The sequence below is a fragment of the Haemaphysalis longicornis genome, unplaced genomic scaffold (assembly GCF_048455015.1).
Source record: "Haemaphysalis longicornis isolate Haplotype H1 unplaced genomic scaffold, Haemaphysalis longicornis Haplotype H1 scaffold_11, whole genome shotgun sequence".
Classification (NCBI taxonomy): domain Eukaryota; kingdom Metazoa; phylum Arthropoda; class Arachnida; order Ixodida; family Ixodidae; genus Haemaphysalis; species Haemaphysalis longicornis.
In genome coordinates, this window is record NW_027526214.1 from 112131486 (window position 1) to 112203574 (window position 72089).

A 72089-nucleotide genomic window follows, 5' to 3' on the forward strand; every position below is an offset into this window, starting at 1 on the left:
TTCAGCTCCCTTTGGCACCAAGACTGCCTGAACAGAGGCCCTCGCTAAGCATGTATCGAATCAGAAAATGGTAAATGAGGAGCTCCGTGAAATAAGACAGAAAATAAGGGTTGGCAATTAAGAAAACCTCGGAAAACAAAGGGATATATATATATATATTCATTTAAATATATATATATATGTCAACACTTGGGTGCACACACTTGGAAAACACTGAACAAGGGTTTTATTGTTCCCACCAGTTGCGAAAGGAGAACCTTTCTTCTTCAGGGGTTATTTTAGAATAGACGGAAAAACGCTTATACACTTTGCCTTTGGGGGCTTCCCTTTCTGCTCACCCTCGTCAATGAGAGCTCTCGGGGATAGTAAAAGAGAAGGAGAGTAAGAATAAGATGTCTTAACTATACTAAAGAAGGTGAGAAAAAGCAAGAAAACAGGAAGGGAAGGAGGAAAGTTGTAAAAGGGAAGGAGGCACCGTTGCGGCATTGACAGATAGAGAACAAACGCATAAAGTTAAACGAATGTGTGTCTACCGAGAAAACGGCATGCTGCGTCTTCGTGCGGAAAGAGAGAGAGAGATACATAAAATTTGGAGAGTCGAAGTTCGAAAGCCTGAACGAAAAGTCTGTGGATGGCAGAGAAGCATGCCAACCTCTGCCTACTGGTGATGAACGGTAAAAAAGAACGAAAAAGAGGCATTTGTTAATGGCGGTTTGAGACCGTCGTTAGACAGAGACAAGAACCACATGGGCGCGGGTGCCCGAAGGAAGCTGATCGGGAAACGAAACATTCGTAGACATGCTTGAAAAGGATCAGTGAGTCCCCAATGCGCGGAGGCTCGTACGGGTCCGTCTGAGTGAAATGGTCCGGAAAGTTTGCGTCGAAAACGATTTACGCCTTGGAAAGAACCACAGGCGGAGAAGGATTTATCACCTCAGCCCCGCCGGAGTGGCAGTCGCCACGCCAACTGTCCCGCACCGCCACCCACTCACGCGCTTCCCCCCTCCCCACCGACACCCTCGTCACACAGATGCCGGCACAACGCGGTTGCGGTTACCCTCAGGGGCAAAGGATGTGTTGTACGAACTAAAAAAGAAAAAAAAACTATGGGATGATTATTCGTTTCGCCCTGCCTCAAAACATCTCAGGGTGGTTACGTCAGTTTCAAGTGCAACTCAATCTCCCTTAGGTCTCATTTATTCCTTCGGCAAACGTCCGAAATTTATGTATAAAGAAGGATTCTCTTTGTTCCCGCTCGTATGTGCTGCGGAAGCCGGACTGAATTAAGATGGCCTGTATTTTTGCAAACGAGTGACCCGGTAGTCGGAGATGCCTGGACAATGAAAGGTTGGGAGGCCCTTCACGTGTGACTTGTGATTATTAAATCTTTTGCTGAAATATGTTTTTGTTTGGCCGATATATTCCTCCTCACAGACAAGGCAGCGGAGTTTGTAGATTTCATTAGGGGTGTCACAGTTGAGGTTGTCTTTGATTTCATATTTAAAGGTTGACCTGGTGGCCTGGGCAACGTTAGTGGTCTCCATGTGGGGACAAAGTTTACAGCGCGGTTTGCCGCATGGCTGGCAGCCTAGAGTTCGATCAGGTACTTCTGTTTTTGCCCTGACCAAAAGGTCCTTCAAGTTTCTGACCCATCTGTACACAGCACGGCGGGCCGCTGAAAAATAGCCGACAAGCGCTCACTCTGCCTTATGATATTAAAATGTCGTCTCAGGAAGTTGTTTACTTGGAAAGTTTTGGACGAGTACGTAAGGACCAAGTTAGTCTCATGGTGGGTTTCTTTTAGGGTTTCAGTCAGAATGTCTTCTCTTTGTAAATTGCGTGCTCTAATCGCATCGTCAATAATTTCTTCTGGATATTTTTGACCAATCAGGGCGGTCTTTAGTTCCTCAGCATGTTTTTTGAAATCGTCCCGTCCAGAGCATATCCTGCGGTACCGGTGTGCTTGTGAGTAGGGTATACTTGTTTTACAATGGCGGGGTGGCTGCTGTAGAAGTGAAGGTATCATTGGCGGTCAGTGGGTTTCCTTTACAATGTTGTTGAGACTCTCCCTTGGTCCAATATGAGCGTGACATCAAAAAATGTATGGTTTCAGTTGATATTTGATAGGTCAGTTTGATTGAAGGATGCAAAGAGTTGATTTCTGAGATAAATTCCCTGAGGCTTGCCTCATCATTATTCCAAATGAAGAAGAAGTCATCGAGGAATCGTTTATAAATGATAGGTTTTGGACAGCAATTTGCAATGAACTCTGTTTCTAATGACGCCATAAAGATATTTGCGTATGTAGGTGCCATTTTGGTACCCATGGCTGTGCCGTTGATTTCGAGGTAGTGGCTATTGTCGAATTCAAAGTGATTGTACTCAAGGGTGAGGTGGAGGAGGGTTTTCAGTGTTCCAGGGGTTACGTCCAAGCAGAAATTAGAGTCACCGTAGCATGAGACAGCGGCAAGGATGCCATCGGAGTGCGGAATGTACAGGGACGTAACATCCATGGTGACGAGAAAACTGCCCGTTGGGACCTCGAGGCCTGAAACCTCGCGGAGAAAGTGGCCTGTATCCTTTACGTATGAAGGGAAAGTCTGCGGGATGTCTATAATTAGGTGGTCACTGAAACTCGATATTTTATTCTGTTGCCGTTCCATTGCTGGATACAATTGGACGACCAGGATTGTTTTCTTTGTGTATTTTAGGTAGGAGATAGAAACGTCCTGGCTTAGAATTTTGGGGTGGCATCGCTTCATACATCCGATCGGTTATTTTCCCATCACGCAGCAAGGACTTTAGTGCATCCACAATTTCAGCTTCAAATCGTAATGTTTGGTCGTCTGTGAGCTTGCTTTAGAATGTCTCGTCAGCTAGCTGTCGTTGTCCCTCGTTTAAATAGTCAGTCTTGTTCATAATTACCACAGCCCCCCCGCTTTGTCTGCAGGTTTTTTTACAATGGCCGTGTCCTCACTCAGGCACTTCAGGGCTTCACGCTCGTCACTAGCGAGGTTGCTGCGGATGGGCAACCGTTTTTCGAACTCTGATTATATCTTTTTGCACGGCCGAAATGTATAGATTCAAGTGCTTATCCCGTTGCTAATTTGGTGTCCACATTTTGTCTTAAGGGGCAGGAAGTAGTTTTTTGCTTTCATATGGACGCCCATGAAAGTATTCCCGAAGGCGTAGGTTTCTCGCAAAGTTGTCGAGGTCCTGATAAAGTTCGAATTCATTAACGCTTCCCGATGAAGGACAAAAGTCTAGGCCTTTTGACAGTAATTTGATTTCTGCTGGAGAGAGCTCCCTACTTGAGATGTTCACAACGTTAGAATGCGAGTGCTTCCACTCAGCGGGAGAGGGCTGTTTATTTGGGAGGTTCAAAACGTTATAGAATTCAGGGCTGTTTTTTGAGTGGCATAGAGTCTCTTGCCCTCCCCTGGCCTCCACCCCGGCAACCACCATCAGAGCGCCGTCGTCCCCGTGAATTGAAATTTTGTCCCGTTTGCATTTTTTTGCCTGTTTGTTTTCCACAATTTTCTGTTTTTTATCTTCGTATCTTTCCAATTCAGATTGTTCCAGATTAGAGAGAATTGATTCCTGGCGTTTTACAAGTTCAGCTGATCTGAGTTCCTCGGCCTTCCGACTGCTGTGCTTCATAACCAATTTCGTCAGGCTCACGGACGCGTCATTTAAGATCTTTTCCCACTCCTTTCTCTCAGTGTCACCAAACGTGGACATTGAAGGTGACAGCCGGAGCTGGAGACCCTTGGGTGCCGAATTACTCTTGACGTAGGAATTTAGATAGGAGGCATGTAAGGTAAATCGTACTTTTTTTCCACAGTTTTACGTAATGATAGGAATGATTTGGACCATCTCACGCCAGAGCGGACCTCACCTGAGCCGCCGCACTGTCAATTTGTCGCCCCCGATGGCCCGGCGCGAGCCGCCTGGGCGTAGCTGAGTCGGACGGCCGGCGGCGCTGCAGGCCCGTCAGCCGCCGCAGCACCCGGCGTGGGGCGTCGCGGGGATTTTCGGCGAACGCCGCCCACGATTTGGAAGCTCAATTCGTCCTTTTGGGTCTGTGGGGTCCTCTGCGGGAGCACAGAAAAGTCCAAAAGTCCGGTGACGGCCGGGATAGTTGCACAATCTGAGGCGTGGTCCGCCCACTCCCGTGTGAAGCGGGCGGCGTTCCTGAGGAGAAGTTAATTCAGGTGGCTGGTCATTACGGGCACTCCCTCGTGGCTCGGATGGACTCCGTCTGCCGCAAACACACGAACCGATGGCAGCAACTCCATCCCATGGTCGATGAACTGGACGTTCCCGGTGCGGCGGCAGTACTCCCGAAGCAACTCGTTGAGCCGGAGGGCCTCGTTGTTGTAGCGTTGCATGGCTTTTCTGTTGGCCGCTCCACGGCGGCGATTTGGGGTCTGTGGCAGGAGCAGGGTGATGAAGGTCTTCTCAATGTCTGGGCGTTCACGGCAAATAAACTTCAGTACGTCCCGGTACGAGTCAAACGTGCTCGCTGCCGATCGGTGTCGCTTCATAATGTCGTTTGCGCCGACGTGGAGTACCAACGTGTTCGCTGTCCGGGGAACGAAGTCCAGGAGGGGCCCAATGTCGCCGACGGTTGCATCAAGTTGGCAAACAAACGCCGGTGTTCCATGCCGGAGGGGGTGAAAATTTTCCTCTTTCCCTTCCTCTTTTCTTGCTTTTTCCCACCTTCTGTAGTATAGTTAAGACATCTTATTCTTACTCTCTCCCTCTTTTACTCTCCCCGAGAGCTCTCATTGACGAGGGTGAGGAGAAAGGGAAACCCTCGGAGGCAAAGTGTATAAGCGTTTTTCCGTCAATATAAAATAACCTCTGAAGAAGAAAGGTTCTCCTTTCGCAACTGTTGGAAACAATAAAACCCTTGTTCAGTGTGTTCCAAGTGTGTGCACCCAAGTTTTGACATATTACTACGGTAGTCCGGAACTTCTTACCTGCTATATAAATATATATATATATATATATATATATATGTGTGTGTGTGTGTGTGTGTGTGTGTGTGTATGTATATATATATTTTTTTATATGTATTTAGCTAATCGGAAAATGGGAAATGAGGTGCTCCTTGAAATAAGACAGAAAGAAAGGGTTGGCGGACAAGAAAACCTCGGAAAGCAAAGGAGAGGTTGTGGTGGTTCATAGAAAGAGTTGAAGGATTTTTTTATTCGAAAAGAAAGTGGTGAAAAAACGCCCTCCGGGTGGGATCCGAACCCACGACCTCCAGAATACCGGTCTGAAGCGATAACCACTACGCTACCGGCGAGGCTGATTCCCCAGCACTTCAGCACTTTCTCGAGTTTTTATGTTAAGGTATTTTTGTTTCCTGCACTTCCCCAAGTGCAGGAATATAATTAAAAAGCGACAAGTTGGCCGTTCCTAGATCGCCTAACCTGAAGCCTACCTGGCACTTCTCGAGACCACCATTGTACTCCAAGAAGTAGAGTATTCTGTTGATCATCTTCTCGAGAAGCTTGCACAGGCAGCTTGTGAGAGCGATGGATCGATAACTTTCGGGAGTGGAAGGGTCCTTCCCCTTTCTCAAGAACGCTACAACTATGGCCTCCCTCCAAGAATGCTACAACTATGGCCTCCCTCCATGAGTGTAAGAAGAGAGTCTGCGTATAAGTGCTGTATCAGTGTATACAAGAGGTTGTCTAGGCGTGGAACTTAGGGTTTACAGATACTCAGAGGACCCCTCAGCTCATCAAGCGATAACTCGGAGTTATAGAATGTGTTTGATCTGTCGTTGTCATGTAAATGCTTCTTTCGGCTCAGAGTTTGTTTCATAAAATGGTTTGTGTAGTGTGCTGAACAGAGCACACGTTGGAAGTGTTGTGCGAGTTTGTTACCCTGGTCTTGCAGTGTGTCCCTTGTTGTGCTTACCAGGGGAAGGCTGTGTGCCTGATGTACGTTGAGATTGCGTATTGGTGTCCAAAATGTGAGTGTCGGTGTATGAGTAAATGAATGTTATCAAGGAAAACCAACTATCGTTTTACCTCACGGTGCACACATTTTTGAAACGCTTTTGTTCGTTTGAACAACAGAAAGTTGCCCGACGTGGGGTGCCGACGGAGGATACCCCACGCCTTGTTCTGGGCCTCTTGCGGCCGCCTACAGTCCACATTCCACCACGGCCTCCTTTGATTGCGCGGCGCACCGGAGGCGTGGGTAATAGACTTTTGGGCGGCGTCGAGGATGTGAGCCGTTAGCAGTTGAGTGGATTCATCTACGCATAAGTGTCTTATGGTTTTGTAGTGTAGTTTGGATGTCTCTGTAAATGTATTCCAGTCAGCTGTTTCGTCATTCAAATCGTTCGGGTAAGAAAGAGTGCGTGGGCCTTTGTCTATATATGTTAGTGAGTTGTCCAATTGGTCACTGTCATAACGGTCAGTGCGCACACCCCACTCGACATGAGGAAAGAGAACTGCGCTGCCAATACCCAAGTCAAGATATGAGTATGTGTTGTTTCCTATGTTATGGTATGTAGGCTGTTTATTGTTGAAAACGCATGCTCCAGAGGGTGTTAGAAACACTCTATCAGGCGACTCCCGGCATCCGGACCAGAAGAGCCCCAAAGCGAATTGTGAGCATTAAGGTCACCTGTGAGGATGTATGGTTCGGACAGCTGGTCATCCATCGCCTCGAATTAAGAGCTTCGAAGTGCAAGATGAGGGGGAATATTCTTGGAGCTTACCGTTATCAATCTAATAAATATTATTGTTGTTATTGCTACAGCCTCAAGGGCACTCTTTATAGGTGTAGGGTGGTATTCTAAGGATTTGCATGTGATTATGGCGACACTGCCTGGAAAGTGTGTGCAGCCTTCTCTGTCCTTTCTGAAGACCATGTCTCCAGTGAAGAAATTTGGGTGATTATACTTCAAATGTGTTTCCTTTACACACACTACACTTGGATAATTACCATGCAAAATGTTGTGCATATCGTCAAGATTAAGACGCTATCTGCAGTTCTATTGAACAATATTTTCTCTTCAAATTATGATGTGTTCGAGTGACTAGAGTGACTATTTACGTAAAGTCTTTCAGGGCTTGCACTCTTGGGAAAGGTTTTATAACATTCTCCGGGGGTTTACATAAGGACTACCTCGTTTCCGCTCCGACGAAGACAGTAAAGGTCTCACATAGACATCTTCATCAGATTTGGAAGGGATACCCTGAGGACCGGACCCCCCTGAATTGGAACCCTTTCCGATGCGTTCCTTGGAGCCGCGACCGCCGAGGCTGTCAGGAGCACCCGGGTTGGCAGAGGCAGTGCGGAGGAGCTGGGAACTACTTCAGTTTCCTCTATCTGCATCTCGTCCGTGCCCTCGCGTGTGCTTCGGGCCGGTGAAGAGAAAACAGTGCATGCAGCAGCATCTACCGGACGTGGTTGCCACGACAGCCACTGCGGACTGAGCAGGCGGTGTGGTGGCCTGTTGGGCCAACTTAGCTCACCCGATGGGGGGAAGGGGCTGAACCAGGTCTGACTCGCGGTACTAGGTCCCCACCGAAACAAGACGCCGCTTTACCACCGGTGAGCCATGCTAGCGTACCTCTCGAGGAAAAAATAGGCAAACCTCTTTTGCTCCTCCGGGAACGTGGTCTTTTCTGTGACGTTTTCGTTTATTTTTTTCTTCAGAAGTTCAAACTTCTCGCACTTTCTGTAGTACGCCATCAGTGGTTCGTAACAGTTATAGCAGAGGAGTTGTTGTGAGCTACAAATATTTCTGTGATCGTCATGTTGGGCGCACATGGAACACATTAGTTGATCCCGACTCGAGTTATTACCATGCCCAAACCGCTGGCACTTGAAACAACGCCGGGGACTCGGTATGTGCGCTCGGATGGAGCACCGGTTGAAACCAGCATTGATGTGGTCTGGAAAGATGGAATAGTCCAAAATTCAGTATATGTCTAATGGGTACTACTACCTTATCCTCTTTTTTTACGGTTATGCGCCTAACAGCCGTCACGCCTTTATTTTCAGGCCTTCAAGAAGATCGGAGTCTGTCTCGTTTGCAAGACCTGTCTCCGAGATCACGCTCTGGGAGTGGTTGAGCCTGTGTTAGGGCGTGACTTCGATGAGAAGATACCCAATTCGGGTCTGCTTCAGGAGTTTTGTGGCCTGCTTGTGACTGTGTACTTCGGCCAAAATCTCGCCGGTGCTTTGGTTTTAGCTTTAGAGGATTCACCTACAATACTTCAAGCAACTTCGAAATCAATTACACGTGCTGTGAACCAAGAAGCCTGTCTTTTTATGGAGGTTCAATTGTCGAGAAGAGGGGTAGTTATCAGGTTTACGAATTGTCATGGTCAGAAGGTGTGGAAAGGTTAATTCGGGATGGCACCTTTGATGGGGCTCGTCATTGGGTTTGGTAAATTTAGAAAACGTCCTTACAGCTAGTATAAAATCTGGTGACGGGGGTACTTTCTTTGTGAGCCTTACCCTGATAGATGAAGAGGTCTCGGAGCTCTCTGCCTGGCAAAAAGACAAGGAGTCCTTTCGCCAGAGCTTGGCCTGGGCACCGACGGCCACCGTTTCTGGTATCTGCCTTTACCTCCCAACTCCTAGCAAAGGTAGATTACAGCATGCGTATGGGGGCTCGTAGCCTGCTTTGTCGCCAATAACGTCACCAAGATTACTCAAGGTGCCCCGTGCGAGGTGTACAAAGCTTTTGCTTGTTCCAATGAAGGGCACGTTTAAATGTGTTCTTTATCATCATTTTGAATAAATGAAAAAAAAGTAATTTCTCAGGGGTTAGGGTTTTGTAAATGCTGAGCACGCCCTGGTCTCAACAAGATACAGAGCTGCTCCAAAAAGAAGTCTCCGCGTAAACACGTCCTTGTGAAGACGTCCACTGGACATTTCTCTTCAACATGAATAATGTGAACGCGAGTAGTGCTACGGGGATGCAGCTTCTATTGTAGAAGCTTTTCTAGCGGGTCGCTTGCCAGAAATATAATGCTCGTGCAAAAAATTACGTGGCAGGCATTCTTGACTGACTTCCGATACTGAACAATATATATTACGGAAACTAACGCCCAAACTGTAACAAAAATAGTTGGAGCATATTTGCATCGTATAGAGGAACAGTCAGACAATGTCATTTTGTCATATAACATTTTAAAAGAGGGGTGGTGTGCTACAAAAGTAGATGTGAGCATCTGCTATAAAGGGTGCCTCATAATAATTTTTTAGGACATATAGGTGATGATTTTAGATGTTTGTACACAAACATACCAACGGTAAAGTTAGTAAATGATGTTTTTCGCTAAGCACGAACCGTTATTCAAGAAACAACCGAGTTTCTGATCCACTACGAGTGCGCCTTGAAAACCGTTTTGATGATTCAGATAGACATTTTGTAATCGCTGTTTTGGGTAACAATTCTTTGGTTGTAGACATAAGGTACAAGCTTTTAGCTTTCCTGTGCAACTTGCGCCTACATTTTTAGAAGTAACATTATATTAACACTTATTTCTACTTTTCAGCTAACATTACAAATGTGCCCAATATTTATATTGTGCATTTTTGTATTGCTTTCTTTGAATTTAGGGCACGCAGTGTTCGATGGTGTACTTTGTATTCGCACTATTTTTATCTTCTACTTCGGTCGTGCAAACATTTTGTAACACTACCCTCTCTGGCGTAAAAAAAATTGCCTCTAATGTTTCACCACATCTGTTTTTAACCCCAAAATTTCTTATGGCTGCGAAAAACCGCAGGCAAGCCGCCCCACGTTCGGCTGAATTCCGCAGACGCATTCATACTGGTGGTAAAGGTACACTATTGAATTTTGTATAATCTGTAGGAAGAACTCACGAATTGCTTTAACTGAAACAAAATATAAGCACCGTTAAATAAAATAACGGAACCAAAATGGCTGAATCTGTAAGCGTACAAAAAGTGACTTGTAGGTGAATATTCAGAAAATATTGAAAATATTAGCCATTTTGAAGGCAAATAAATACATAAAATCGTGGTTTCTTTTTAGTTTGGCAGTCAATTTGTTCACTCCGCAGTTATCGTCATTCGGTATTTACCGAAAAAATATATCCAGAGTGGTTCTTAGGGAGAAATGTTTTATGCAAAGTTTTTCAAAGGACTTTTCTGCCACAAGAAATAGGAAACAATTTTCACATTTCACTATCCGAACTACCTTTTTTATAAAGGTTGAGGCAAATTTAAAAATATAGGAACAGCATTACCAAAACTCTAGTAAATGTTTCCCTGCAGACATCACAGATTTTCTCACAGCGATATAACAGACGATTCACAGCGCCTTACCTGTTGTTTGGTATAGATGCGCAGGCGAACGAATTGCCTTGTTGAGTAAATAGTGTACCAAGGTATCATTACAATGGTTTAGCTACTTCTGTTCTCGCACTGTCAAGGTCTCCTGAAGCGTCAGATGAGTGCTTATATTCGTACAAGAAGGCATTAAAAATTATTTAGAGCCGTATCCCTTAGCCTTACGAATCCAGCATTTCATATAAAGGACAATGTGGAGTGTAGTACATAGCCTCGGAAGAAATAAAAATAACGTTCTGTTCCGGTGAAAGAGTACCATGGAATGAACAAAAAACTTTTTCAAACTTCTTTTAAAACATGGCTACCGAAAACAGGACTAGAGCTTGGATCAGAGCACTCCGAGAGAGTTATGAACTATGGCATAACAACGTCATTCAGGCCTCTCAGGATAGCAGCATTTAAATTCTTCTGGGAGTCAATCAGAGGATACAAAAGCGTTGTAGGGATAATATAGAAATGATTGCCGCAAACTGTTGGGCCACAAAGCCAAGCCATCAAGACTGTCATAATCTGCACACATTTTAAGGAAAGGACAACTATTTAGATTTTACAACTTATTGACTCTACATTTTTTTATTCCATTTTTTCCTCAGTAAGCCTAAGGGTTCAATTGAATTTTTCCTTGTATCGCCACATTCGACACCATGTCTTAATATAAATAAGATGCTTGTATTGCATAAAATATGAAGTCGTGTATAGACTGCAATTATAAAACTACAAGTTCTTAAGTACTGTTGTTGCCTTCATCCCTTCGGTGAGGTGTATTGTTAATCAGTAACAGCAGTAGACTAAAAGCTAAACCAGGAAAAGTGATGAATATCGCATGAAACATGTATATTTCGTGCGGTTCCCTAATTGCGAATTTTTATAAGCAAAATTTCTGTCCTGTGCTTTCATATACCAAGCACCCTTTAAAATTTATTCCTCGTTCATTATTTAAACTTTCAGTACAATTCTGTCTATCAAACAAAATGATCCGCCGGTACAGGGCATCCCACACACTCAAGAAAATAGCGAAGTCCAACGAAAGAAATTTAATGTAGACTGCATCAAACTCGGACTTGGATTGTCAATAACGATTCTGACCATTGCTTGTCGACACTTTTAACGTCCTTAGAAGTAGAAAGCTGTACCTTCCCGCTAACAGTACAGGTAGGCAGATTTTATATTTAGAGAAAAGTTTTTCAAACGAATGAAAATTTTTTTTTTCAGAAAGCAAATGAATTTAGAATCCTCCGAAGCCTCAAAGTCAGCCAGTGAAAAGGCAAATTTTTTTCGCTATTAAAACTTAGCAAGTGCCAGGTAAAATGGAGATACACCCTTGACCATAACTTTCGCATGTCAAAACTTCTCAGTACCAGCGGCGTAGTTACTCGTTTGAAAATGGGATAAATTACCAATTATGTGTGATTACTCAGCGTGAAATACGTAAATATAGGTTTATAATTTTTAAGGCAACACAATAACAAAATATTGGTGAATTGGCAACTTTACTCTAAAAAAAGACACAAGCTGAAAAAACTCAATTATTTCAATTCCTTCCGCAACTAGCAAATTTAACAATTGGTAAATAATATTACTCTGATGAGCTTTCATTACATATCAGTCACTTTATTTTCCTAAAATTCCCAAAGAAAGCCATAAACAATTGTAATTTTCCACTGCGAACTGCTACTAAACTGTTGGGTGGACATTTAAGAAAGGTTGAATGTGGCCTCAATTTTCTGAGTTAGAACAAAAAACACCAAGGGAATTTTTAGCTTTTTAGAATACTCATTTCTTCAGTGCCAATTTGTGTAAATATCGCCAAAATTATTAAATAGTTTTATAAATGACGTCAAAATGAGGCCCTTTATCCAGAGTTTTATTTTTTGTCGTACTTTACGAAGCCGTGTTTTGAAAATGTTTGTTTCTAAAGCAATGAGCAGGCTATGAAGAGTTCACCAGCCCCTGGTAAATAAAACGAAAAACCCGGACAGCTCATCCATTGGGCCTAGGCGTTATATGTATGTATGTATCTGTTTGTTTTATGGCGCAAGGGCAACGATGGCCAAAGAGCGCCAACGCAATGGTTGATCATTTTGAATTATGTTTTAATAAAATGGTGCTGTAAATGTGACGATTTTAAAAGAGGTTAGTGTGGGGGTGTATTCAGCCCCTCATTTAAAACAACAATAAAATTGGGGAAATGGGAATAGCAAGGTAAGAATGTAAAAAAAAATAATAAAAAAATAAATAGACACTCATAGCGTCCTCCCACTGTGAGGGGCCCCGAGGTTACACGTGGTATGATATGCGGTTTAAAAAGTCAATGTCTCCCAGGTAAGCAAAAAGGCGTTTACTTGGAATTAAGCTTGATCAGCTAAAAACATCGCGGGATGAAGAGGAATCATGTCAGTGTAGAGTTCCCGGAAGTGCTTTTTTCTTGCCTTGTGGAAGTACCCACACTCAACTAAGACATGGCTGACGGACAGGCGATGTCCGCACCTGTCGCATTGTGGCGGTGGTTTACCCTGCAGAAGGTGCGAGTGAGTAGCGTATGTATGGCCTATTCGTAATCTGCACATGTATACTTCCGTTGTTCTGTTGTGTTTTTCTGTGTAGTAGCTGCCTAATTGGGGTTTTATAGTGTGGAGTTTGTTATCTGTCTGAGTGTCCCAGTGTTGCTGCCAGCGTTGTCGGATTTCCTTTCGAATGAATGGTTTCCAGTCAAGATAGGGAAGCTGCTGAACGTCGACGATGCAGTGAAGTGCTGCCGCAGCGGCGCTCTCGTCTGCGAGTTCATTACCAGGAATGCCACTGTGTCCAGGCACCCAACACACGACTATGACCTGTTTTAAAGCGTAGGCTGCCATTATCTTTTTAACTAACCTGTTCAGCACAATGTTCCTACTTGGTTTTCCATAATGCAGTGCTGTCACAACACTCAATCAGTCTGTGTATATAATGGATTCTTGTGTCTTTGTTTGTATTATGTGTTCTAGCGTAAGTAATATAGCATGTGCCTCAGCCGTAAATATACTTGTGTTTCTGTTTAGTGTCCTTGTGCTGGCAAAGTTGGGACCGTGTGCAGCACATACCACAGCAGTGGCAGTTTTGGAGGCATCTGTGTAAAAGGCAGTGTATGGGAATTTGTTTTGCAAGTGCAGGAAGTGTTGTCGGATCAGTTCTGCGGGTGAATGTTTTTTGTAAATTTCCTTCAAGGACATGTCACAGGTGACAGGGCGCAGTTGCCAAGGCGGCATGAACTCAAGGAAGTCAGCTTTGTAAGATTCTGATAAAATAACCCCAAGTTCCTCCACATCCACCTTCACTCGGATAGAGAAAGGCAGAGGAAGCGACGCACGGCTCAAACACAGCCTTTCGGACGCTTTGTTTTCAAGAATAGCATTTAGCGGATGACTATTTAAGGATGTTGCCCTTACGCAGTACAAAAGTGCCATGTATGTGCGCTGGTGCTCTAAGCAGCACTGATCCGTTTCTGCATAGAGGCTTTCAATAGGACTCGTCCGGAAAGCCCCGGACGCCAGGCGGAGCCCCAAGTGCAGCACTGCGTCCAGCATTTTTAGAGCTGTTTTTGAGGCAGACCCATACACTACACTACCGTAGTCTATACGGGACCTGACAAGACTGTTAAGAACACGTAAAAGGCATGTTGTATCTGCACCGTATGACTGGCGGGAAAGGACTTTTAAGATGTTCATAGTCTTCATGCATTTAATTTAAAGTTGTTTAATGTGTGGGATGAATGTAAGTTTATCATCTAAAACTACTCCAAGAAACTTGTGTTCTCTTTTTACGGGTATGTCGACTCCCTTAAGTTGTATGGTTGGTTGCAGATGAATCCCACGCTTCCTGGAAAAGAGAACACAAGTGCTTCTCTGCGGATTTAGGATAGAACCACTTTTGTCTGCCCACTTGGCTAGTCTGTTCACAGCAACTTGGATCTGCCGTTCACCGATAGAGGAGTTGCATGACCTGAAGCTAATGTGAACGTCGTCTACATAGATTGAATAAAAAATGGTGGGTGGCAGTGCTCTCCCTAACGTATTCATTTTTACAATGAAAAGTGTGCAGCTAAGCACTCTAGCCTGGGGAACGCCATTTTCTTGTGTATACGTCCTGGATAACGCTGCACCAACTCGTACCCAGAAAGTTCTATCTTATAAGTAGCTTTCCTGTGGGCTTAACATATTTCCACAAATGCCGAAAGATTTAAGGTGATGCAGGATGACATACCGCCAAGTGGTGTCATAGGCCTTTTCGATGTCAAAAATACAGATATACAGTGTTGTTTATGGGCAAAAGCGTCTTTAACATAAGATCCAACAGCTAAAAGATTGTCAGTTGTTGACTTGCCCAAGCGAAAGCCTGCCTGGCAGCTATCAAGGACACCATGATATTCCAAGAAATAGATAAGCCGTTTATTGATCATCTTTTCAAAGAGCTTGCTCAAGCAGCTTGTCAAAGCAATAGGGCGATAGCTTGTCACAGAAGAGGCATCTTTCCCCTCTTTCAATATAGCCAACACAATTGCCTTTCTCCAAGCATGAGGGAAGTACCCAGCACACCACATCTTGTTGTACAAGGAGAGAAGAGTATTGAGGGTATCTATGTGCAGGTGCTGAATCATTGTGTATCTTATTTTATCAGCTCCTGGCGCCGAAGCACGGCATGTGTTGAGGGCTACCATAAGTTCCTGCAGCGAAAAAGGAGAGTTATACCCATCATTATATTTCCTGCGGTCACGAATAGGCTTTCTTTCAATAGATTCTTTGTATCGCAGGAATGTCTCAGTGTAGTTTTAGGAGCTGAAAATATGCTCAAAGTGCTGTCCTAGGGGGTTTGCTTGGTCTTCAAGTGTATCGCCAGTGGAGCTGACAAGAGGTGCGACATATGTTTTCTGCCCCTGCAGTTTCCGTATCCTGTTCCATACTTTGCGCGCATCTGTATAGGAATTAATTGATGATAGAAAAGACCTCCAACTATCTGTTTTTGCCTGACGTCGGATTCGCCGTCCCATGGCTTTTGCGCGCTAGAAGGAAATTAGGTTTTCTGTAGTAGGATACCTGCGGAGGACCCCCCAGGCCTTATTCTGAGCATTTCTTGCCTTCTTGCATTCGTCATTCCACCAGGGCCTCTGAAGATAACGTGTGGTACCGGATGTCTGGGGAATAGAAACGCCAGCAGCATCAAGTATATGTGCTGTTATGAAGAAGCACGCTTCATCAATACCTAAGTGTGTTATTGATGTGTAAGTAAGTTTCGACATCTCTTTAAACGTTGCCCAGTCGGCACCAGCTTCTTTAAAGGGGTCCTGAAATACCTTCCGCCGATGCATGGATGTACATGTAACCAAATAAGACAATGTATTAGCAATCTCCTCCCGCAAGAATTTTGTTAAAGCGTTGAGTATTAGCTGAGAAATCGTAAATCAAAAACCGTGCATTATCGTCGCGCCCCGTTTCCTCCTCTTTTCAACTGTTGACGGCGCGCGAGCACTCCCTCCCATGATGCTGCGCTAGTCAGCGACGTACTTCCGCATTACGCTCCTCCGACTGCCGTCTGCTACGGGCAAGTTTTGTTGACACCATGAATTCCGCACTCCGCTCAAGGATGGATAAGCGAACGAAAAATCTGGCCGCATGTGTGCGGTGGCCTGGCCTTGCCCTTTCGCGGTGTGCGTTGCTGCAGTGCAGCACGTGACTTTTAATCGGCGGCGAACTCGCAGCCGCTGGGGAGGATCTTGCGCTCGGTCCCTTTCATGCACCGCGCACTGTTTATCCAAAAAGCGCCGTATCAAATGTGGCCCCGCTGGTGCCGGGTCTTATTTTGCGGTAGTGGTAATTCCTGCCGGCGCCATGTGAAAAAGACATTTTAAACCGTTACAGAACCCGTGCACAAAACGCTTCAATCATGTGACCAGTTCAGCTTGGGGCGACGCGTGGTGGAGAGCGGCAACGTTGGCAAAACATGCTCCGGCGCGGCTCTGAGCTTTGTAGTGCTGGAGCGAGCGCCTTTCTTTGACGATCTCAAACATCGGTTGCCTTGGCAACAAGGCACAAACCGCCCCAGAAGTCAGTTACGGTTGCGTGATCCCGGTTCAGCTTGGGGCCCCACCTCGCGACATGTGGGCACTGAAGGCGTACCACTCACTCTCATTAGGAAGTGTGAGATGCGTTTGGCATTACAGGAGGCGATGGTGTGTGTGTTGTGGACGCCTTTGTTTCGCGATGAAATGCGACGTTGTGCTTCTGCGGGTGGATAGTGCTTCCCATGGTCTGGATTATCTTTCTCGAGCGACGTGCGACTCAACCTCGCATGGGGTATGTGCAGTGTGCGTGGCTAAAAGCCATCTCGGCTTGCGCGCGAGAGTTAAGTAACTTGCTGTTCGTCCCCGCAAACCGCGCGCGAGGTGAGTGCCGAATTTACGACGGGCAGGAGGAGGCAACCCATCGTCTGTCGATCGTGGTTCAGACTTGCAACGCATGTTGTGACGTTGTGTTCGTTCGAAATGCATCTCTGGATTGTTTTGAAGTGGAAAAAAATGTATCCGTCAAACCCGGGCATTCGGCTCAGGGCGTTCTCTGCGATTGCACGAAAAAAGTGCCACGGGGCTTCAACGCTTTCTTTATGGAACGTACTCCGGTAAGAGAATATCCATGTCGTGTTATGGCCGTGTTGCATTCAATACGAACGGTTAAGCGCTCGTTTACACTTGTTTCGTTTGTCGTAAAATGTTCAAGCACTCCGACACTCCCCTGGCAGATCAACCGGCGAGTCGACGCTGAGCAGACGACTCATCTCTTTGCCGGAAGTGCGTGAAAAAGCCGCCCAATAGCAAGATGTCTAGCTCATGACGAACATCTGGGAATCGATGATGTAGACATGTGAAGATGGCGGCGTTTAAAAACACGAAGGAAAGGGTGAGAAAAAAGCGACAAACTTTGCAACAAAAGTGTGAGCTTTCCGCTGCGCGTAAAAGAGTAATACTTGGCCCAGATGACTTTGACGACCCAATCTAACGATTGCGCTACTTTATTTAGTGTGCTCAAAATGCCTTTCAGGGCCCCTTTAAACTTTTCATGTGAAGTGTAACTGCAGGGGCATTTTTCTAAATATCTGAGGGTGACTCGTACCCACTTCCCATTCCATGGACGGAAAAAGAACGGGGGCGCCTATAGCAAGATCAATGTGTGAATATGTGTGGTGTGCTATATTGTAGTATGTCGGCTGCTTTTTGTTAAAGAGACAAGCTCCGGATGACAAGAGAAAGTTTTCTATCAACCGGCCCCAGGAATCTGTGCGTTCCGATCCCCATAGTGGGCTTTGCGCATTAAGGTCACCAACTAGTAAAAACGGTTCTGGCAGTTGAACTATAAGGGACTAAAATTCGTAACTGAACAGACGATATTCAGGGGGAATGCACAGTGAGCAAATTGTAGTTAACTTATTGAAGATAATTGCCCGAACAGCAACCGCTTCTAGGCCGGTGCGCAAATGAATAGATTGACAAGGGACAGCTTTTTGTATAACTATTGCCACGCCACCAGAGCAGTGCGAGCAGCTGTCTCTGTCTTTTCTAAATACTGTGTATTGGTTTAGGAAGTTGGTATGCTTAGAGTTCAAGTGAGTCTCTTGTAAACACAGGACAGTTGTTCGAGTTTTGTGTAGGATTTCATATATATCATCTAGGTTATTAATTAATCCTCTACAGTTCCACTGCGTAACTATTTGTGCTACCATAAATGTTTAAAGAAGATTTTGGCTGGCGAAGACTAGGGATGGATGTATCACCTACCACACTCAGGTATCATCTGGGCCAGTGACACGGGGGGCTCCTGGCTTTTTTCCCCGCCCCGCCATGGAGCGCTGTTCTTTCACCGCCTTAGGTGCTGGCCGAGATGGTGTCATGTCTATGTAATCGTCTGAGTGCTGGGAAAACGACGAGATGGAGTCGTTGCGGCCTCCGACACGGAATATGTTCGAAGTGGAGGAAGGATTTCCTCCCACCATCGTTTGTTGCGTGTTGGACGCAGAGGCGGTCGAAGGACCCGCCACATCTACATCCATGGCCACCTGAGGTCCGGTAGCCGGAAGAGGGGGACCAACGGCAGAGCCGTCACTCCTGGCGTGAAGTTACCATGTTTTTCGAGAACGTCTCTTTATATTCTCGGGAAAACCCATGGAGTGCTAGTGTATACCTTTGAACAATTACAAACCATGGCCAATTAGTACGAAAATTACATTGAATAAATAATTCGAACTTAGAATGTCTTGGGTGCTTTGCATCATAGGGATACCGAATATCAGTTACTATTTCACAGCGATATCTCTGCTGTGCCTACTATCATTTGTTCCTCGTCTTGGGACGCAAATAACGACGAGAGATCAAGCCACCGCAGTCCACATGTTAACTTCCCCATAGTGAGATATTTCATTTGCGTGGACCTTTTTTATTCTCGTGCCGTTATGCTGTATGTGAAGCGGTATGCGCCAGGACCATTTTATTGCTCTATTTGGGCGTGTTGTTGAGCTTTGCTGATGTGCTCGGCTCATGCCCAGGCTACAGACGTTTAATGTACTTACTGAAACATGTTTGGTTATTATTCATTTTTACGCTTTTGTACAATTGAAGGATTCCTTTTTGTGGGAAATTTTTTTTCCTGGAAATATCCAGTCTTTTTATACACTAACAATTTCGTTCGTACCTTCCACCATACAGTAAAGACAGGCTGAAACAAATTTTCGAAAAAAACCGTTTTGTTTGTTGTGTTCTACACACGCACACCCCCAAATATTACGCAAGAACGTTACAGAGTTATAGCGCTCTGGCTAGGCATACATTTATTGTTTTCGCTTGCTGTTTATTAGGTGGTATTTGAACTACAGGTAAGTAAAATCAGAAGGCTTCTTTTTTCTCACTCTTTAGTTGACGCCTGTAGCGGCTGGATTAGCCACAAAGTGAAAGGTAGCCGACAGTGTGATATATCTTTAAACGCAGTAGAGATTTATCACCATGCAATGACTTCTGACCAATCCAACCTCCCCCTGAAAAACTCCTGGAATTTTCTTACCATGGTAGTATTTTCCGGGATCATAAATGGGAAATATTTGTCTGGGTTTGCCTGGATTTGTCCGGCCCAGAGTTACGTAATAAAGCTATACGTTTCAAACTACTAAACGTTGCTTGATCCTAGATAATTGTGAACATTACTCCACAAAAAAAAACTGTTATGCACTTTTGAAGCAAAATAATAGTAAAAAAGTGCTGTGGCACTGTTTCTGCGAAAATTCTAGGCGTTGGTGCCGTTTTTTCCATCTCAAACCCCAAAATCTACTAGAAATATAACTTGCACCATAAAAACAAAAAGTGCTCCCACTCGAGCTTAAAACATCTACTGCGATTCCTAGTCCAACTGTAATAAGGGTTTAATTTGATCGGGATCGAGCAGTGGAATGCATGAAAATTAATTCACTTGGGTGCAAACTCCACGAAAAGTTCTCGTTGCAAACTTTTACCCAAATGAGTTGCTTATTTTCTAAAGCCACAATTGCAAAAGTTTAACCGGATACCCACTTAGGAGAACAAATGCAAGGGTTCGATGTAGCCCTGTGGGAGACGACGTTTCCAGCTGGCGAAGAGTCATGGAAACAAGCTCTAAGTATGCAGTGAGCGGTGAAAACTGACCTGCCCCTGGAGCTCGCGCTTCTCAGGTGTCTCGCACAGCGCATACCTGTGCTTGGACTTCCGCTTGCCAGAGGTTTGTCTAGCGCCATGGGCTTCGTTTGTTCACTAGCTATGAGGCATCAATTGCCTAAGTTCTGCAAGGGAAAAAAAATATTAAAAATTCACGCTGTCTACGCTTCTAGAATTAACAGGAGTTGCGAATATGAAATTGTTATATATTTCTTCGTTGAAATCTCTCACAAAGCTCACGCACTTGTAGATAAATCATTCTTTCTGAATCTGTCTCAGAAAAAGTCTCCTTAAAAAATTTCTTACAACTTAGACCTCAACGTGCGCTATTTTGTGGATGTTGCTGGTTCAACAGCATTTCCATTCCTTATACATCTGCAAACGTTTATTGGTTTCACTTCACTTGTTCGACGCACCGGTAGAAACATTTCTGCTATTCTTTCCCCTCTCAGTAAGTGCATGAAAACCTGCCTGGTTCAAGTTAACCACTGTATCCCCAGATATCAGAGGAGTTCCGTGCAGCAAAGACAAAGATTGCAATACTTATTGATCCGTCCAAAGCATTCAATCGTATAACGCATAAACGGCTAATTAGAAAAATAACGGATTCTTGTTAAATAAAAAAAACGGGCTAACGGAATAATAAGTTTTTATGTGGTATAACTCAGTTGATACATATAAATGATAGCGTGTGATAGATATATCAAGGGTTCCCTCCCGTTATCCGAGCTACGCTCGACTACGCCTCAACTATTTGGTAGCCTCACACCACTTCGCTTACAGATTCTATTGATTTCATCCAAAATAAAGCAGCCCGTTTTACTTTGCGCTCCCACTTTTCTTTCAACGTGTTTCGTCATTAAAAGAGTCTGCTAATTTTCCCGATCTTACCAAGCCCCAAAAATGTTTCCGCTTGCCTATCTTTCATTATCTCTACTATTGCGATTCTTTTTTTCAACTAGTCTCATTCTTCTCGTTCATTATGAGTCCACCCGCAATGACCATAAACTAAAAGCGGCTACAATATTTGCGAGGACAAAACATATCAAATTTTCTTTCTGGTATTGTCTATAGAGGAGTGGAATGTGCTTGCGGAAAATAATGGCTCTCACTGACACTTCGGCTTTCCAATGTGCGTTGGGTACGTTTTGAAGGTATACGATTTTTTCAAACGTATAAGACCTACGAACGCCACTTTGTCAGCCCTTTGATTTCTTCGATTTTCTTTCAGTTAGTTTTTTTAAGTGCATTATTTCTTAAACTGGCCCCGCTAGCGCCTTGCTCTGTGGTATCATGCACTGCAGATATCAATTTCCCTCTTCTGCTGTCTCGATCTATTTTTTTACTTGAACCTTCTACACAGATCTTTATATAGCTTCCGTTTGTAGTTTGTACTCATGCGTGTTAAGTTAGGCTTTTGTATTGCATCCTCATATGTAATGTCCTGCGGAGCACTTATGGTATCAAAAAAAATGAATAAATAAATAAATAAAGCCACTGCCCGGATGTCGTACCTGGCGACTAGCGCTGGGGACATTGGTTGGTCCCTGTGAGCAAAGCGCTGACGTGTAATAGGGGTTTTTTGTCTGTGATATACCTATTTCTGTCTGAAGAAACCGCTCTGCTGTTAAAAGAAAGGGAAGGAAGAAAGTTTGCTGTTTTCTTCTTCTGTTATTGCACAGACTGCATAATTGATTAGGTTCGGTGTGTCCTTGCTCACGGAGCAAGAAATGTTTCTTGTTCTGTGCCTTTGGGGTAGAACAGGGGTCTGTAGTAGCGATGGTCCAACGGTGGGCTCAGGTTTATAAAGCACTTTGTCATTATTCTGCGACTATTAAAGCCATGAAGAATGCCATAGGGGCAGGTGGGGCGCAGCAGCGTATTCTTCTGACAGGGTTGAGTCATTCAGGAGACTGTGGAATAAATGTCAGTGTTTGCATTGAAGTCGGTGCTACAACACGTATCTTACGTATAAAGCACATAACACCCAAACAGCGCTTTGAATTTTTCGTAGATGCAGTGATGCACCAAATCTCTGAAACTAAGCCCCCTGTGCAAAATCACTACACCCCGATTTCATGTAATAGAACAAGATGGCGTATTGACATTGCTTTTGAATAGCCTAAATGTTTTTGCGTTTGAGCCACCCCACAAACGTACAAATAGAACAATGTGAAAACCTTCAAACGCGGCCTCGAATTGCTGCTCCTGTATTTAATTTGCTTTGTGGGGTACAGAAAATGCAACTTGTCCTTCCTCATCGCGGGCCTCTTCTACAGAATATACCCTACGTCTTTCTCTAGCACGGTATTAGAGAGTCATAGTCTCTTTCAAATTTGAAACTTCCTCCTGAAACGTTCTGTGAATGCTTAAATATGGAAATAGAGAATTTTTGCCTTTGCATTTACACCAAGGGATTGAGTAAGGGATGTGGGTCGACAAGGTAACATAATAGATAACGGTATCGCGTTCAAACACTTTGACACCTGTTACTTCTCTAAACGATCCCTCAAAACGCCACATCATGATCCGCGTAAATTTCGTATTTACGGACTTGACATAAAACACACAGAAAATCTCGTTTCAACTACGACCGGTATACGACAATTTTGTCAAATATTTCTCTTCTCACCAACCAATTGGTTCGTTTGTTCTTTCAAAAATTATCTGCAATAGTTGCGCCTGCGTGCGTAATACTTTGTACGAATTCTGTTTTCGTATATTTCTGTATATAGGGAATCTTTTAGAGATGCGGTTTTCTGTACTTCATCAGCTTTCGCCAAGCAGAAGCCCACCGGAGACTTCCACGCTATGACAAGTGTGAGTCGCCCCACTATTTTTGTTATATTCCCGGTGTCGGCACTGGATTTCACGGCCCAGCGTCGCCTTCTGTGCACTGCACAGCATAGAGTTTCTAACTATACTAGAGAGAAAACTGCGCCTTGTTAGCCAGGTCGTTGTTGGGGTTCATAGGAAGACCCGCTTTTTGGCTTGGGCTTGGCATGGCAATTGTATTCTTAGGCGGTTCATGGGATCTCCTTTCTTCACTAAGCATTAACACGTCTATGAGCTACAAGGAAGCCAAAATCGTCCCTGTTTTGTGGTAGCCGTGTTCGGTGAAGCAGCATGCAATGCGTGATCGCATCCGGCGTTGCTCATGCCGCAGTCGAAGGACGCATGACTGAGCGGGTAATATGCCACCGCGAAATTTGTAGCCCACGAAAAGAATAAACAAAACGTACTTCGACGAAGACGAGATAACACCACGGCGATACGACAGGTAAGGGCTCTTGTTTATGTCCTACCTTCTCGTCGTGGACGATTGTTTAACGCCATGTTTTCTTTTTAAGTGCGAATGCACTTTATAAGCGACCCCGAACCTTCCGCCGTCCGCATAGCAACAGCTGCTGGTGCGCGCGCTTTTCGTCTTCCTTAGCAACGGGGGGAGATGGGCGCGCGCTGCCTGGCCGCTGACATGGCGCATACCCACGTAGGAGATTGGCCAGGAATAAGTGCGAATGCACTTCTTAAGCGAGCCTGAATCGTCGCGCTCGCATAGAGCCTCCTCTCCCCCCTCGCCTACTCTCCTAAAGCCCGTTTACTACTCTCCAGCTCGCAACACCCTCTGTCGGCGCGCCAGCCAGGCCACTACACTATAGAAAAAAAAACAGCATCCGGCGCCAGGTTTCGATCTGCGGACTTTGCAGCCGCAGCGCGACGCTCTACCGACTAAGCCACGGACGCGACGTACATATCAGTGTTAGTAACGCGCCTTATATCTTTAACGCATTCAAACTACGTCGTCAGCGGCGTGCGTTGGCGACTCAGCGGCGTTATAGCGGCTTGATAACTGCGTGGTGTACACGTGATACTACAAACCCGCTAGTTCTGCATTCTCTCACGTGACTGCGCCTCCTCTCCCTTCACTCAGGTCGGCGCTTCGCAGCTGCGGTGCGCTGCGGTGCGGTGCGCTCCTCCTCTCGAACATACACGTTAATTCACCAAGATTTCCGCAGAAGGACAAACGAGGCGTGTTAAGCCGAACGTGATCACGAGGGGGTGTTAATGTAACTAACGGGCAAAATGCCACCAAACTTCAACAAACTCCCCCTCATAGCATCACCCCATGCTTCGCACTTCCGCATACTCCCCTTCGGGGAAATGAGGGGGATTTTTTGTGGTTAAACTAGTTGGCAGTCGGTACACTGGTTCACAACGAAGGCAACGTTTTAATAGGCAGGCTCAAAACACTTCCCAAACTCTTCAAGCAACCTATTATTTGCATTAGTGGTCAAATTAATAAACTCAGAATCTCTTATTAGTTTCCACTCCAAATATTAACCTTTTTTGTAAGAACAAGGTTGGCCTGCGGAATAGCAGGCACAACCGTTCTGGCAAAAATACGCTTTACTTCCTTTTTCCGTAGTTTTGAAAGAGCCTGTTTTTATTTTCCTCTTACATAATTGCACACTTTTCTTCGCTTTTTTGTGGCACTTTGTTTAAATTTCCGGTGACTGAAACGTTTCAATCCAAGCCAATGTATCAACGAAGGCAAGCGCGTTGTGTAATGGCGGTCCATGATGACACAGACGTCCTTGATGTAAACCGCATAGATGCTAGCGCCAGAATTCTTTCTAGTGTATATTGTAAGAAACTCTATGCTTCACGGGTCCCATGCAGACCGGTTTGAATATTTTCCAAATGTTATCGGAGCATATATAAGACATATTTTATGTGTCTGCGACAAAGATGTCCTTTATTCGCGCTAAATATATCAGTGTTCCATAACATAGGCTTCTTTTTCCTTTTATACTTTGTCAATATACAGTTCAAGTACTCCAGATGCTGTTATGCAAGTATTTATTAGTAGGAACCACGAAGGTAGGAACCATGTAAAACGTACGTAGAGTGTCGTTAGGTTAGGTTTTGTTTGCATAGAACACCGATGTATTTATAGGTATAATAACGACGTTCGGAAAAAACAGGAAGTGACAGGTCACACAACGCTACCTCCGGCAGGCGCACAAATTCACGCCGAATTTTCCGCCACTATACCTCCGTACAAATATGCGCAGCGGCGCTGTTTTAGCGCGTCTTTCTTGGCTGCTGGCCCTCTGGTGGAGGTTCTGGTTACCCAATCTGCATACTCCTTACGCCCTCTAGAAGCCTTTAAGCAAGTCCACCACAACCCAACCACCGACTACAATGCTTAGCGTAGAGTTTGGTGTCCTGACAGAAGGATGGAAGTGGGGGCGTCCCGGAACTAACATCATGGTGATAAGCTAAACTTCATCATTGGCTTCTGCATCTCACCGGGTACACTCTAATATCTGGAGGTATAGTTGGAGAAGCTGGAGTGCGTACTGACTCTCAACATGTGGAGTGGCGAAAAAAATTTGCTCCGGCATGACTTCCTCTATTCAGAAGACGCAGATCAAAACTACTTTGCGTACCATTTGCGTAAACTAACGTTCTTAGGCCTACCAAAAACCATCCATCTAACATACGTTCACTTTTAGGTTGAGCTGGGTATTTTTGTTTATGGTTCCCGAATGTAGCTGTAGCTAGGTTATTTATTGTCGTATATCTCTCTCATTTCCTCGTCCTTTTTTGTCATTCATTCTCTTGATTTTAGGTTCTCTGTTTTGTCATTTATCTTACGTTGAAACAACCAGCCTAAGATTGTATATCTACACTACTGCGTCATTTGCCTATGCGAATGTTTTTTCATACAAGGTATATGTAGAAAGGTGAACCTTATTTATTCTTTGAATTTTATTGTTTTTCAATATTCCTCAAGAACAATGTTTCCCATTATAAGTGAGGTTCTCTTCTGTACAATAATGCAACTGTATCACTGGGTGAAAATATGATGCTCACAATAAAAGTGAGCGTAATATGTTTTATTTACCGGAAAAATGTATATTCCTGCATGTTGTATTTTAAACATGTCGTTTGCCGAGAGTGACCTCGTGAAATGTTTTAACGCGGCACTAACACTCAGCGAAATTCGCAATAGCTCATAACGATTTCATAGCCACCTTACCATATTTGAAAACTGAAAGGGAAAGAACGAGAGCAAAACGTGTTAAGCACACTCATCAATGTAACCTTCATATTTTCAGAGAACTAATGTTCACAAGGCGTGTTTCTGTGTGCTTTGTCACCAGTTACGTTAGAAGGTGACAAATCATTGGCTATGTATTTCGCACACCTCCAGGACTGAAGGCTCACCCAGTTATTGATTATCGCTAGACTGTTCTAGTTTCGGTTCTCATTTTTCTCGCTAGTAATGGGCAGGAGCTGTCGGACAATGTATTTGGTCAAGTGTTTGACCCGTCAGTCTAAGAGCACGCGTGAAATAGATGTTAAAGTTATTAGTAAAAAAATTGAGATTGAAATTGGCTTCAAGCAAATACGGAGGCCCAAAGATACAATGCTCAATTATTCACAAACTATCAGCAACAGTAACATTGACAACCAATTTCAATTTGTTTCGCAGAGTAGCATGTAACTTGTGACCAGATGTAGTTAGCTAACCCAAACAGGAGTGAATTTGAATTTTCCAATACGAATGACAGTGCTGCCATGCATATCCCAACGAGGGCATCCTAGATTCAGGACTCTGTCGTAGCAAAGCACAAGGTATTCTTCGTGGATATCCCGCTTAGGACAACCTCAAAAGTTTTCAGCAGGAAAAACGTCTCGGGAAGCGTGCACCCGCGACAAAAAAAAACACTTGGCGAGCCTTTTAAAATAATTTATTGATACAACAAAAAAACACAAAATTTGCACACACATACGCAAACACAAATAAAATACACACCCTAATCCTACTCAGGACAACAAGAAACAAATTTTACTCTGAGGCTTAGGGATTTGCAGTGCACTTTCTACAAGTGTTCAATTCTGTAAAACAAAAGAAAGTGTTTATAAAAAACTGCCCAACCGCTGGAAAGATATTTCAACGCGGTAAAATGAACCAAACTAGTTTTAAATCCGAGGTTTTGTTTTATGATATGAAGATTGCTCAAGGAGAGTGCAAAGCCTCAACTGTTTCGCCTGAATCAAAACATATATAATGATTCTAACGTTACATGTTGAAGTACTTGATACACTCCTCAGTATCTGCAATACAATATGGCGTAATGGCGGCTTGCTGTTTTGGATGGAGGCCCTAAACGTGGCCTTTGTGAAAGAGGCGATGCGCTCATCTTGAAAATTTCGAATAGTATTGATAAGCTGGCCTTGTAAGTTGCTAAGGGTAGCAAAAAAAGGTAAAATAAAAAGGTATATTGCCTTCTGCAAAACTTGTGGTCATGAAGATCTACAACGGATCACCCTGCGGGCATAGAATTTTTAAAACCATGCCAACATGAAAGAGCGGCGACGGATAACGGTGTTCTTGAACTAAAAAGGGCATACACAACCCCTTTCTGTATTGGAATACTCACAGATTTGAAGTATTTTGAATGTTGTGTAAACTCTAAAATGCACGGTGGTTACATGTCGGAAGGCATATTTCAGTGGGAGTCTTTCGTCTGTGTGGGGGTTTCCTGGGCAGTTGAATGGCAATCATCAAGCAGAGCCTAAGGTACACACAAATCATATTTAGGGTATAGTCCTAATAATGTTTTAACATCTTTTAAATTGTGTAACACTTCTATTCGTGAACTGTACCATCCGCTTCGTGTAGAAATATTACCGAGATGTGTGTGAAAAAACTGTTTAGATTTTTTTAACTGGGATTAATTGAAGAAGACATATTTTCATAAAAGGTATGAGACCCAAATAAAAATCCCAACAGACATTCATTCTGCTGGACCGATAGCCAATCCGGAAATTCTCGATATCGGTCTATAGGTCTGATGAAAGTTTCATTGCTTGATGGCAGCCTGTTTGCTTGATGACAGTCTGTCGGTTTGCTGGCAGTCTGTTAGTATGAATGCAGTCCTTTGGTCTGAATGCAGTCTGTAGGTCTAAGTGCAGTCTTTTGGTGAAGCTATAAGTCCGATGACGACATTGGCTTAGGACACAAGCTGTGAGGTGTGGAACTGGTTTTAAAGTTTGGCAAGCATTTAGGCCTTTTAGTGAAATAAAAATAGAGAAGTTCATTTTGTGCTGCTCCCTCTTTATTTGCACTGCAAGTCGCCGAGCTTTTTCGAAAGATGCTTTCGCACCGCATTTAGCCTGGCTTAAGTGGGCTCCGCAGACGCAGTTCTGGCCACATAGATCTGAAAAAAAGCTGTAGATAGATAGAACAAATACGGGTTCAATGACCTTGTGAACAAAAGACAATGTGGTAAAAGGGTAACAAATATTGCCACATAGGTTGCCAGTAAAAAGCAACACTCTGGGGAATAAACTAATACCCTGCAGCCTTTTTTTCTTGTAAGCTAACACATACTGCGCCCGCAGCAAACCGTTATTCATGAGTGGCATTAAGGCACAATGTGAGGCTATATATTGCGCCAGAAATTTAGATTAGGCGATGCCCCCTTTTGCTAAATTATGAGTCAACTATGAGTTGTGATGTTAGATATCACATGAATACCTTTCAGGGATGCGACCTTCTCTGGTGTCAGGGCTGGTTTTGGCTTCGTTTTTCCTTGCGACTTGCTCTTGCTGGAGAGCGTCCCAGTCACGCTCCTGTCTCCCATCTGCTCCGTAGTCCAAAAACGTATTTGCTGCAAGCTGGCAAAACATCGAATCACTTGAAGCCCGGAACATTGTGCCCCAGGCATCCTTGCACAACCAAGTGTCGCAACCTGCCTGCAGCTGCGAAGCATTCAAAGCAAAAAAAAAAGGGTTAGTTGCTGATTGACTAAACTTTCACAAGCATTATAGACAAATTCTGAAAACCTAACAGCAAATAGCTGCAAGCTCGCTTCGCAGATATGAAAAACGATTGCTGTATTTTCTGTATGAACCACAGAATAAGCAATCATACCATACTTAAAAAAATCCCCAATGCTCACACACATTTACACTAAAAGATCATATCTTTTGTAACTCTTCCTTATGTTTCATGACAAGAAATGCTGGACATAAAATGTGTGCTACAAGAACGGGACGACCGAAGAGGACAAACCACACAGCGCAGACGGCAAACTTAGGTCCAAGCCTGAGGACGTTTGCCACGTTCTTGGGTAAGTGTACATTGCCTAACACGTGCACATAATCCTTTGTAGATAGACGTTTTGCACAAAGTGAGGCTCGGTGGTGTGGAAGGATCAGTTGCCGGTAGAACTCGGCAACGTGGTCAGCAATCTTCGAGTATCGTAACCAGAGGTTCCAGGCAGTCCGGTGCTAAGCTGCACGGTGAAGTCAAAGGCGCAAGCAGTCACAAAAGATGCGCACTTTATGCTGCCACTCCGATACTCGAGGATTGCTGACAGCATTAAAGAGTTCTACTGGCAACTGATCCTTCCGCCCCACCAAGCCTCACTGCCTGCAAACCGTCCATCTACGAAGGATTCTGTCCACATGTTAGATGATGTCCAGTTTCCCGAGAACATCGCATATGTCCTCGGCCTCCGACCTACTTTTCCATCTGCGCTGCGTGGTGTGTCCTCTTCTGTCGTCCCGTCCTTTTACCGCAAATTTTACGTCCATCATGTCAGATCAACCATCCCGCCAGAGTGCTTTAAGAAATGTAAATATGTTAATGAAAATTTTTAAAGCCATCATCTTCTTCTGCATCTTCCTTTACTTTGTTCAAATCTCCATCGCTGTTTTTTTGTGAAGGTGCGGGGAGGTTGTAATCAACTTTATAAAAAAACTGTGCGAATGTTCCTTGCCTTTCACTCTGCAAGTGACTTAGCCCCGGTAAGAATGCAGCACTGAACTGGCTTCACGCTATAAATTCACAAAGCAGTCGATCGGTGCATAACCATTTAGGAAATTAGGTAGCACGTACGGAGAGATGCCGTGCATGCGAGGTGCGGTTTTGTTTATGAGTGCTGTCTTATTTTGCTCATATCTCACGCGGCTTGACTTAAATACTTTTCGCACTATTTTTTATTTCATTACCTCCGTGTGCACATTCGGCTGCAAGCACAAACATAATCGGCTAAAAAAAGTTGCGAGCCTGCATTGTGATATTCAAGGGTAGTAGCCGCTGTATCCTGGATAGTTATGCATGTGAATAGGCCATTTATGTTGAAAAAAGAAAAAAACATCGCTGGGGTTGGCATAGCGGAGTTCATGATTACGCGTTCGCTATTACACGGCGAAGAGCCGCCGGTTGTATCTGTAAGCTTCGTCTTTTTCTTACGGAATTTGTGATGTATTTTTCCCTTGTGGCTAACCATGTAACTCGTGCGTGCATACGTAGGGTTAATCATACAGCATTTCATGGCCTGTCGGCTATGCATGAACTCTCCGTACGTGTCATCCCTACAAAAATGTTTGTTGAGTTTCATAAGAAACTTTGTTTAATTGACTCAACAAACATTGTTGTGTATTGTGAGCAGGTCCATGGCTGAGGGTTAGATAAAGCGTTTAATACTTCTTGAAGCAAGTTACACGTCTTCTCTCATCGGAGCCATTGAGATCCCCCCGGCCACAGGAGCTGCTCAATTTAAAGGGTAGGGGGGAGAAGGGGGAGGCCTTGGCGTACGTGACTGGAGGCTCGTTCGCATGGCGCGAAGCAGTTGTATTACGCAATTGCATTACGCGCACATGGAGTGGCAGGCACGAGTTCTCACATCACTACACGGACATACACTTCACACCTGTCTGGCCTACGTGACTCGATGCACGTAGTGATGACCGCGAGTGTTCTGAGGCACAGAAATATGTGACTGCGTTGTATCACACAAATGGAGTGGCAGTCACGAGTTCGCACATCACTGTACACGGAGATACAGGCGCGACTTCTCACATCCCACCCTAGCCAAAATGACCAAGTCCCTTTGGTGACGTGAAAACTGAACACAGTCTGCTAACATTGAGGTCAAGCTTCAGATGACGCAAGAATAGGGTCGATGTAAGGTGGTCTAAATAGCTTGATCTGGCTCACATGCACCACTCTGGAGTCAGGAGTTCCCGAATTCCGGCCTACTTGAGTCACGAGGTAAGTAACCGGGGTCTTCTTTTCGAGGATCTGATAGACTCCCTTGAACCTCGGAGCCAATTTCTCTGACACATGCGGAAGAGGCTGCTGGCGGCGCACCCAAACAAAGTCTCCAACCTTGTAGGAGTGATCTCTGTGCGCCCGATCATAGTACGCTTTGCGCGCTTGCTGGGCGTTTTCCGTGTTGCTGGCTGCTTCGGCTCGCTGGGATTGCAGGGCCAAAAGGCGCTCTTGCACAGAAGTGGGCTTTGATGCGTGGATGGTCTGGTATGGTAGATTTGGCGTATATCCGTACATTAACTCAAAGGGGGAGAATCCAGTGCTGGAGTTCAGGCTGGTGTTCACGGCAAAAGCGGCTTCGTCGAGCTTTTTTGTCCACTGTGACTGGTCATGGTTGCACATTTTACGCAAAACGGTGACGAGGGTGCCATTGCTTCGCTCGACAAGTCCGTTACTTGCGGCCCTGTATGCCACTGAATAGTGTACCGTGACGCCGTGCATTCTCATGAAGTTCTTGAATTCTTTGGAGTCAAAGGCTTTTCCGTGGTCAGAGAGGCAATCGCTTGGAGTTCCGAATCTATGAAAAACAGAGTGAAGGTGCCTGATTACTTCCTTCGTGGACGTATTCGGTACGGGTTTTGGAACAATGTACCGTGTGGCGAAGTCAATTACGTTCAGAATGTAGCTCTGTTTGTCGCTGGATGGCATTGTTATGTGGTCCATAGCGATCGAACTGAATGGTACGTCAGTAGTAGGCATGAATTCCATCTTGCCGACGTTCCGGCTGGTTGGTCTGTTGTCTTCCTGGCAACGTTGGCATGCCTGCACGTAGCTTGTAACGGTTGATAACATGTTCGGCCACCAAAACCGTCCTTGCAGTTTGTCCATCGTGCGTTTGATATCCATGTGCCCACTTGCGTCGTGCGTGAGCTCCAAAACGCTTTGTTGAATCTTTGCTGGCACAACAGGACAGTGATGCCCCTCTGAAGTTACCCGATAGAGGATGTCATTGATTATGACAAACGGTCCTGCTGAGTTAGGTTCAGCACACACTTTCTGCTTGGTGCTCTTGCAGAAGTTGTCTGCATTTTGCATGGCCGTGAATTCATGCGTCTGAGATAGCGCTGCACATGAATGCCGAGAAAGCATGTCAGCAACGTAATTTTGACGTCCAGGGCGGTGCTCAACAGAGAACTCAAATTCCGCCAAATCCAGCAATATTCCAGTGAATCGGCGAGACGGCTTGAAGTTTCTGGTCAAGCAGGCGACCGACCAATTATCAGTGAGCAGATGAAATTTCCTACCAAGCAGGTAATGACGAAATTTCACTGCAATAGCCCAATGCACAGCCAATGCTTCCCAAACGTTGCTGTGTAGCTTTCGTTCAGATTCCGTCAGTGATCGGCTGGCGTATTCAATCACGACTTCTTTTCCGGCTTGTTTTTGTGTCAACACCGCTCCAAGAGCTGTTGCAGAAGCATCCGTAGCCACTGTTGTGGGCGCATCGCGATCAAAGTGGCCCAGTATGGGTGCTGATGTAAGGGCCGAACGGATGGTCTGAAATGATTCCTCACACTCAGGTGTCCATTTGAAGTCGGCACTCCGCATTGCAGCTTGAAGTGGCGCGCAAATCTTAGAAAAGCCAGGAATGAAACGCCTGTAAAAGTTTGCGGTTTGCACCCAAGATAGTAGCTGCTTCGGCGTTCTCGGAGTAGGGATGCGCAATATGGCTTCAATCTTTGCGGGATCTGGCTGCTTCCCGTTTTGTGAAATCAAAAATCCCAGAAATTTTACTGAATTAACAGCAAACTTGCACTTTTTCAATGAAGCCTTAAGGCCTGCTTGTTGCAGGAGGGTCAGAGTCTCATCGAGAAGGTCGAGAAATTCTTCCAACGAGTTCGCAAAGATGATGACGTCATCGAGGTATGTACGCACACCAGATTTCGAATCTCGGGGTTTGAGTTGGGAAAATATTTTATGCATTGCCTTTTGGAAAGTGGCAGGTGCGTTCTTTAGTCCAAAGGGCATTCGTGTCCACTTGAAAGTGCCTTGATGAGTGATGAAGGTTGTCTTGTCTTGGTCCTCTTCTTTTACTTTAATTTGCCAATACGCACAGCATAAATCCAATACGGCAAACAAAGAGGCTCCACCAATGTCATCAAAAATGTCGTCTGCTCGCGGAAACGGCTGGAGGACACTGACTGTCATCTGGTTGAGGGCCATATAATTCACACATAACCGCTTTTTGTCACCCTGTGTCACGACAAGAGCTGGAAATCCCCACGGTCCAGAGGTCGGGCGGATGATGTCTTTCGACAGTAAAGTTGCTGTCTGGTTTTCTAGAAATGTTCGGTCCGAGGCTGTGTATCGGTAAGGTTGTCGTCCGTATGGCTGGGCATCGGGCTTTAACTTAATTTCATGTTCAATTCCTTCGTAGAGTCCAATGTCATCCGGACTCCGTGTGAAAAGGTCAGCGTGTTTTTCAACAACGCGTTTGACAGCATCATGTTGTTCAGGAACTAGCTGTTCTCCGAGAATGATATCAGTGAAGTCATCGTCACCGGAACTGGAAGGGGAAAGAGGGGCTTCTGGGCTGCAGAGCTTTGTTACAGCGCAGCTTATCGTGGGGGCTGGGTTCACTTCAGACGCAGCTGCTTTGGCTAGTTTGCTCCATAATGGCTCATTTTCGTCGGGCTCATGGGCTAGTTGAAGTGCATCGGCCTTTGCATCTGGAGCATCAAAGTGAGACAAAGCTGATATTGTCAGAATAACAGCGTTGGCCATTCGTGGCATAAGCTGGTCGCGGCACTGAATGATGGTTTTTGTGCTCGGCTGGTGGATTTCAGATGGCTGAGGAGGCTTTACGTGGAGCTCAGCTCGAGCATCGCAGAACCAGTCCTCTCCAAGAATGAGTGGAAGCGCGTTATTTGTCATAACGGCCACTTCTACTACAGCTGATATTGCTCCAACTGTTATCCGGAGACAGACAGTTCCGACAGGCGTCACTGATCCTCCTCCGACAACAAGAACGGGTGGTCCTGTCCACGGCAAAACATTTTGTTTTGTGAGCAGTTTCGACGATATAATCGTCATAGACGAACCACTGTCCGGGAAGGCTGGAATTTCTCCGATTCCTGGTATAACGGCAGGAACCACAGCGCAACAAAATTTTGACCCATCAAGAGAATCAGGTACGTACGTGGCGTACGCTTTTGGCTCTGTGTTCCGGTGATCCTTACTTCTTTCGCTGCACTTTGCTGCTAAATGACCGGTCTTCTTGCATTTAAAGCAAACGGCGTTCTTTATGTCTTGACCGGGTCTATGGGCTGGTGCACCATACTTATCAGAAATTTCTTGATACCGTGCATTTTGCTCGGCGGGCGGAAGCTCAGAAATGCGCTTTGGTGGCGGGCGCAATTGCTTTTGCGATTTTTCTTTTGGAGGGAAGGTCGAGGCTGGTTTGTCTTCGTTTTTGGTCTGCGCAGAAGACTGTCGAACGTTCCGCGTCCCTTTTGTGTGCTCAACGGTACGGTCTACCTCAATTGCGATGCTCAAGAACTCTTCGACAGATTTCGGGCGCTGTACAGCAATTGCTGTTGCCAGTTGGTTATCGCGTATTCCTTGGATTAGATATTCAATCCTTTCATTGTCTGTGAGGCTGACCGGGCATCGAGAAATTACCCGCAGTTTGGCGAATGCATACGAGTGCAGAGTTTCGTCGGCTAGCTGTAATCTTGCGGTCACGGTCTCCTGCCACTGGATAAGTGAAAGCTGTTCTCCAAAACTTTCTTTCAGGCTGGCTTTCCAGATGCGCCAGGTTGTCATATGCCGACCCTGCGTTTCATGCCAATCTGCGGCTGCTCCGCGCAGTTTGCTTTGAGCTATTGCAAGGAGTGTAGAATCTTCCCATGCCGCTAGTTTTTGGGTTCTCTCAAGCTCTTCGAGCCAGCTCTCGGCGGATGGAACACCAGTTCCGTGAAATGTTCGCAGTGAAGCTGATAGATCAGGAAGAGTGTTTACTGTAATCGGTCTCACCTGAGAAGCCATTGCAGACGTCATGATCGCCATGTATTGCTGCATGTAGGTGGTGAACTGTTGAAAATTAGAAGCGCTGTCTTCGCTGAAGCTTGGCATTTGAGGAAATCCAGTCTGGGCAGGAGGAGTGTGGCTGTCTTGGGCTGCATCCGGCGAATCATCTTGGTCTCGGTGACTTTCAATGTCGGCGAGTAGACGGGCGGCAAGTTCTTCTTTGTTGCCTACGGTGTCAAGCTGTCGGCGTTCAAGTTCTTGTTTTATGAGCGGCATTGTGATTTGTGCGATGTCATCGGCGGTTGCGTTGCTCCAATTGATGAACGGCATCTCGGGCAGATTCGTAAAGACAGCAGGCGAAGATGTTTGAGAGTGGCGGAAGCGACGGCTGATTGCTGAGCGAGTTGAGCTGCTCCGGTGCTCTTCGGCTTGGGCTGAGGCTGGGCTTGTCGGGCTGAGGCTGGGCTTACTGCTTGAAGCATGAAGCAGGCTCTTCTCGTCAGTCGTGTCGCTTAAAGCTGCAGCAGGTAACGTTGGGCGACTGCGCCATATGTGAGCAGGTCCATGGCTGAGGGTTAGATAAAGCGTTTAATACTTCTTGAAGCAAGTTACACGTCTTCTCTCATCGGAGCCATTGAGATCCCCCCGGCCACAGGAGCTGCTCAATTTAAAGGGTAGGGGGGAGAAGGGGGAGGCCTTGGCGTACGTGACTGGAGGCTCGTTCGCATGGCGCGAAGCAGTTGTGAACATGAGACCGCAATTGCATTACGCGCACATGGAGTGGCAGGCACGAGTTCTCACATCACTACACGGACATACACTTCACACCTGTCTGGCCTACGTGACTCGATGCACGTAGTGATGACCGCGAGTGTTCTGAGGCACAGAAATATGTGACTGCGTTGTATCACACACATGGAGTGGCAGTCACGAGTTCGCACATCACTGTACACGGAGATACAGGCGCGACTTCTCACAGTATACAAAGAATTTCTGTTGTGATTCTGTTGAGGATTTGTTGAGTTTTTCAGGAAAAGTGGCCACCATGCTTTCATTGATTTTACATTAAAATTCTCACGTGGAATTGCCGTGGATTTTTCGCTGAGTTCCTGTCAAGATTTAACTGAATTTTATATTGATATTCTGTCGAGGTTCTTGCGAGTGGTGACTGAGCGTTTGTTGATTTTCTGTCCAGTGCCAGCTGAGATGCAACTGAATGTTGTATTAATATTTTGTTACGGTTTCTACGAGTGCTCGCTATATTTTGATTGAAATTTAGGTGAAACATTTTTGTGCTCAGTTCTGTTGCAGTGAAAGCACTTGTTTATTGAAACACCAGAGATTATTTGAAGGTCTATTGATGATCAGATTGATAGTATTGGCGGTAGTAGTTGAAAGAAATTGTGTGAAAAATTACAACATCGTCTGCAAACAGACCAAGCGAACTGCCTGGCGGGACAACGAAAGTTGCACAAGCAAAAGAAGTATATAGTTATAAGGAGAAGTAAACTGCATTTGAGAAGAATGAAAATCTTTCGCTCAAGTGAGGACATTATGAAGAAGTTTGAGTAGTATACTGTGGTGTGCAATGCGATTGAATGCTTTAGAAAAAATCAGGAAAAACTGTTGCAGTTTGCAAGCTTGCGTCGATGGATCAAAGTACATCGTGAATAAATCCTGAAAGTTGTGTTTCTCAAGTAACCCTTCTGAAAACCGTAGTAATATCCGAATGCGATTGTGATTAGGTAGATGACAGTGCTGGTATGTGCGTCGGGGAAGGTGTCGACGACGCCAAATAGCAACCATTTAATGAGGACCATCACCTTGTAAGGGCATGTGCCGCCTAGGTGTCGCCACTAGGGAACCGGCAGAATAGCGGGTAGAAAAAGTGACGTCGGAGGAAGAGGAAGAGGAGATCGTGCTGGTGACGATGCAGGGGTATTCGTAGCAGCAATATTTCCAATAATTCCGAACTTTGTATCTTTGGGAGATAGTTTGTATCTTGTTCTGCTCATCCCTGCAATGTCGTACTTCTTAACTCGTCCGGATAAATGTTCGTGCCCGTCATCATAAAGATCTCAAGCGCCTGTCTCTTTCTGCAACGCGAATGCCGAGGTCTTAGCCACCAATACCACCACAACTGACGTCCGCGACAGGACCTCTTCTCTACCATCTCAAAGAGGGGAAAGGCAAGATTTCGGGATAAACGGAGCCGATTCGAGGCATGGACATTGAGAGGAGAATGACAGTCTAAAGACGAACATGACTGTCTAATAATATCTTGTGGACTGTGACTTTACGAGCGAGAGAGGCTCGCAAATTTGACCTTTTCGATATGGGAGTTCAAGAATTGGAAAGGCTTGTTTCTGAAGGAATTAAAACATGATTGAAGGGAATAGAATTGCGGAGGTTGGTGGGTAATGAGCGTGCGAAGTTGAAAATAGAGCGGGAAGCAGAGTATGAAGCTAAGAAAGAAGCACAGGAAAAAGATAACAGAATGCTAAGGCAGCAGTTAGCAGCTCTAGAGGACTCGAAAAAGAGAAGATCTGTGGAACAAAATTTGAGTATCGATACAATAACACGGCATATTAAGGCAGAGGACCCTGTGAACTCGGGATGTGAACCTCACTTTTCTACATCAGACCTTTCGGTGCATACATCTCCTTGAGGTTTCGGAATGTACTTGAGCAGGACCGCACCGAGCCGCTTAACGATAGGCATGTAAGACCAGAAGAATCTCGTTCCGAGGAACGAAGATTCATACCTGAATTGAGGAACACGACACGTGAAAGGGTTGAAGCTAAGCTGCAAGAAACCAGGTCGCGCCTCGTTGACGGTCCATTACAATTAATGCTTAATGTGAATTCAGCTTCACCTACGGGCCTGGCCATCACCCACGAAAATAATACATCGCTTTTCACTGCTGCCAAAGAACATGGAGCTTCAGGCGTGAGCTCTCTGCGCTGCAATCGAACCCTTTACAGAGAAAGCCCCAAATTTTTGTGCAGCAGAGGAAAAGGCATAAACTGAAGGGGCGGGGATTTCCACTGCCTAGGCGTGAAAACGCGACAAAATTGCAAATGCACTTTTGTAAATTCTCATCCGTTTACCTACACCTCCTGCGTCCTCATCTCTTCCTGCTTTTCTCCCAACACAACTCCGCCAGCACCCGGTGGAGGAGTACGCTGTCGGGGTGCGTCGGCGAGTGAGTACGGCAGTTTTACGACGCTGTTGCCGAGCTTCACGAGAACGGCACGCATATCGCAGCGCGAAGACTGCGAGGCGTACGGTCGCAACGGCGGCCGCCGGTCTCGTGAGCGCAATAGCTGCGAAGCGAACTGCACGGAATTCGGGTGGGGGAGGGGAGACTTCACAACACCTAAAAGACGCCAGTCACGGAATCAAGTAAGCCCTTTTCTCAAGAACTTCCAAGGAACCTCCACTTCATGTTGGGTGTTCACGAAGGAGGAATAATCACAGCGTCGTGCCGCTTACGCAAAATTGTGACAGCGATCTGCAGTCGCAAAGGAACTGTTTGAGAGACACATAAACAAACGCCCCGGTGTTAAAAAGCCTTGCGTGATGTGAAATAAATAACAGCCGTGTACTACAGCGCGAGCATCGTAGCCAAGGTCGAGCTTCAGCATAAATTGATGGTGACCTGCGGAAACGGTGGACTAGGCGCCAAACAAGCATGCTAAATCACGTAGGCTCTCAGAGCAAATGAGATTGCGGTCTAGTGAACCATTGACCCATAAACACCAGAACTCGTTCCACCCAAATACAGAATTATAAAAAATGCGTAGGTAGCCGAGCAAAAACGATGTTTTCAAACGTACAATTCTTCACTGTCTTCTTCATCTCGCGGACACCAACACGCGTTTTTCGGACGCAATGTCGTACAATTTTGACCCGCAGCATTTTATGTGGCGATGATCGTTCTTCCCGGGTCCCCATGTTTAACACACACGTAGGTTGTAAGGGTAGACATTACCCATAAAGCTTTTATAACTATGATTTCACCTTGAAATAGATAACACTGAATGAATCACGCCAGCAACCACTCAGCACAGAACGCCTTGAACAAACACACAAAAAGTGAGGGATTGTTACCAGTCTTCAATAGCATCAACTCTATTTTTGACGGAAATTGTGTTAGTACTGTTAGATTGGTAAATATCTTTCTAGTTTCAGTCTGAGATGTGTTTGTAACTTCAGTTTCAGGTTTCTAAAAGCAAAAGTGAATACTAATATTGTAACTGACTTATATACTGATATTGCAAAAAAGTTTTTTTTGGTTTTGTTTTCACGGCGGGCTTCTCAAGAGAGAAGGTGCGAGAAAACAAGCAACTTTGGGTTTAGGGAGAGGGTGGTAAACGTCGGCGTGATGGAAAGCAAGGGACAGGCACTTACCCTGGTCTTAAAAAATTTTTAATGAAACCCTCACCGGGGAAAAAAAGCGAGGTGCGATGAGAAATCGAACCATGGACCTACAAAACAGTAAGTGGACGCGTTACCACTCAGCTATCTCAGCGGGCGGACTGAGGGCGCCCAAAACGGCTGTGTACTTACGTAAGTTGTCAACGAATATTGTCCCTTGTGTCTAGTTTATGCTGCATGTTTGATATTCTAGCCGTTTTAACGCATGTTTCTCACGCACCGATCTTGAAGACGAGGACACATTGCTGGCGCTGCAAGCGGTTGAGCCAAAGGTCCTTTATTTAACTCAAGAAAAGCTATCGGTGGTCAACCCGACATTTTCTTCGCAAGCCACGGTAGCCACGAATGAAATTCAATGGCCGTTAGATTTCTGGCGTTGATAACGCTTGTTTTTCTGGCACCGTCTTGCAGAAAAGCAACGTTGGGCTAATGCTACAAGCGGTGTCAATCCTGACATGTCAGGTGCATCAAACCCGTCGTGTAAAATGACTGCTAACATTGCGAAAAACCTCTGAGTTTGTAACAAGTGAGGATTATTAGAAAGCGACCGAAGCATGCGGTGGCGGTGACGTAATAGGTACAGCAAACATGTACTGTGGACGGCAGCGACGAGCGAAAAAGATTTTACACGGGCCGCCCCCGGCGGCTTCCGCAAAAAAGGAAGATAGAACCCCTGCATACACGCCCTCGAAGAAACCCGTACAGCCGATTCAGTTTGTTGTACGAACAGCAACCGAGGCTAAAGCAACAAGCGATTGTGCTTGCTGTGGTATGAGGCAAAGCACATCTTCACATTTTTATGTTATCGTCCGTCTGACTGTTACTTATTGAAGGGAAAAATGAGAACACAAACGTTGACGTCTAGCGTCTATGCCAGACATAGACGCTGCTGTTTAGTGTTATATGGACACAAATTTTTAGGTGGTGGTGAAGCAGCAGATATTTTGTATTGTGGACAAGTGAGATGTGTGGGTTAACTGAATGGCTGAAATCGAAATAGGCGCTCTAGAAACATTACTAAAACAATAGTATAAACAAGAATTTAAATTTTGTTCGATCACACTGAAAGTGCAAATTGTCAGAGTATGTAGTGTAGTTTCTCTTCTGCTGTATCTTGTGTTTTCCATGCTTCAAATGCTGACAAGGCAGAACATATATTCTCTGCGAGATGTTATACAAAGCATTAGACATGCCGGGCTGATTTGTGCGATATGTGACATGTTGCAAGAATACCTTGAAGACATTGCAGAACGTCTAGGACTCATCGTTGAAATCTTTATATCATAAACATGTTGTTGATATTCTTCGGCATGTTTGACTCTTTACGACATCAGACCTATATATTCTTGCAGTATATCGACATCTAGTATATCGACAAGCATTTTTACAAGGCAGCGTAGCGGTTGTATCCCAATACACATGCAACTTTGTCGGCGAACTGAAGATCCGCTTTAATTGCGATCTCACAGAATCTCATTGGCCCTAAAAAGCACCTTCAGGGCGTCTGTCGGTTCTGTCTGGTGCCACGCTCGCGCTGCTTATTACCAACAAGGCGTCGGTTGGCATCCACTGATCGTGCTGGCGAGCCTGTAAACGCCATCGCGGTTAAACGCCCTGATGGAAGACTACGCTGTTTGGACGATAGAGTGCCGACAGAGCTTCTTATTGGCCCCACAAACGCCATCAAGGTTATACTCCCTGTTGGACGACTAGGCTATTGGGACGATAGAGTGCCGACAGAACTTCTTATTGGCCCCACAGGCGTGCTGTGGGCCCAGCAAGAAAAACTTGTTGAACTTTTCGTCCGGCAACATCTTATATGAACATTAGAAGGACCTAATGCCTTTTCATTTTAACAGTCTCACTCATTTTAACAGTCTATATCTCCTAAGTACCTAGTTTTTACATCAATGTGGAGCGACAACTCGGCGTCTTGGTTGGCATTCTGGTACGCATTACCATTTAGCCTAAGCGGCGATATACGGTTCGCGTTGGTCACTTACCGACCCACAGCATAGATTTTATAACAAAAGTGCATTTCTAAACGTCCGCCAATTTTGTATAGGGAGACTTACGTATCCAGTTAAGAAAATGTCTTCCTGGCAACTCCTTTGTATTTACACATTAAACATCCTGTTAGGGATCGGTGTAAGGTTGGTCTTCGCAAGCTTGCTCTCTGACATTGTCTATTACGCAGTTGAGGTTGTTCATGTATGTTCAGAGCATGATTAGCCCCCCACTTTATATTCATCCTAACTCCCACTGCCTCTTTCCTAGTTCTGTATATTCCACACCGCGCACGCAACTGATCTCCATATGCAATTGCGCAATGCGTCACCTCCGCTGTGTACACCTGCGGCGTTCACTAGACACTGAACTGTGATCGGCGCAGCCGCACTGCTATAAAGCTTACTTGTCTTCACCCAAAAAACACGTTCTTGTTTTGATATAGAAATAGGGCTGCCGTGCTTAAAAACAACACTAATACCAAGTCCTAATGAAGCGAAACCAAAAGGACAAATCAGATCCAATGAGCCGATTTGTTGGAATTCCATGCCAAAACAAATTATGCCTAATTACGACCATTATATTTCCTTTGTGAACTGCCCAAACCGATGGGGTAATATATTTGTGCTCTCAAAAATATCAACTGAACGTATACGTAAATTGATGTCCGAAAAAGTATTTGGGTGAGAATCCTATGTGTGTAGCGTCGTTTCAGCAATTGGCGTTTTTCGGCAAAAGTACCAGAGCTTGAAAGAACTTTGTATACGCAAACTTGGGAGTTTTCCATCAGTGAATTTGAAAACCTTTGCAATTATGAGTGACGTGTGAGGCTTGTAGGTGTATGTGCAGTGTGTGGCCTATGGGTGGACACAGTCCTACAAGAAGGCAGAAAGAGCGGAAGGAGAGAGCAAAGCGTTAGTGCGATCACCGAAGGTGCGCCAGATGTGGTGGCATCAAGCCGAGTACACAATCGGCTGTAAAATTACTTTAGTGTAACGGTTGTTCTGCAAGCGTTACTGCATTTCAGCCAGCCTCCTCTCCATGCAGGTGCGTGCTAGTATTTGGAGTTCAACGCAAGGCCAGGGCAGAAGAGAGCCCGGGAATTTAAAAGGACACTTAGAGGCAATCTCTTACCCATGAATCCGAGCACGCATCCACTTTTTACAAGCGCCTGCTTTATAGCAGAACAAGGCGCTACCTAATGATATTACCGATTCGGGGCAAGAACAGAACCCCAACAAGCGACCAGCAACAGGGTAGCCCAGGTGACTGAGGATAGTGGAGCTCTGTGCTTTATGATGTAGCTCCCGGGTATTTAAAGGAACACTGACACCAGCGTCCCTTTGTTACAAATGTGAACACGCAAACCCTTTTTATCACATCGGAACTGCGCTAGACGGAATGATCTTAATGTTCGGGCAACGAACTAAAGCGCGAAATGGCAAGTTCACGACAGAGCTCAAAGGTGACGGCGGATAGTGCTGCTCTGAGCTCAAATGTGCATCTCCCGGGAATCTAACTTGACAGTTACACCACTTTTCGCATTGTTATACAGGGGAGCACGGAATCTGCCTTTCACTAGCATCGTCCATGCTTTTGGGGAAGCGAGACAGATAAATATGCCGTTTTCTCGGAACCAAAGTCCAAACCTCGAGTGGCGACAGGGTAGAAGAGGTCATGGTGGACTTTGGTGAGATGTTTGAGTGGCGCCCCCTGGCTCTGACCTCGGCTTTAGGGACTGGCGCCGCTTTCGTCTGCAACACTCCGCCTTTGATAGGCAGCAGTGAATGTGCTAGAAATCGCCCGCTTTGATGCTGTAGTGCATTTCAAAGAGTATTTGTAGTAATTCGGTTATCTTTGCCAGCTTCTGACACATCTTAATAATTTCGATCTGTATCCCCAAGGAGTTTGCAATACACGACGAGCAAGAGAACAACTATCTTCGAGGCACCGGTTAGAAGATTGTGTGTAGCTCTTCTTTTCTAGTTTATTCACGAGGATCAGCGCACTGAGCTCCTCAATCGAGGGATTACATACCGGGGAAAGTTAGCAGTGGGAGGAAGTGCTGGCCAGCTGTATCCTCGAAGAGCAGCTTCGGCTGATGCCCCGGCCTGAGGTGGCTGGACGCTCCAACGGGGTGCTGAACTGAGGAAACGGCCCGCTTGACTCCTCTCAATAAATCAAGTTTATTCGCTCTCTTTCTCAGTGCTCCTCGATAAGTACATAAAATACGCAGACTTCCCTACAGTATATTTGCGATGCTCTTCACCAAGTCTTCGGCCCCTACACGCGCATCGCATAGCAGAAAATAAAGCCGCTATCTCATATTTTTTCGTTGGTGATGACTTTGCTGTTGCTCTTTGTTTCGTTGCCGTTGAAAGACATTCACGATGCACGATTTTTTTCTGCCCACCGCATTAATTTTTCTCCAACTTCACAAACGTCTTACTAATAATGGGTATGGGAATGTTTGGGACGCTCATAAAGAAGGTGTGGATAATTTCTTGAGGCTGTATGGCATACATTCTCGTCTTGACATATTGTTTTTCGTTATGGCTGCGTGCAAGAAGGGGCATACCTTCAGCGTGCGTTGTTTATTCACATGCAAATTCAATGAGAAGGTTTGTGCTACGCCACCACTCGCGTCCCAAGCTCCATTGTCCAGCGTACTCGAAGGCAGCTTTTGAGCTCCTAAATTCTATCCTAACCATCATTATCCTAAAGAACTGACTCTCAACCTGAACAATTATGACACGAGTACAGTGTTGAAGGCTTGATATACTCTCTAACGAACGCACTAAATACAATACGTACCTATATTACAAGTATCGAAAGCGATGAATATTTCCAAGTAGTTCTTCATTATTTTCCAACCCTTCCAGGCATAAAGAACAAATCCTAGCCTACTTGGGTTGGCGTTTACTCTTATTCTCTTGTCCTGTAATGAGGACCTGGCCGACTAATACACTCAATTTTTCTTTTAAATAAAGTTTTCTCCTCTTCCTCCTCCTGCGATCCTCCTGCTCTTGAGTGCAGCTTTCCTCTAACGCATATCTAAATATTGGGAAGATATGGCTGTCGAAATATGGCTGTCGAAAACTGTCGAAATATCCCTCCATGTCTAAACAACGTAGTGGTACTGTATTTTTACCAAAGACTTGGCTCGTTTTGCTCAATAAACCTCCATAGTGGTTTGAAGGCTTCCATAAAAGCAGCACACGCCTAACACATAAAGGGTTATTTAAAACTCTACCTACAGTTTTTGCAGCCAACAGTGTATGTAGGCGTACTCTCATTCCATGGCAACGTAAAGTAATATGGTACAATACTTGCGACTGTCCGGTACGGTTCTAAAAACTGTTTTACCTTACATACGATTACCGGGAATCGTAATGTCTTCTACCAAAACCGACAATTCCGATGGCTAAGATTTTGTTTTGGTACTGCATTTTCACTATTGTCTGTTATTAGAAGCTGGGTGTTCCCTATGTACAAAAGCTTGCGGAATGCAGAAGATGACGCCTAGCTCAGACTCTCCGCGCTGCACACAGGATCGGCCTCGCAAGGAGTGGGCTTACGCCGCCAATATTTCTTCTGGAGCGCTATCAAAAACTACTTTAAATAGCTAGTGTATGCGATTTCAAGGGCCGTATTCTGAGTTCCTCCTCCACTCAATTTGCTCTCTTCACTCGACTGAGGGGGGGTTTCCACATTGCTTATGCATGAGGAAATCAATTTTAAAGATGCCCTCCACTGGAGGTTCGAGTAGAGAAATGATTCAGAATACCAGGGTAAGCCCTTTATTATACAGTCGAACACCGATATATCGAACTCCAAGGGGATCGCGAAAAAATTCGATATATCGATAATTCGATATATAAAATACACCTATCTGAAGATTATCTGACAAATCCGCACATCACTGAGAGTTTTCTGAAGTCGTGGAAAACGGTAGTTTACCGTTTTAACCCTCAAATCACGGAAACTCCGAACCGCACCATGATGACCACCGCACTTTATTTATCATTGAAATGTCTTTGAGCTTCGCTTGTTTTTTCTTCTGCGTCGTAAACGTTGCCAAATTGTCTTCAAGATTACAAACACGCACAAATGAGAAAATCAACGCTGTACACTGTGCCACAACAGAGGCGAATAACACTGACGGAACCTCGGTGCAGTAGGCGGTTGGGAACGTTGTCAGGCGCTGAGTGCCGTTATCTTCAGTATCCGAACCGAACACCTCCCCTATCTGGAGGCGTGTAACGAAGTCGGTTTGCACCCGAAACGCTCCGGAATAGCCGGGGCGGGTTGTGCTGCATTCGCCTTTACGTCAACGTTGATGTGTGCATCGCCCTCAAAACTACTGCGAGGAATTCCGAACGCCTTTTCAACCAACATCTTTTCAGCAGCCTGCACCCGACGAATTCCCGCCTTCGTTGCTCCGAAATGAATGCCTTGGACAAAACAAACATACAACGCCGCATCGGTCCCCCTGCACGAGCCACCACACAGCTCAACCACAGAAAAAGAGTGCCTCCGGTCAATTTCTTTTGCTCCTATATGTCCTTTCACCCCAACCACAATCCGCGTTCTAGCTATCATGGAGCTGCCCCTCGTGCTAGCGTGAAAACAGCTGTTGAAGGCCATCGAAGCGACATTATGCTGCGGACGCCGCCTCTGTCTCACCAAGCCAGGCAGCTCCTGCGATGAGTCAACATTATTATCAACTCCACCCCATCAGAGGAAGCAAACTTTCAGGGGCACCTTCGGCGCGGAATTCGATATATCGAATTTGCCCGTGATCAGGAGTTCGATACACGCGCACAACAGTCCTATACTTTTGCATGGGATTTTCAAGGGGATCTTTGCACTGTTCGATATAGACAATAATTCGATATATCCGTGTTCGATATATCCGTGTTCAACTGTAATAGAAAGTTAAGCACACGCAAAATTGGTGGCGGACAAGCATCAAACGTCAACCGAGCGTGAAGAAACAGCAGGGAGAGCGAGCCGAGTGAAGCAGACAACGAATGCGAGAATCCCTAATCTGACGTCACGGAGGGGCGATTCGCAGAGCCGCCCGTAGTCACGCTCACCGCCAATAGTGCTGCTCTCTGCACCAATGTAAATTGCGTGGACATATAAAGGAACACCGACATTTCCGCCGCTTTGTTAAAATAGTGATCATAATCCAGATTTATTTTACCTTCTCCAATTAGATTCCAACAACACCAGACTTAATCGTATTTCCTGGTCGGGGTAGGGGGAGGAACACAAGCACAAAATTGCGAACGGTATGTTGCCAGGCAGTGCTGCTCTCTGCTCGAATACAGAGTAGTGGCATTTGAAGGGACACCGCCACCGTCATATATTCGTTATAAAGTTGACACGAAATGTCCCTCTTAATAGCCTGGGTCATCACTTCGAGACGCCACGAGACGAAATCTTTTGACCTGTTCTGGGAAGAGCAGGAGCGCCAACGGCGAGCTGAAACATAGCTACCGAGTTGTTGGTCGATAATGCTGCTGTCTGCTCGCACGTGTAACGCGTTTCCATTTGGAGGGACAGTGACATCGCAATCTCTTCGTTACAAATGCGACCATGACCGCTCCCTTGACTAGTTTCTACCAATAAATCGAAAAAACTAGAAACCAAAATCATTTGACCTTTATGTTGGGTGGCACCAGAATACAATAGCGAAATGGCGAATGGGGACAGGGCGTCAGCGATGAAGCCGGAAAGTGCTGTCTCTGTTCGCCAGTGAAGCGGCCGGCATTTAAATGGACATTGAAACCTCCGTCAGTTTGTTATAAAAGCGGGCGGGCACGACAATTTTTACTATCTTCTGCAATGAGATAGATATACAACCCCATACGAAAGTATTTTAGATGTTGGGGGGCAGTTGAAAAGCGCAAAGGACGGACAGCAACAAATTTTTCTAGTCTAGGTGACGGCGAATAGGGCTGTAATATTCTTGAATTTGGATCCTGTTGTTATTGAAAGAGAAACTCAATGGGTGTTTTCTTCATTTTATGGAGAGAGCGCAACCCGCTTTATACTTCATGCTCCTACTCTATTTGAACTAAACGAGGGGTAATTATTTCACCTTTTCGTGGGAAGACCAGAAGTGCAGATGTCCGGCTGTGACAGGCACCTGACATTAGAGTGGATACCGCTTCACTCTACTGCAATGTGCAGCTCGCTGATAAATAAAAAGGAACCGTGATACTGCCGACTCGGTGTTAGAAAGGCGAGCATGCAACGCGCGTTTTTCAGGCTTCCGCCGTTGGATCAAACCACACGAGACGAAATTATTTGATCTTTTTGGGAGAAGAACAGAAGCCTAAATGGCGAGCAGTAAAAGGGCATCCAACGTCCCAGCGGGTAGTGCTTTTCTTTGCTCGAAGGTGCAGCCCCGGGGCATTTAAACGAACAATGACACCGCCGTCTCTCCGTTACAAAGGCGGACGCGCAACCTACCCTTTCATGGCGTATGCCATTACTCTTAGCAACACGAGATTGATAATTATTACCTGTTTAGTGGAAGAACAGAAAAGCCACACGGCGAAATTGGAGAGGGCTTCCGAGGTTGCGGCGGAGAGTGCTGCTGTCAGCTCGAATGTACAGCGCACTGCAATTAAGAGACACTGCAACCTCGGTCTGTTCATTAAAAATGCCAGTCCGCAACCGTCTCTGTACTAGCGCCCACAAGTACACTGAAACGCACGATAAGCAATCTTGTTTCCTGTTCAGGGTAAGAACAGAAGCGCAAAACGGCAGACGGGGACAGCGTGCCTCAGGTGACGACGCAAGTGCTGCTCTGTGGTTAACTTAAAAGTGTGAAGTTTGTAGGCCAATCACATGGCGCCCCCTTTGTTACCAATGCTATTGCTCACCCCGCATTTCACTAGCTTCTAAAAAAACTAGCTAATAACAACACGAGAGGGAATCATTTTACCTGTTCTGTTGAAGAACAGAAGCCCAAGCAATTAGTGGCGAGAGTGTGCCCCAGTTGAGGGTGGTTAGTGCTGCTCTGTGGTGGAATTTGCAGAACTTTGGCATTTAAAAAGAAACTGAGAACGCCGTTTGCTTATTACAACGGTGAGTCCGTAACTTGTCTTTTACATGATTCTGTCATTACATCGAAACGATATGAGGAAAAATTATTTCACCTGTTCAGGGGAAGAACCAAGTGCAAAAGAGCAAGCGCACCGGGCATCCGAGAAGAGGCCACATAGTGCTGCTCTCTGTTGAAATGCGCATTATTTATGCCTTGAAGGATACAGTGACACCGCCGTCTCTTCGCAAGAAAGACGAGCGTGCATCCCACTTTTTAGTAGCGTCGGCCATTATATTGGAACACGACGCAGAATAATATTTCCGCTGGGGAGAGAAAAGAAGCGCGCATATCGAGCGAAGGCAGGGCACCATTCATGACAGTGGATAGTCTGCTCTGTGCTCGACTGTGCTACGCCCGGTTTTTTATTGGGACACATACGCGCCGGTTCTTCGTTACAAAGGCGAGAGTGTCGGGACAACTGAAAACAAAAAAAAAAATGTATACCATTTTGCAGATGCAGAATGGAAGCGCTAAATGCCGAACGAGGAGGGGACGTCCAGCTGAAGCTGGATAGTGCTGCTTTATGTTTCATTGTGCATCGGCCGGGCATTTAAAGGGACACTGGCACTGCGGTGCCTTTGTTATAAACGTGGGTGCACATTCTGCCTTTTCCTACCGTATGGCATGAGACCGACACAATACGCGGCGGAAACATTTGATCCGTTTGGGGGAACCACAAAAGCACTATCGCCGAACAGCGACAGCATTTCCAGGTGATGGTGGGCAGTGCTTTTAGGTGCTCTAATAAACAGCGCTCTGGCGTATAAATGCACATTAACCCATTCTTTTCGTCGTTCAAAGGCGACAGCACATCCCGCTTGTTACTACGTTCTTCCTTAGTGTGGAAAGTACACGAGACGAAATCCTTTCACCTTTCGGGGGAAGAAGGTAAGCGCAAAATGTCGAACGTTTACCGGGTACATAAGATGAAGGCGGATAGCTCCGCTCGGCACTCGAATAATCAGTGTGTAGCGTAAAAGGGACGCTCACACCGCGTCCTCTTCGTTACACATGCGAGCAGTCACACCATTTTTTACTAGCTTCTTCCATTGGATCGGATCACAATGGGGCAGAAATATTTCGCCTCTTATGGGGACGAACAGAAGCGAAAGCGGCGAGCGGCGAAAGGAGGACAGACGTGATGACAGAAAGTGCCGCTCAATGCTGAAATGTGCAGCACTCTGACATTTAGAGGCACTCCGACACTGCCGTCTCTTCATCACCAAGGTTAGCCTACAACTTGTGTTTCCCTAGCTCCTACCATTATATGCGAATCACACAAACTGAAATCGCTTTACCAGTCCGGGGGGTGAACACGACGTCCCTGGTCATTGCAAACAGTGCTATCATTTGCTAGAATGCGCATTGCGAGGGCAATTTTGATGATGATGTATATGATTACTAGTGCTATCCTTTTGTAGCGGGTTGATGACGTGTCCTCTCAACGAAAAAACTAATATAGCCACGTTTTATACATGGTTTAATACCAGCGCTGCTCTGAGAGAAGGGACGAAGTATACTTATTTTTTTTCTTACAGGTGGTAGCTGTCCTATGCATTATTCCCCCCTCTGCTTTTCGTCCACCAGCATTACAAAATTATTCTCAACGCTTCGAAAGCCTTGAATATTCCTCTAGCGGTTCTACGCTTAAATCCTAGGGCTTCTGGAAGCCGAATATTATTCTCAAGTAGCATTCGATGAATACACTCGGATTCCGGCACTATATGCCTTAATGTTTCTGTTTCTTTGCTGCTGAAGGAACCTCCTTTGGGCATAAACAGTTCCCGACCCCAAACACGTCGAACAAAGTAACGCCGGTCCGCGCGAGAACAGCTCACTGGTTTATTCTGAGAAAACCAAGACGGAACCAACAAAGGAAGCAACTTGGGAGGCACATTTACGAGAGTGCAGCAAGCGTGCGGATAAAGCACATAGAGAAAACTTTGATGCGGTTAAAGCCCTGCTTGTCCAGAAAGTTACAGCGTGGAGCTGTACACTCACTACGACGTCTTGTGTCACTTGGGCCGACGTCGGGCGAAGAGCGTCCATCGCGGACGCTGGTTGCTCCTCGCTATCAGAGCTTCATGGTTGTCGCTCGCCGCCTCCGCCTATCCCGTCCGCCGCCCGCTGCCGGCGCTGCTCTCGCGTCTGCCCCGGTGACATTCCCGCGTCGGCTCACACGAGGGCTGCTTTAACGCGCCATCAGGTCCATTTGCGAGTGCGCAGGCTTCACGCGCACTTAACCCCCTGATGTTCGCTGCACGCTCAACACCAGGCACGTTAATTCGCAAGTGCCCACACTACACACCACGCATACCCCATCATTTTGTGTACACTTCCTTCCAAAGCTCTTACTTCCCAAGCAATCTGTTCTAGCCTCAAAAATAAAAGTACTGCTCTTGAAACTACAGTAGAAATTTTATTTTCTGATGTCTATATTCTCAGCCCGGTGCATCTCTGGCAACTTTTAAGCTTTGGTTTTTTTTCGCCCACTTCATTCGTTTCTTTTGCCTGGCAACTTTCTTGGTTACCTTGGCTGTTTTTCACTCTTCTCTGTTTATTCCTTATTCTATCGTTCGCCGTTTAGTGTTGCTTAGCCACAGCGTGTCTACGCTTTTCATGCATAGGTATCCTAAAGCTATGGGCGTCCAGCCACGTTGATTCGTTTCTCATAATCTACAATCAGAACATATTTTATCCTCCTCGACTATAGCCTCGCGAACGCGAATCTTCCGACACAGAGACGAGCAGGCACCCTCTGAAGTTGAAGGAGAAGCGTCTTGAAGTTAGGGCGCTAAGGGCGTGCAGCCACTGCGTATGCCGCAGCATGTGAACGTTACAATTCTAAGCCGGGCTGGCAGCCCCATCCGACTTATCATGCAGCCGCCAACGACAGGGTACCAGTGATTACGTTGCACACCAAGCATGTTGCTGCGGGCAACCAAAACCAAAAGTGGTTTAAACAAATCCCCCAAAAAAGACAACATTCCTATAAATTCACATAATGTCATGGTGTTGAAATTCTTCTTAACCGTTTAGATTTACAATCATATGCGTATACATTAAATTTAAAACCTTGGGCATCATCCAATTATATTGTCACGGAGACAAGGACGACGCAGTTGTCTTGCAGGAGAAACAAGTTTATTGGAGCGAACTTGTGCTCCCCTAACAACTCAAAAGAATACAGAGGCGGCGAAGCAGCGGTCAACAAAGTGACTTGCGTCAGCGAGCGTCGCAGAATCGAATGCCCCGGCGTCCGCACTGCAGGCTTTTTATCTTTCGGCGCGCGTGGTTCTCGAACCGTCGATTCACATCGAGAACATAGTAGATCCAAGAAGATTATTCTGGGCTGTTCACGTTAGATCGGAATGCTCTCCCTATCACGACAGATAACACATGCGGCACAGAAAGAAAGAATGGAACACGCGCTTCCCTTGGCGCAGAGATAACAAGACCGGCGTAGCCGGGCGGTAAAAGCAAAACACAAATAAACAAACCCAATGTATGGTTCGCGGCATTACCCCCCCTCTAAGAGTGCATCGACCCGATGCTAACATAAGCGACAGTCCGAAAAAATGAAAATAAAAGTTCATCATCGTCCGTAGAAAGGTTTTAGGCGAACCACGTGGACGACCTCAGGCCGCCTGCGTCGTCGTGATGTGCCGGAGTCACCATCAGGGACCACTTCGTAGGTAAGTTGGCCAACACGTCGTAGAATCTGGTAGGGTCCGAAATAGCGTCGCAGGAGCTTCTCACTGAGTCCGCGTCGTCGGATGGGAGTCCAAACCCACACACGATCCCCTGGTTGGTACTCGGCGTCTCGGCGTCGGAGGTTGTAGCGGCCCGCATCCACCAGCTGCTGGTCCGTTATACGAACTCGAGCGAGCTGGCGGGCCTCCTCCGCACGTTGAAGATATCCGTGGACGTCGGCGTTGAGGTCGTCGTCTTCTACGTGCGGAAGCATGGCGTCGAGCATCGTAGTTGGCCTTCTACCGTAGACAAGCTCGAACGGCGTCAGCTGCGTCGTCTCCTGGATAGCCGTGTTGTACGCAAACGTGACATACGGGAGCACTTCGTCCCAAGTCTTATGTTCAACGTCAACGTACATTGACAGCATATCTGCGATTGTCTTGTTCAGACGTTCTGTTAGTCCGTTCGTTTGGGGGTGGTACGCCGTCGTTCTTCGGTGATCCGTGTTGCTGTAGCGTAATACTCCTTGCATCAGCTCCGCAGTAAATGCCGTTCCGCGGTCGGTGATTAGGACTTCCGGGGCTCCATGTCGCAGCACAACTTGGCTTATAAAGAACTTTGCCACTTCTTGTGCAGTCCCCCTCGGAAGAGCGGCGGTCTCTGCGTAGCGCGTCATGTAGTCTGTCGCTACGACAATCCACTTGTTCTGTGATCGTGACGTAGGGAACGGGCCTAAAAGGTCCATTCCAATCTGTTGAAATGGTCTCGATGGGACGGCGATCGGTTGCAGAAGTCCGGTGGGTCTTGTCGGCGGTGTTTTTCGTCGCTGGCAGTCACGGCAGCTCCGGACGTAGTGGGTGACGTCAGAGGTAAGGCCGGGCCAGTAGTACCTCGCCTTGATTTTTCCAATAGTGCGGGCTGTGCCGAGATGTCCGGAAGACGGGTCGTCGTGGCACGCTTCCAAAATTTCGTCACGAAGGTCCGCGGGGATGACGAGAAGGTAATTCGCTCTTGTTCCGGGGCTGAAATTCTTCTTCACGAGGACGGAGTTTCTCAGGCTGAATGCTGGTAAGCTGCGTTTGAAGGTCCTAGGAACGGCAACGTTGCATCCCTCGAGGTACTTGATTATGACGCGTAAGTCGGGGTCGGCACGCTGCTGGGCGGCTAGGTCGCTCTCCGTCACGATCCCGAAGAACGCGCTGTCTTCATCAGAGTCTTCTGGTGGTGGGTCGACGGGGGCGCGGGACAGGCAGTCGGCGTCGGAGTGTTTCCTGCCGGATTTATAAACGACTGTAACGTCGAACTCCTGCAGGCGCAAGCTCCAGCGCCCAAGACGGCCAGAGGGGTCCTTCAAATTGGCGAGCCAACACAGCGCATGGTGGTCTGTTATAACCTTGAATGGCCTTCCATACACGTATGGGCGAAATTTTGAAATCGCCCATATAATAGCCAGGCACTCTTTCTCAGAAGCAGAATAGTTTTTCTCTTCCTTCGACAGACCACGGCTGGCATAGGCGATTACCCTTTCGCAGCCGCTTTGCTTTTGGACAAGGACGGCACCCAAGCCTATATCACTGGCGTCCGTGTGCATTTCCGTTTCGGCATTTTCGTCGAAATGAGCGAGCACGGGCGGGCTTTGCAGGCGTTTTTTGCAGCTCGGAGAATGCTTTTTCTTGGTCGTTTTCCCAGCTGAAAAGGGTGCTGTCTTTCGTCAAGCGCGTGAGTGGCTCTGCAATGCGTGCGAAGTTTGCGACGAAGCGCCGGTAGTATGCGCACAGCCCCAGAAATCTTCGCACGCCCTTCTTGTCTTTCGGCCTAGGGAAGTTCGCGATAGCTGAAGTTTTTGCCGGGTCAGGTAGGACTCCCGCGGCGTTGACGACGTGGCCCAAGAACTTGAGTTCCTCGTATGCGAAACGGCACTTTTCAGGCTTCAGCGTCAACCCCGACGTACGAATGGCCTCGAGTACAGACTCCAATCTTGCAAGGTGTTCGTCGAAAGTCCGGGCGAATACCACTACGTCGTCGAGGTATACGAGGCAGGTGTGCCACTTAAGGCCAGCTAGCACAGTGTCCATGACTCTTTGAAACGTCGCTGGTGCTGTGCACAGCCCAAACGGCATCACCTTGAACTCGTATAGGCCATCTGGGGTTATAAATGCAGTCTTCTCTCGGTCTCTCTCGTCCACTTCAATTTGCCAGTAGCCGGTCTTCAGGTCCATCGATGAGAAGTACTTCGCGTGGCAGAGGTGGTCGAGGGCGTCGTCGATTCGGGGGAGGGGGTACACGTCCTTTTTCGTGATTTTGTTCAGTCGCCGGTAGTCAACACAAAACCTTAATGTGCCGTCTTTTTTCTTTACGAGTACGACGGGCGCAGCCCAGGGGCTTTTCGAGGGCTGTATAATGTCGTCGCTGAGCATGTCGTCGACCTGAGTCCGGATGGCTTCCCGCTCGTGTGAAGAGACGCGGTACGGTGACTGTCGGGTGGGTCGGGCTCCATCTTCGGTTATTATTCGGTGCTTCGCTAGAGGGGTCTGACGTAGTTTTGCGCTCGACGAAAAACATTCGCTATAGCGACGCAGCAAAGCCAATAACTTGTTCCGTTGTTCTTGCGGTAGCGCCGGATTCACGTCGAAAGGCTGCGGGAGCTTGAAGGTTTCTACGGGTGTGCGTTCAAAGTCGGCGACCGCGATCACGTCACTTGCTTCTTGCGCTTCTTCGAGGAATGCAATTGCCGCGCCCTTGTTTAAATGCTGGTACTCCTCGGTGAAATTCGTAACCAAAATGTGGGATTGGTGTTCCTTGAAGCGCGCAATGCCTCTTGCGACCGACACACCACGGTTGAGGAGCACCCTTTGATCGGTGTCTACGATAGCGTCGACGTCAGGAGCAGCATCTTCACAGTAGACTGCGACCATCAAGCTTGCGCGGGGTGGCAGGGTGACATGATCATCGGCCATCCTTACAGCAGCACGTCGTTCGGGGTTCGGTTCCGGCGTCATGGAGTGATTGGGGGAAAAAGTTATTGACTTGGTCTGCAGATCGATTATTGCACCGTTGTCCATCAAAAAGTCCATTCCAAGAATTACGTCGCGGGAGCAGTTAGGCAGAATGACGAACGCCGCAGGGTACGTTGTGCCGTCTATGGTGACGCGCGATGTGCACGTTCCACTTGGCGTCACGAGGTGGCCTCCTGCTGTGCGTATGTGCGGACCGTCCCATCTGGTCATAACTTTCTTCAGTTTAGACGCAAATGGTCCGCTCATTACCGAATAGTCAGCTCCCGTGTCTACGAGGGCGACTACGTCAAAGCCGTCGATGGACACCTTGACGTCAGATGCAGTCTTCCTCGAGTTCCGGGTTCGTCGGGGCGTCGTATCTCTGCTTGTACGTGTTGACGGTCGGGCACTGTGCGTCGTCGTTGTCATCGCCTTCTCAGCGGACGTCTCGGTCCGGTCGGGTGCGCGTCGCGGCGTATAGCTGTCGTCGTGTACGGGAGTCTCGTCAGGTCTGGGTCGGGTCGTCGGGATGAGGGCATGTTGTGAGTCACTGTCTTCCGCGAGTCGTTGCGTCGTTGGAGGGTTTTCATTTTTCCGCGATCGTGCAACTTTACCTCCAGAAGTTGCTGCTTTTAGTTTCCCCCGCGTGGGCTGGGGGACCTTCCACGTGAGAACTCAGCATTGCTACGGCGGTTCGGCGACTGGTATGGGTAAGGTGACGGCGAACGGTTGAAACGGGCTGGTCGACGGCTGGTGTTGGACAGGTACTCTTCGATCTCCGATGGGCGCTGGCCAGTTCGGGGGCGGGGTGCGTCGACGGAGAACCCTCGCAAACCGAGCCTCCTGTAGGGGCAGCGACGGTAGACGTGGTCGGCCTCTCCGCAGTGGTAGCACAGCGGACGATTGTCGGACGTTCGCCACACGTCGGTCTTCCTTGGGGCAGGGGGTTGCGCCGCAGGTGGTCGGGCCGGCGAGAGGGGACGACGGTACGGAGCCTCGTGACGATAGGGTGCAGGTGGGCGAGGGCGATGTACAGCAGCCGCGTAGGTCATGGCTTGCGGCTCGCGAGGTGCTACTGGCGTCGTTGAAGTTCCCAGCGCTTGCTGCACTTCTTCTCTAATGACGTCGGTAAGAGAAGCGACTTGTGGTTGCGGCGGCGTCGGGAGCAGTTTCCGCAGCTCCTCCCTCACTATTTCGCGGATAGTGTCGCGTAGTGAGTCGGAGTTGATAGCGCTGGCACCAAGCGTCTCCGAAACCAGCGCATTGATCGGGCGGTCGTACTGCCTCGTTCGGATTTCGAGCGTCTTCTCCATCGCGGCGGCCTCAGACGCGAATTCGGACACGGTCTTGGGGGGGTTGCGAACAAGGCACGCGAAGAGCTCTTGCTTCACACCTCGCATCAGAAACCGTAGTTTCTTTTCTTCCGTCATTCCAGGGTCCGCACGGCGGAAAAGTCGCTTCATTTCCTCGACGAAGATTACGACTCCTTCGTTCGGGTGTTGCGTTCGAGTTTCCAGTAAAATCGCAGCTCGTTCTTTTCTCACCACGGTCGTGAAGGTCTTAAGGAACTCGCTTTTGAATTGCGTCCAGTCGGTCAAGGCACTCTCGTGGTTTTCAAACCAAGTTCGGGCTGCATCCTCCAAGTAAAAGAAAACATGCCGGAAGGTTTCTTCATCGTCCCACCTGTTGAAGATCCGCACGCGCTCCAGCTTCTCCAACCATTCCTCTGGATCTTCAGCGGGGGCTCCCCGGAACGATGGCGGTTCCCGGGGCTGCTGCAGCATGATTGGCGACGTTGTTTCTTGTACCATGGTGTTGGTTGCAGCGTTCCTTCTCTTTGGCCCTTCTGGCATCAAACCGAACTCGGGTGGTAAATGTTGCAGGCGGAGGCTGGCTCTTGTTGGACTGGCTTGGCGGCTTCCCGAGGCTGCAGTGGGCATGAAGGGTGCGTACCCAGCACCTCCACCAGATGTCACGGAGACAAGGACGACGCAGTTGTCTTGCAGGAGAAACAAGTTTATTGGAGCGAACTTGTGCTCCCCTAACAACTCAAAAGAATACAGAGGCGGCGAAGCAGCGGTCAACAAAGTGACTTGCGTCAGCGAGCGTCGCAGAATCGAATGCCCCGGCGTCCGCACTGCAGGCTTTTTATCTTTCGGCGCGCGTGGTTCTCGAACCGTCGATTCACATCGAGAACATAGTAGATCCAAGAAGATTATTCTGGGCTGTTCACGTTAGATCGGAATGCTCTCCCTATCACGACAGATAACACATGCGGCACAGAAAGAAAGAATGGAACACGCGCTTCCCTTGGCGCAGAGATAACAAGACCGGCGTAGCCGGGCGGTAAAAGCAAAACACAAATAAACAAACCCAATGTATGGTTCGCGGCAATATCACAAGACGTATCCTCGCGAGTGCTCTAGTGGCTACGGCGACCTGTAATGCCTCATAGCTATTTTTCTTCTTTTGAGACTGTTTTATTGACCGTGTAAACGCTGTCGCGTTGCAATGAAAATAAAAACACAATTTTTCAAAATTCACTGGAGGAACCCTTAAAGGAATACTGGAGTGATTTGAAAACATTGGAAGCTAACTTGTGCAGAAAAAAAGTCTTGAGTCATATAGGCCTGTTTTTTACTACTCTGAGTGGGTTACATGAATGTCTTTAGTAGAAAATAAATTCCACCTTGGTATTCTTTCTACATGATCCTTATCATTTCCTGTCACGTTTCCTATGAGGCGAACATGTCTTGCAATACAAGTGGACGATGCTTACTCTAAGTTCATCTCATTAGGTCAATGGCCCGGCGCCTAGGCGGCGCGTGAGCATCCGCCACTCTGTCTGGCGTGTTGATTGTCTTGCCGGAGGAATGCCGTAGGGTCGGACCCCCATTCAGAACGCAGACGGCGTCGATGGAGTTGTAAGGTCCACTGATGAGGTCAGAGACCAGGCGCAGGGGCTGCGCGTGAGAACTCGCCACTCTGTCTGGCGGTGTAGCACTGCCAACACTGCAGAGCAGTCGACGTTAATTTGTCATGGCAGGTAAGGGAGACGGATAGTCTGACCGACTGAATGCCGCGATGATGATCTCCCATTGAGAACGAAGACGGTGCCGCCGGGTTCCGAGAATCGTCGGCATGGGAGCGGGTGAGGTGTAATTACCGACGTCGGAACGCCGCCCGCACAGTCGCCGGCTTCCTCCCTCACACTTCGGGGTCGCGCGCGCTTCTTCGTCCGGTAGCACGCCATTGACCCAGAGATGGTGGTGCCTCATTTATAATTTTGTGCTGCTCTGAGTGACAGCGGCCTTCGCGAATTTGGACATTTCCCTTGCGAGTGTAGGAACGATACAGGGGCGTTCCCGAGAGAGTTTATTCTCGAGCGGTTATAAAGCCAAACTTGGCCCTTAGAAATCGTTCTTCCATAGGTCGGCGTACTCACTCGTGAGTACGCCCATTTTTACTCATTTATACTCAAACTCACGAGTGAGTACAATGATGAGCAAGTACACACCAGGATGAAAGTGAGTACAATGAAGAGTGAGTACAGGGGTAAGTCCACTACTCGTGAGTACAGCACTCATGAGTACACTCCACATGAGTATGAGTACTCATGAGTATGAGTGCTCATGAATTTGAGTACTAATGAGTATGAGTACTCATGAGTACACAGTACTCGTGAGTAATCAGTACCCGTGAGTACACAGAACTCCCCAGGCGGCACAGAAAGTGTGTCCGAAGACCGGCCCGTCTATGGCCGCTTTCTGGCATGTCCGGCCAGCATCCAGGTTCTGGCAGCCACTGATCATGCGTTGAACGGCCAACATTCGGCAACCAGCGCTTCGGTATTTTTCCGTCTGCTCGTGTCCGGACGCACAACGGCAGCTAACCGGCTGCCAGATATTCAGTTCTCTTACGGCTGCCGATGTTGAGAAAGAGAACGGCCGAAGTACGGCCTTAGGGCATCCGTTTTTTCTTAGGGAAGCGGTAATCGGCCGAAGCACGGCAAGCGACCGGCCACAGAATATGCGTATTCTTGCGGCAGTTGGTGTTCGAAAGGAGACCGGCCGGAGCGCGGCTGCCGTGCATTCGTTGTTTCAACGGTGAACCGCGCGTCCGGCGGTAGAATATCCGGCAACCAGTGTTATGAAGGATACCGGCCGACGTACGGCCCCAGAATATACGTTTTTCATTCGGTTAGCTGTCCTCGGCCGAATCACGGCAAGCGAATGGCCACAGAATATTTGGCAACCGGTGTTCAAGAGAAGACCGGCCTACGTAAGGTATCTGGTTATACGTCATTTTTTCGGCAAACGCCATACAGCCGAACAACGGCACGCGCCTGGGCGCCGAGAATTCATGCACAGACAAAGGAGACCGACCGGTTTTTTCCTGAGGGAGAAAAAGCCGTTAGTGAGCCGAACGACGGGGACGCGTTTTTCATCCGCTCCGTGTTTCTACGTTTTAAATGAACGAAAATCGTTTGTCAAACAGTAATGAGTGTTCTCGGTGAATGGGCAAGGTGCAAGGACTCACTGGACGTTAGCAGGGAACCTTTTAGGCCAGCGAAATGTCATTTATTGCCACAAGAAGACTGTGCCACACCGACGGGTGAGCTAAGCCTCGCCAGTCATCACCGCTACCACGCCTCTGCCGCCGGCTTCGTCGACGCATCAGCTCGAAGCTATTCGCCCCCTCAAGAAATGGAGAGCATTGTAGACATCGACCCGGCAGAGATGCCCGATCCGAGATGGAGATGGTTCACCAAAATAACTGGCCTTCAAGGGCGTCGAGCAAGCGGCCACCACGCAGGAGGTAAACCGCCACCATGTCAAGGACTCCCCACCAAAGAAAGGCAAGTGCGAGCAAAAGCGCAAGTTATTCTGCTTACACTTAAACTGCGACAAGAAATATTGCACTATGTTGTTGGTGATAAACGTAGAAGAGACGCGCTCGTGCATTGGTAGGATCAACTTCATGCCCTGCACTATGTTACTTGATGGGATTTTACGACTTCCTATTTAGAAAAAAAATTACTTTAAATTTGCGATAACAACAGAGCCTTGTCACTGACGAAGCCTAGCTGTTAATTTAGTTCCGATGTTTGAAGGTGAGCTCAGCTACTCTTGGGATATGACTCAATTGATTAAACATAATCGCCAGCATCCTAGGAAACATGGATTTTGTCAGGATTTTCTTGCTCAACGCAGATTGTTGAGTTCACGTACGATTTGGCTCTTGCAATAGATAAGCTTAAAGTGGTTCACTGTATATTCTTGGACTGCAAAAAAGCAAATGATGGTGTCACACACTCGAGCGTGCGACGTCTAAAAGTACCTTATAAATTTTTCATTTCATTTGTACACCGACTAATTCTTCTTGCAGTCGTTCGATTCATTCAGTTCGGTTCCATTCGCCCCGAGACAATATGGAGCTTTCTCGAACGAAGAGACGGTAACACGATCACTCGCCGGCTCGCCGGCGAGAAAACAACAAAAATAAAACCTCCGCCGCTCCGGTTTCGTCGAAGCTTCCAGTACTTTCGAGGAGGTGCGCGTGGCCTTGCCAGTGCTAAAGAGCGTCGATAATTCTAGAAGGGAGAAGAGTGAAGTTATTCGCTGACGGCGGCGGGCGCGTTGTGTGTTGTGCTCTCCATCTCCGTGCCGGCACGGTTATAAAAAGAGAAGCCGCGCCTAAGCAAACCAGCTACGTTTGGCAGTCGTGATGTGACAACGGCACCTGTCAGTTTGTGCATCACACCATCGGCGACCCGCACTCTGGAGGACTCAAACGTACTCCCGGGCCTCCAATCACCATAATCGTCCCGGACGGCCTATCCTACAACGAAGCAGCGCTTCCCAGGTAGCCGAACCGCCTCCGACAGCGGTGCATCGTCCGGCCCGGTCGGTGAATATGCTGGGACTCTGTCTCTCATAAGCATCGAACTGTTCGTTTTCTTTTTTTGTTAAATGCTACGCTTCGTAATATTCATTTGTTAGCGCTCCTGTTTGTATCATTTAGTCTAATTGGACTGTTTCTTGCATTTGAATTCCATCTCAGTTGTCTGTCATTATCGATCCGTTACCTCGGGCTTGTGTTTGTAACTTGCCTGTCTAAATATAAGTCTTTGTGCTGTTTTTCGTTCAGGGCTTTTGCTAATTCTTGCCGCTCTGGTCGGCGAAAGCCGCACATCAGAGGGCCACCCCCTTTGTCACTTGTGCCCTGTGGATTGGGTGGGGTTTGTTGGCTGTCTGGGGTCGACTCCCCATATTTTCCGACAGTGCACCCTAATTTAAGGAACCGGGTGACAGATGGTGTTCCATATCACCTTCTGCGTAGTACATTTCATCCTATGAACTGAATGAATCGGTTTTTGCGTTGTTAATTCTATTGGCCCTATAGCTTTGTTCAAAAGTACTGTGTAGTTTACCGGACTATAGCGAATGAACGTGATTCCGTATACCTGCAGCTTTATTCGAATTTAATATTATTCTGGTGTGCTGATTCATTAAAGTTTTTGGGTGTTAAACAGTGTGTTAACGGCACCTTTACAAGAAAACCTTCAATCCAATTGAATATGTATATCGTAAACTATGCTGCTGTGACAACGGCCGAGGAATATAAATACCTAGGAGTTTATTTAGGGAGTGGTTAGAGTTTAAATAGGCAGGTTCACACCATAAAAGTTACGGCTGCATATGTTTTTGGCTTTCTGAAACGAAATTTCAGTGAACCTCCATCTAACTGAAAAGAACAACCGTATTTCACTCATGTGCGCTCAATCTTGGAGTACGCATGTGTTTTCGTGGATCCCTACACCAAAGAGCTGGTTTATACGCTCGAAAACATACAGAATATGTCAGTGCGATTCGTATTAGGTAATTGGCACGCTCAACTTAGCACGAGAGAAAGTAAAAGTAAACTGAAATGGCAGGACGTGGAAGATCACAGACGAAACCACAGGTTGAACTTTTTTCGTAAAATCTATCATTCGAAAACTGGAGTAGAAGGGGATAAGTATGTCCAAGCGCCATTCTACATATCGCAAAGTGGGACCGCTAGCTTAAAGCAAATTATTAACTTTCCTGTAAAGGTGACGCCTTGCGCGATTCATTTTATTTTACATCAATACTGCAGTGTAATTATCTTCCACGTATGATTGCATTAACTGTTTATATTGACGATTTTCAGCGCGCTTTGTAGAATTATTTTGTTATTTTGTCTCATATTTAATGCTTAGTGTTATGTATCTCCCTTCTGTAATGCATGCAAAGGCAAGCAGGCATCAAATAAATAAATAAATAAATAAATATAAAAACAATGAATAAATAAATGAATAAAAATAAGTAAAAAATAAATAAATAATAAATAAATAAATAAATAAATAAATAAAAATAAAAAATAAATAAATAAACTTCCAGAGGCGCAAGTCTGCCTCGAATAGGTTGAGAACCCTACGCATTCAACCTTGACCAATAAAATATTTATTGCCCTATTTGTTGCAGTATGCAAGGTTACCTATATGCATGCTACCATTGCTATGTTATTGGTTTGAATCAAATTATGTAACTCTAATTTTACGCCTTTCCTTGCGTGAACACACAGGGATACAACTGCAGCCGCCTGAAGCAGGGCGTCATTCGCAACGCGTCTAGAATCTTTTGGAACGTAGTATGACATTGGAAGAAAATTAAGTTCTTTTGTACTATTAAGTGGTCTGGACGTAACTCATGAAAACAACATTAAAATAGATTGAAAATGAAAGTACCTGTTCGCTCCTTCTTAGGATCAGCCCTGCGCAAGATCATCAGAAAAGTTGATCGAGTAGAAAATGTCTTTGCAAGAAAAATGGGCAAAAAATGGACATGCTTTTTTGTGAAGGAGTTAAAATAAATGCTCCTGAGTGTTTTGTTGAGAACCAAAACGCTTCGTAAAGGCATTGACACCGGTTTTATATACATCAAAATTGGTCAAGCAACTGTTATAAAATAGTTTATGCAGTCATAGCATGAAAGCGTTCCGGAATATTGCCCTAAAAGTAATTGGCTAAAAGCGGCGCAATTTGTCTCTCTGAAATTCAACCCAGTAAAGTATGCGCCCTCCGTCGCCCCCCCCCCCCCCCCTCCACCTCCTCTTTCCCTGTTTATTACAGGTAAGCCGCCCCACAGAGGATATCAGGACCTGGACAATACATCTATTCAAGCTCTACAAAGAACTGAATATTTTCTGTGTTCGGCAGTAAAAGAGGCACAGCAATTAAAGGAACGACAATTTGTGAGCACTGTTTATTAAACGAATTTTGCTGTCAACCGAGGCTGGTAATTAAGCAAGGCTGCGCTGAAAGCTTGACGGCTGGTGGTTGCGCGCGAGCTCACTTTGATGTGGCTGCATTGGACCCAAAATGCTGGGTTTGTGCTGCTTCTGCACTGCGCGAATGAGTCATCTGCTTGCGCAACATGCAGTGACCGGCCTCAGTACAGTTAACGTACTGTGGCTAAACTCCAATGCCCGTAGCACGGCCGTATTTCCGGCAGCTTTAGTGCGGCTGGAGTCCGACGACCGTATCTCGGCTGTCCTCCGGCGGCCGTACTTCGGCCGTACACGGGTGGCTTTGGAATGGCCGGAGCCCTACGGCTGGAATCAGGCCGTATGGCCGTAAGCCGGTCGACTGGCTGACGGACACTGGCCGTTGGACAGCCATGGGAGTACGGCCGTATACGGCCAAAAGGCCCACATTTGGACATGGGCTGAACATGGCTGCCGGAAAACGGCCGGACAGAAAATCACCGGCCAAAGTACACCGGCCTGTTTTAGGCCGAACAGTCCTGTGCTGCCTGGGTCATGAGTACACAGTACACATGAGTACACCGTAATTATGAGTACACAGTACTCATGAATGCCGGTTTTGTAAGTGCTTTTGCCACGAGCTCGAGTCCGGACGCGCGTGTAAAAGTCGCAAACATTTAGAGGTTCCGCTGTGCAGCCTAACGGTGAAGGAAGGCAAACTTAGGCAACGAAAACTGCACCTCCCTCTTTCCCGGTCCCTGTTTGGCGGTGTAAGCTTTTCTCGGCGATCGCTCGCAAAGGGGTGCCAGTGAAGAGGGAAAAAGGAGGGGGTGAGGGCCCGGCGGGAAACGCCGCCGCAGTTGCTCTTCTCCTATGGCACTTGTTGACTGCACCAGTTATTTTTGTTGACGCGGCCTGCGAACGCGTGGCGGCTTCATTGCGCTTGCTCCCTTCCAGTTGTTTTAGGGGAGAGGCGGTGGAGGCTGCTAACAAAGCACGCACTAGACATACTAAAGTCCCTTATTTTCGGTCTTCAGAAGTTTCCGTAGAAGCATGTGACGCTGTGTAGTCGTTTCGTGGGCCGAACCGCGCATTTCAACAGTCGAAGTTATTCTACGTAACTCGCGTCAAACCGACTGCGTGGTTTGTAACGTTTGTGTCACCGAAATTGTCCGCACCATTCCGCTGTGCGTATACAAGCGACAATTTGGCTGATATACGTGCGCCCTTATGGCTTGATTGGGTTCCTGTTTTGAAACAGTTTTCTCAGGTTCGCTAGTAATATGGTCGTGTGTAGTGCCATTTACGAGTGAGCATATAGCCGTACCGTTCATGCGCGGTGGTGAAATTTGCCCCAGCAATTGAAATAAAATATTCAAGTACACCTAAACACGTTTGTGGGTAGTAAATCGGACATCATATTATCCGGTTGAACGCATGCGACGCCTTGTTTAGCCCCGCACATTTTGTCGAAGAGCTCTGGCATCTTGCCGCCGGAGGAGCCTTTTGCTTTTGAATGGCTTTACTTTCGAGTGGCAACCCCATTAGTCGCTTCCCGTTTATGCCACGGTGTAATGAGGGCGCTGATGAAGACGGGGAATTTCGCTGGTTGTTATTCCCCTACCTTCACTACTGTTTACAGGCGAGGCGACCACCCCGCGCTAGCAACTACTGCAGAGTGTAAGCTCGCACTGTGGGAGGCCACGTAAAGTAATCGTTTTGCAATTATGAACGCCAACGCCAGACCCTTGGATCGTCGCTTAAGCTCGCGTCTTGAAACGTCTCCTAAGGCATGTGGATTGCACATAACGACGCCACCGCACGTTTTGATCGATCGCTGTCAGCTTCATCCGTGCTGGTCGAGATGAGAGCTGAAGATTTCCACTGTGCCACCAAAACAGCAACATGGCAATACAGTGACGTCACTGCAAGCTATCACGCCTTCGAAAAACGCGTCGGCAAACTTTGTTGTCGAGTACACGAAGCCCGGCAGAACAGTTCGACACTGCTGTAACAGCTGCCAAGCACCGGCGGCCACCTGGTGCCCTGCGGCCCTCGACTGCGAGTGATACCCTCTCCACTTCCATACCCCCCCCCCCCCCCGAACACACACACACACTGTTGGGACTGGGACAATCCAGAAGTCACCACTGCTGCGACGTTGCCCTGCTCAGTCCGCGACTGACGCGGCGCAGAGCAGAGCGATGAAGTTGTCGAGCCTATGGTGATTTTAAGCTGCATTTATATACAATATATACAAAGGTAGCAAGAGTGTGACATGGCTCACACAACGGAGATAGAACTTCTCGACTCAGTGCCTCGGATGAAATGCCGCCGCCCAGCCGCTGCTTCAGAGCTGGTTTTATACCCCTGAGGTTCCGCCGCAGCCGCGTGCAGTTCGAATTCTTCTAATCAGGACTATCACTGGCCGCAGTTTGAAGGCGAAGTGATTGCGTCAGCCGAGCCACGACAGGAAAAAGAAGGCAACTCAGCGGCGCCGTCTCCAGGGTCTACTCGCTGCGTGTCTTATTCCGGTCGGTCGTCCCAGGCATGAATTGGTGTGGCCGTCTCGGTGGGAAAAAGAGAGAAGACTCGGCGGTGCCGCGTGCCGCCAAGTTGCGGCACGTCTGCCGCGGCCTGTTTCACCGAGGCGCGAATCGGGCCCACCGTCGGCGCGTCGCCAGGTGCAGCAAATTTGTGTCGGGCGCTCTGGTTATCCGCACACACACGCACACAAAAATTGGTGATTAAGGTCAGACCCGTGTGCGTTTTAACCGTGTTCTAAAAAGAGATAGACACAACGAGGCGTAGCGCCCCTGTCCTGTCCCTTTCTCGCGGGGTGACCTCCCTCTCTGGCTTTGCACGCGGTAGCCAATTTTTGTCTTTCTGTTTATCTCTTACTTTGCGCGCTGGCGGCAGTTGCGAGGGGGATGGTTGCGCAATGTTCCAAGAATGTGGAACATTGGGGGCAGCGTCTCTTTCCAATTGGTTGTAAAGATGATAGCCTTTCTTTGGCCACTTGAGCGCGACAATGTTGGCCTGTCAGCCTGTGTGTCTGTGTATCTCAAATTAAGATAATTTATTTTGCAACTTAATATCACGCCCCGCTGCATACATGGGAGCTACTGGGATCACCGTTAAGTAGCTTTATGTACCTATCGTGCCCCCTCTACAACTGGCCAACTGCCCGGCCATTAAGCCGCTTGGCCAAAAGTTACAAGAATCTTTGAGCGAGGGCTTCATATTGGCTTAACATTCCCTCGCTACTAAAGCTGGTACCATGCTTTCTATTTACGAGCTTATTTCAGCAAAAATAAAACATTAGGAATATTTGAACCAAAACATAAATACGAAAGTTATATGAAAGTGAAAGTGAAAGTCTCAGGCTACAGAACCACGCGCGCTTCGAAAACACATGGAGTCTCGGGAGTTTTTATTTACAGACATGAAATATACAGGTAACCGTAGTCATACATGCTTGGCTAACAGTCGTGCGCTTTCTGTTGCTAACGGCGTTGACTGTGCATTATTTAAATGTAGAGTACATCACACAACAATTAAAACGTTGCTGCACTTTCGAGCTATTACGGGAACAGTACGTTATGAAAGTAAGAATAAAAAAAAACCATGAGCGCGGCGTGAGAAATGCATCGGAAGGGCGATTTTTTTCCCTTTTCGCTGAGCCGCCGCGCTGAAGAACCGGCTCCGAGAGCGCGAGCGTGAAAGTAAAAAGAAAAGGTGTGCAACTGACGCCACAAGGCGCCAAAAAATCCCCTTTTTTCTTTGTTTGGTTTCTGACCTTGCTTAACTCACGCCATCGACCAATGAGAGGCATTCCATTTCCTACTGCACCCAGCTGCTTCCCTATCACCGTGATAGTATCCCTGAAGAGAAAAAAGAAGCGGCGCGCCACCCTGGCGTCTTCCCCTGCGCCCCGATCAACACTACGGACCGAGTCCGCACCCAATCGTTCACGTGATGAGACGGCACGACGGTCCGCCGTGGCCTGATCCAAAGCAGAGCGCATCCACACGACGGGCCGGCTGAGCAGACCGCGAATGGCCGACCGTCTCAACTCGCAAGCCAGAAGGTTGAACAATGGCGGCGTTTGACCGCGACACCACGTTGTACCACACGAGCCTGCACAAAACGTTTCACCCCTATTATAACCGCCACTAGCATGCAAGCCGGGCGGGCGCGCTCACGCGGGCGCCGCCGTCGTTCGCACGAAGGTGATACGACGAGCGGCGACGGCGGGGCGATCCGGGCAGCATACGGCTCGTCACCGCCCGCTGGAACCGAACATGGCTGGAACCTTAATTGAGGTCCACATGCGTGAAACAGTCATAATCGCAGTAGTAACAGTCATATGACTCGCAAAAAAAAGCGCGAATAAAGTATGCGTCACGATTGTAAGCCTAGCCGGCCGCCTATCCAACCGGATGCGATTGACAGTCTCCTTCGAGCGCTTCAAAGAAGCCGCGCTGCCCGCGCTGTGCTCTATCGGCGCAACTTGACCCGGCTCCGCCCACGCGACGCGGCCGCTGTCAGACCAGGCTGATTGATGTGGCGGTCCGCCGTCGAGACTGCCGACCAAAAAGCAAAGGCGAACATTTGTACCGCGAAGGCCGTGGTCCTGCAGGGTCCAACGGCGGTCCGTGCGATCTGGTGACGTCATATCACGTAATGTGTGGACCGCAGTACAAATAATCGTTTTGGTCCGCCGTGTGGATCAATAATACGCAAGCCTTAGCCAAGACGTAAACACAGCAGGGAGGGAGAACTTGTGGCGGTTGCGCCGTGAAACTTGCAACTTACCGCTCCGTAGCGCGGGGTATTGCAGTGTCACCGTTCCTCTTTCGTAATAAACCAAAGCGTGACAGTAACAGCGGACTGATAAGAAAGCCAATCAAGTAATAAACGTAAAACCATAGCGGATCTGACACACACATCGCATTTTAGCACCTTGCTATCCGTGCCTGACGGGTTGCAAGATTTGTTGCTACTGATAATAAATTGCGGAGCCACATATCAATAAGTAATTGGTGTTTTACTCCTATGGGGTTGGCGCTTGAAAGACTACTGGTAAACAGCAGCGGCTGCAGCTGGCGCTTTGCTGGGACCGCGCCTTCCGAAACAGAGGAATGGACGAGCGAATAGGGGTAACGTCGACGCGATCAATTCTTTTTGTGAAGATAGATACTGCCGTCATTTGTCGACCAATTTCGCAATACCTCTATCTTGCTTCGTTGTGCCTCAGGTTGTGCGTCTATGATGAAGGAAGAGAAGCTGTCTCTCAATTCGAGAAACTGGAAGCGGCTAATTATTTCTCAGTTTGCGATTTCTGTGCCATCACCCTGCCCGGACGCTGTGCTGTAGGTCAGCATCCTGTGCCTGCATCTGCGCAGATACCTCAAAATATGCTTGCAAAAGGTTGTTGGGCTGCTGTTGCATTTTCTTACAGGAGATGTTTTGTGGGGTAATCGTTTCTGATGTGTGTGTGGTGTTTTTGGCGAGCTGTTGTGGCAAGGCGAACTTTCGGGGACATCCAGAAAGCTTCTAAAATCTGACACCACGTGGCGTCCCGAGGTGGAGACTTTTTCTCTTTTTTTTCTTCTTCCTTCTCCACCTACTCGGGAGGCTCGAAGCCGCTCTTACCAACGCGCCCAAACGGTCCCTCTTCTTTCCAGTGAAGCATGCCGAGTTATTCAAAGAGGCAACTAGATGGGTCGTACACAAAAGTCGTAACCCTTCTCACACACACAAGAAAAAACGACGAATGGGCACCCGCGGGCCGCGCACGAGTGGGTTTTTATCGGTCTCATGAATGCGTGGGACATCTAGAGATGCACTTCAAATGTAGCCACTGAAATAGGAGTAGGCGGGCAATGATCATTGCGCTGTAAAATATTTCAGCAGTGTGCATGCGATTGCTGCAACTGTACATTAGTGTTGGAAGCAAGGGTTAACAGCAATTAACCGCACTTCTTCATAAGTTTTAGCGTAGCAAATATTCAGAGAGTGCTCTACAGTAAAATTACTATTCAAAGACTTGTGCTTAGAAATGTGCTCAGATATTAGGGCGAGGGGAGAACACTCTGAGGAGATGTGTGCTGACTCTTTCTCCTTGGAAAGCGGGGATGCAACTGAGAATCCAGTGAGCCCCGAGTCCAGCTCACAAGGCAGTATATACATCATCTGACAGCGGGCTAAACAGTGCTCAAACAGTGAACCAGTGCTCAAACAGTGAACCAGTTTGAACCAGTGCTCAAACGGATGGCTATCGAGCTACGTCGCCCTCCGCGGAGCACGGACAACGGAAAGCTGACTTTAAGCAGAACCTAGCAAAACGACACTGGCACTACTACGTCCAGGAAAAGGACCGTTGCTCCAACCAAAAAACCCCAACACCATCTCGGGGACCCTTACCTGAGCAACGTCGTTGGATGATGATGGTTGGATGAGTTATATACTCTCGGGCGAACACTCCTGTGCGACCCATCTGTGCGAGCACTTCATCAGACAACGGTAGGATTGTGTTAAGCCATCGCTACTGAACATTTTAGGTGATTCATTGCTGATGCTTTTTTACTGCGCGGGCAACTCTAGTTGCCGCAAAGGTGCGGTGTTTAGAGCGTATAATATCTCTGGAAAAAATTATGGTGTGGCCTGACAGATCTTCTATAGCGGCGAGTTCATTTACTCGTCGTAATTAGGTTGGCCAGCGTGACATAATAAACGTTGGGAATTGTTGTAAAGATGTGAACATCAACGGGATGAAAATGGTTTCCGAAAATGGCCGTAACTCTTGTTTTGCTGAAGAGCCCCCGAAGCATACTAATGAAGTCTGACTGCTCAGGAGGCTACATGTTCGTGGGGAATTTTACCTTGGGCGATATCACGGGCGGGTAATTACCAGTCACATTTGAAATACAAAGAACATGAAGCCGCTGCTTCTAAGACATTCCATTAGCGTGTCGAAAACACCGCACAACAGGCAGCCTCATGTTTGTCTGCTAGAATTAAACTGCAGCCCTTCCATGTTTTATTACAATATCGAACTGACAAATAGCTTTAACCGCAAACAACAATTGTGTCGTGTTTCTCGCGCTCCTTTGGACTACGTCCGGTCATTACGTTTCCAAACAAGATACAATCGAATTCCGACCAATAAAAGTCGCTTAGGTAGAATTCTCGGTTAACTTGAAGGGATGTTCTTGTTTTGATGTTATGGTCCAACCATTCAATTAAAAAATTGCCTGTTAATTCGAAGCCAAATCAATAATATCGGTTTATTTTTCGGCATCAAAACACCATCGTGCATGCGTTATGTCGGCGACCTCGCAACGGAGGCCGCGCCCAGTAAGTTCAGTTGAAACTCGCGCCAAAATACGGATGTCTACGTTCTTTGTACTTTCTTGGCTGCACACATATCCCTGTAAGCAATTGGGTGTTGGAAGCTTCAGGCCTGAACTTTCACACTTTACCAGGCTTTAACACTCAGGAAAAACCATGTCGTGCACGGAAAATCGAGGTTGTGGCCAAAATCAAGAAGGAAGACGTGTAGCGTAGTTATGGCATTGCTCTCATTGTGCTTTCTGTTTTATTGATTCATTGATTATAAGATTACCGCCCCGAAGTTACACAGACGATTAGGCGCGCTGCAGTGGAGGGCTCCGGATTAATTTACAACACCTGGAAATCTTTAACGTGCACAGAAATCGCGATCACATGGGCGTTTTCACTTCTCGCTTCCATCGAACAAGCGACCGCCGCGGCTGGTTATCGACCCCGCGTCCCTGGGCTAAGCAGCCACTGAGCCACCACGGCAGGGTTATGTTCGTTTGCGATTTGTGTTAGTTCGAACCTTTTTACGGTCCACGTGGAGTTCGCATTAGTAGGAGTCAACTGTATTGAGAAATTGCAATTCGGAGCGCTTTTAAGCATAATTCGTAACATAGTTTTCATTATTACCGAACAGACTAGCCGTCTAATCAGCTGAGCAGGAGTAATTGTGAGATTTTATACGAAGTTTCCGTTTTTTGGTACCAACTGTGCGCATCGCTGCCGAAGTTGTTCATTTTGGCTTTCGGCGTTTTTAAAGCGAAGCTTGCGAAAGGTTCAAACATTCCAGCAAATATTCAACAAATAAACTGGTTTCTGGCAATGCCGCATGACCATCCGCTGGCCTAAAATAAGACGGAACTGTGAACAAGAACATCTGTAGTAACTAGTTTTGAATACTAAGTTTGAATGAAAAGGTCCGCGGGCCGCGTGCGGCTCGCGGGGCTCCGGCCGTGGTTAGGGTCAAGATGACGACGTAGTCCACGTCTTAAGTATGCATGCAGACTTTACAGCATGATCAATAAATGT